Here is a 72,089-nt window from a genome sequence, read left to right on the forward strand (position 1 = left end):
CAAAACCTAAAACCCTGTTTAAGAGAGAAAGCAACCAGTTCATCTTCCTAATCGCGTTCTTAGCAATTCCCGGAGTTCAGACGGTCAGTTCTTGTCGTGGTTCGTGTCGTTGAGTTCCTTGCGTCGAGGGTAAGCTTTTAATGCAATTTTTATAATGTTTTGTTAAGATTGGTTAAACCCTAATTTAGAGATTGGGGGTTTTGGTGTGTAGTATGTGATGTGTAGTCTTTATATGGTATATGATAGGAGGAGGGTTCGTAGAAGAGGCGTTTTGATACAGCTGTAGATACCGTCTGCTTGTTGTGCTTTCCAGGTAGGATTTCCTACTCAGTATTAGTCCCATAATGGGATATTGGTGATGTGCTGTAATTAGTTGTTTGATATGATGATTGTGATTGTGATTGAGATTGTGATTGTTTGTTGATGGTTCTCGAGATGCGTTCTCGGCTGAGTGGGGTCACTTGCAGGAGTGACTTCACGCCCTAGTTTCGCCCTTCGTGGAACCCGCCACGGAAGGGGATGTGCACATTAATGGGACAGGGTTATCGCTCGTACGATGAGCGGGGCTTAGGTGGGAACGGTGCGGTCCCCCATGGCGTGGCTGGTCCGGTGGACGGTCGATGATTGAGATGATGGGAATTGGTTGGTGGTGTGTGTGTGTGTGTGTGACAGTTCAGCTGTCTGTTTATCTTATTATTGTTATCTATATTGATTGTGTGATTAGTACTGACCCCGGTGTTGTTTTGTAAACCTGCGGTGATCCATTCGGGGATGGTGAGCAGATATTGAGCAGGTATTGAGATGAGTACTCGGATAGCTGGGATGCCACGACATGATGATAGGAGTCTTCCGCTGTAGCTTTAGTTTATTTACTTTTCAGTTAGACAGTCAGTTTGAAATAATGTATCGTACTTTGGTTTGGTTTTGAGGATTGTAACTATTCACTAAATTATTATATTAAGCATTGTTTCTTTATTGTTGTTTGATTATCATTGCCTCGGGTAACCGAGATGGTAGCATCCTTATACCTGAGTGGTCCTGGTAAGGCACTTGGAGTATGGGGGTGTTACAAATAGGCAAACAAATAAACGAAATTCAAGATAGCAATTAAGCTAAATTATCAACAAATTAGATAATAACCCAAAAAATCCTATATCTATAAGCGTTGCTAAGAAACATATATATACCTGATTGATAAACACGATAAGGGAGAGAAGACGGTGACAATAGTGACGGAGATGAAGACAGAGAGACGATCAGGGAGGAATGGAGGATGATATAGTAGCAGTATTAGCTTGTGTTGTGTTTTGTAGCGTATAGCAGAATAAAGCAATCTGTTGTTCTTAAGATTTTCATAACATTAATAACAACGGTTATTGAGTCTACAACCGTTGTTAAAAAGTATTAAAAACGGGTTCTAATATAACCGTTGTGATTACTTTTCACTAATTTGGCGCCAAACCATTAACAACGGTTAAAATTTAACCGTTGTTATTAGTTTTTTCATTAACAACGGTTTTTCAAGTATGACCCGTTGTTAAAACCAATAACAACTTGATTAACAAATACGTAACCGTTGTAATTAAGTTTGGTAAAATTCGCGGAATCAATTCTACAACGTGTTTTGATGATTTTCGTGAATAAGCGTTGTTAAAGGGCCGTTGTGGTTGCCTGTATTTGTAGTAGTGTCAACTCTTTCAAATTAACTCTTCACCTCCATTCAGTTTAGCTCAAGTCCATTAAGTTCATTTCAGCTCAACTCAGCTCCTTTCAACTCGAGTTGATTCGATTCGAAACTTAGCTCAATTTAGTTCACTTCATTGATTCGATTGATTGAATTCTTCTCGAATTAACTCTTACTTCAGCTCCATTCAATTCAACTCAACCTCATTCAATTCATTTCTGCTCAAATGAGCTCCATTCAGTACACAATTCAATTCAGCTCCATTCAATTTAACTCTTCTCAAATTAATACTTCACCTCCATTTGGTTCAGCTCAACTCCATTCATTTCAGTCCAGCCGAACTCCATTCAGTTTAGTTTGCTTACTCTCTGCCGAAAAGAACATGGCCTAAAACAGATGTTACCTAACATAAGAATCTCTCTTTAATAATTAACCACATTCTCAAGATAGCGTTGACGAGTAAGATTTAAGGACGATCGACCTAATCCCCATCTACCTTGCTATCATTAGTCCAAAGGCACTTGTGTTTAATATAAGTAAGGGCAATAGAATTGGGTACTATAAGTTTGATGCTTTGATTTGCTTGATACTACTTTATATATTATACATGATAGAACATTACTAGTAGGCCAGTGCATTGCACGTGCATTAAATCTAGTATATATATAAAAGAGGCGTTTATCAGGCAATTCTATATTCTCCCACTTTTGTAAAACACCTATATAGTTTAAATATTAATATGTACGAAAAGATATAAATTCAGCCAAACAGATAATGCAGAAGATATAATAATTATATTATAATTAATCACAACTAACAAAAGATCTATTTTCCATTTGAATTGGTTAAGGACTAAAACACTAATTACAAAGTAGGTATATATATATACACCATGCATCAGCTTAGCTTACGTACCTTCTTTGCTTTTTACCCCATACTTCCATCTTCCCCTGTAAACTCATCAGCATCAACCCATGCTCCATCATCACCTGCACTACAAACCACCAACCATTTAGCCACCGCACTCACCATTGCTTATCGTCTTCATCCATCGTCATCACCAGACCTGCAATTCAAACTCGTTCAACCTCGACTCACAGTGACACCCCCTGCAATATTCAACATTACAAACGACTTCACCCCGGAAGAAGAAGAGGAGATTCGAAAGGAGAACCAGTGGGCCTTTGAATGATCGTCTCTCGTTTTGCTGCTTCTATGTTTCATATGGTCGGAGATTAGTTGTATAAGATGGTTTTATTCAATGAATAATTTACAAAGAGTTTCATCCTATTTATACTACTAATGACCTAATAGATGGAGTCATATACAAGAAGGCTATAAACACAATTTATGGAAAAAGATATTACAATTATACACTTGAATTATATGTTGCAGTTTGTAGCTTGCTTGAGGAAGATATGGAAGGTATGTGAGATCTTGATGAGATATTGTTAATACGCCCCCGCAAGATGGACGTAGGTAGAAGGAGTCCAATATTGTCACGTAGATCATGGAAATGAGGCTAGGGCAATGGCTTAGTGAGGGCATCGACCAGTTGATCCTTGCTTGCGACGTGTTGTATACGAATGTGGCCAAGCTGAAGTTGTTCACGAACAAAATGAAAGGAGAAAGCCATATACTTCATACGAGAATGGAAGACGGGATTTTTGGCGTATAGAGTCGCAGAGATATTATCACAGTAAATGGCAGGCGACTTTGTAACGTGAATGTGCAGCTCAGTGAGTAGATTTCGAAGCCATAGAACATCAGTGGTGACAGCGGAAATAGCCCGGAATTCAGCCTCAGTTGTGGTTAGAGCAAGTCCTCGTTGTTTCTTGGAAGACCACGAAATGGGATTGCGGCCAAGATAGGTAAGGTAGCCGGTTGTAGACAGATATTGATCCTTATCACCCGCAAAGTCAGCATCACAGAAGGCATGTAAACATAAAGGAGAGTCCCGATAGATTTGTATGCCGAAAGTTTGAGTGCCTTGGAGATATCGAAGTAAACGTTTGAGAGCAGACCAGTGAGTTGCGGTAGGATGATGTAGAAATTGAGCAAGTCGATTTGTAGTAAAGGCAATATCTGGTCGAGTAAGCGATAAATATTGAAGACTACCGACAATAGCGCGATAGTTCGAATGGTCGTGAAGGGGTTTATTGTCTTCACGGACAAGATGGCAATCGGCTGCCATAGGTGTAGAGTTTGGTTTTGCATTTGACATATTGTACTTTAGGAGTAAATCATAAATATATTTGGATTGGTTTAGATGCAGGCCAAGTGAGTTTGGTATGACTTCAACACCGAGAAAATATGATAGCGGTCCAAGGTCTTTAATGGAAAATCGTTGTGCTAATTGGTCGATAAACGATTGCAAATGTCGATGGTCAGGTCCTGTAACGATAATATCGTCAACATAGACAAGCATGTATATACTAATAGTATTGGTTTTAAAAATAAATAGTGATGAGTCTGAGATGGATTGTACGATTTAAGCTCGGTGTGCCAAGCTCGAGGAGCTTGTTTGAGGCCATAAATCGCTTTGTTTAGTTTGCATACATAGGTGGGCTTTGATTCATCGACAAAGCCTTGTGGTTGTGCCATATAGACATCGTCTGTCAGAGTGCCTTATAAGAAGGCATTATTGACATCAAGCTGTCGTAATGGCCATGATTGGGTGACAGTTAAGGAAATAATTAGTCGAACGATAGCGGGTTTGACGACTGGGCTAAATGTCTCGGTGTAGTCCAATCCTGGTCGTTGATGAAAACCTTTTGCAACGAGACGTGCTTTATGTTGTTTTAATGAGCCATCGGGGTTATATTTAATTCGATAGACCCATTTGCATTCAATGACATTGTGAGAGGGTTGTTTAGGGACTAATGTCCGTTTGGTTCCGTTCAAGGGCATGAAATTCTTCTTGCATAGCTGAACGCCATTGAGTGGAAACAAGGGCTTGTTTTACAGTTGTGGGCAGCGAGTGTGATGAAGCGGAAGCAAGAGCAAGGTTGGCATAGCGTGGATTTGGTTTGCGTATGTTATTGGTCAGACGGGTTACAACTTTTTGTTGTGTAGAGGGTGGTGGCTGGTTGTTTTCGTGACTGGCAGAGGAAGAAGTTGAGGGTGTAGTGGATGGGTTAACAGTGTTGGAAGAAGTTGTGGAAGAAGGCGTGATTGTGGGATGAGTCGTGGAGGTTTGACGTCGAGTATAGACATTGATGATTGGATGGCGAGAGCGAGGTATAGGTGTAGATGTCGAGGTGGTGGTTGAGGCATGATTTGGGGTGGGTGAGGTGGCAGCGGGCAGAATGGTGTTCATAGGAGGACACCACTCATCAGGGTCCGTATTGTCACTTGGTGACGAGGTTGTGGAGCGTAGTCGAGAGTATGGAAAATCATCTTCAACAAATTTAACATGTCGCGAGGTGTATAGTCTATTGGTTTTGGGATCGAGACAGTGAAACGCACTTTGAGTGGAAGAGTAGCCAACAAATATGCAAGGAATAGAACGGTACTCAAGTTTATGGTGTGTATACCGTCTGAGCCATGGATAACAAAGACATCCAAAGTTGTGTAATTTAGTATATACCGGTGATTTGTTATGTAATTTATAGTATGGTGTTTGTCCTTGTAATGTAGTCATGGGTAATCTATTAATGAGATATGTGGCCGTGCTAAACGCGTAAGGCCAAAACGTGGTAGGCAGCTTAGTGTGGGCAAGCAAGGCGAGTCCGGTTTCAACTATGTGACGGTGGCGTCGTTCAGAATACCCATTATGTTCGGGAATGTGAGGCAGGGTGGTAAAGTGACTTATGCCATTGTCGAGCAAGGTGGGTATCATTTTTTGAAATTCGCCACCATTGTCGGAAAAGAATTATCTTATTGGTTTTTGAAAGAATTTTTCTACAAGTTCTTTAAATTGTAAGAAAACTTGGTGGGTTTCCGATTTTCGTTTTAGTGGAAATAACCAAATGTATTTGCTAAAATGGTCAACGAAAATTACGTAATATTTGCAATGTTCACGAGAATAAACTGGGCTTGTCCATAAATCCGAGAAAATAAGTTCGAGTGGTGCGTTGGTTTTGAAGGTTGATGTTCCGAATGGTTGTTTCGTGCTTTTACTAATTTGACATGATTCACAAGACGAGAAATTAGATAAATTAATAGGTAAATGTTTATTGATAATTCGCATTACATCGTAGGTAAGGTGTCCTAATCGATGATGCCACGATAGAGGAGTTGAACTTTTCTTCATAAAACTTGCAGTAGGTTGGTGCGTGCTCAACTCGTAAATGCCGTGTCTAGCTCGACCCTGGTGAATTGGTGCTCCCGTCAACATTTCCTTAATAATAAAAGAATCGGATGAGAATATAACATATGCATTATTATCTTTACATAATTTCGAAATTGATAAAATATTACACGAAATTTTCGGAACATGTAGAACGTTATTTAGTTTTAGAGAATTGAGAGTGAAATTACCTATATTAGCAATGTCAAGAGCGGAGCCATCGCCAATAATGAGGTCATCTTGACCGAAGTAAGGGGTGTGAAGGGCAAGAGTGTCGAGGTCATGGGTTACGTGGTGTGATGCCCCACTGTCAAGGAGGTAATTTGGGTTGGGTATGGGTTCAGTAGAGACGGTGTGAGCCTGCGGTGGTGGTTGTCGAGTTGGTGGGGCAGGGAAAACAATATTTGGGAACAATTTGCGAAAGAAGGGACACTCAGAAATCACGTGTCCTGTTTGCCGACACCATTGGCAACGACCCTTGAATTGCCGTGGGTTAGGATTGGTTACGGGTTGCTGCTGGTTGGTGTGGTAGGGGTGAGTGGTGTTGGGGTTGGGTGCACGGTTGTGTTGGTAGTAATGGGTGGTGTTTCTTTGGTTGCCATAGTCACGGTTTTGGCGATATGGGGGGTTGGCAGAGGGGTTGAAGAGTTCGGTTTCGGGTTGTTGTTGCTTGAGCAGTAATTCATGTTGTAGTAATTTTTCATGGAGTGCCTCGAATGTGATAGGGTTGTCTCGAGCACGAACGGTATCCATGACGGGTTTGTAAAGTTTGTAATCAAGGCCTTTTAAAACCTTGAATACAATGTCTTCCGGGTCAAGAACTTTACCTATTAAAGCAAGTTGATCGATGATGGCTTTAATGGAGTTCATATAATCGGTTATTGATTGGTCAGTGGTTTTGACAATCGATTCAAGACGATCTTTAAGTTGTAATATGTGCGCACGCGAAGGGTTTGCGTAGGTTTGCGCGAGTATATCCCAGGCCTCTTTCGAGGTTTTTGCCCGGACAATTAAGGCTTGAACAGCCGAGGACAAGGTTCCCATAAGGGCACCGAGTATGAGGCCGTCTTGTTTAAGCCAGGTAAAATAAGACGGGTTGGGTTTCTCGACTTTGTCAGCACCTACAATGGTTGGTGATGGAGAGGGGTGGGAACCGTCGAGAAATCCGAGTAAACTATATCCAAAGAGGATATGTGTTAGTTGGAAGTGCCATGACGTGTAGTTCATGGGAGTGGGTTTCACACAATGGTTGAGATTGAGAGAGGTGAGTGGAGTGGTGGTTTCGTGTGTGGGAAATAATCTGTATACTTCCCCTTAATTTAGAAGGATTATAACGATTTAATAAAGATGATCTAAGGTCATAAAATAAAATACATAAACATAAGTAAAAAGATTTAGAATTAACCTCCGGTCCTAGCAAATATGGCCTAAGAACAATATCAAAATTGATATTCGCCTATTAGTTGCACCCAAGACGATCTGAGATATGCCCTTTGATTATGCTAGAAATCAATCTAAAATTTTCTGTAAAATTTTATTGTCTTTGTGTTTTGTGATGAGAAAGAGGAGGCAAGGTCAAGAAAAAGCATTAGGTCAGAAATAATTCTCTACCTTTCTTTTTATATAGACCGAAATCCGAAATCAATTAGGAAAGAAATAACCTCCTAATTTTCGGCTAAACAGACCGAAAATAAGGAGTGTATTTTCCTTATTTTGGTCTTTCCAAAAATATATAAAGTGTGTTAAATTGTCATCTAGTGAGGATCGAACCCATGACCTCTTGGCTTGTGTACCCTCACTATTACCACTATGACACATTCAACTTGTTGATATTAAATACAATTGATTTAACTACGAATTAACAGATTAATTCGTCCAAACTAACCTTATATATATTTAATTAAATATAACTTATTATATTTAATTTACGAATTGACAGTTAATTCGTCTAATCTTAATATTATTTAATTTTCATTAAATAATTATTTCATCAACACATTGACTAACTTTTTAGTCATTTTGGGCATCAATGTAATTATATTTCTATAACCACATTTCTCAAATACGTCCTATAGGTGTGACCTTTAGGGACCAGTTGATCACCGCCATCTGTATGATAATAACGTCAAACTTTCTAGCAAGCCAACCGTTATTAGGTAAACGTTAATCAACTGATTAAATATACGAAGTATACCCTTGTGAACCTGTAAGAGATTTACAAATGTTATCACACTAATTTGTGGAGGACACCAGCTCCAACAAACTCCCACTTGTCCTCACAAGTGTATGTGCGATAACCGATTCTCATATCCTTTAAAATTTCTCCCACTCAATGTAAAACAATTTGCAAATCCGAATTCACAAAGGTCGTATTTACAAGCGATCAGTATCAAGAGTGGTTTTCCCGACTAGAGAGTAACTTAACTGATAAACGAATCAACATTCGAGCATGGCCATGCATTTCAGTTACAACTCCTCGAGTGGCCCCGAGAAATAACTATACGATAAGGGATGAATATTTTCCTCAACTCAAATCTTTGAGATGTAAGCACGGTATGAAATGACCCGAGAAAAAATCTACTTAGCCCCAGTTACGGTAGACCGTGAGAAAGAAACCAAAGTCACCCAAAGACTGCCTTAATCTCAAGAGACAGTTGATAGTCAAAAGAATCGACTCTAGGTACACAATAGATGTCCTATCCACGACCTGGCACCGAATGTTATAAAACATTTAGGACTCCATTACGTTGTCACAAATAAAAATTGTCCTACGAGGTATCGTCATAATCTCGTATCTGTGATCGATTAGTCAGCCGTTTAACTTATGGCTCGTTGAACCCACCATCAATCGACTACACAATATAATAGCCGGAGTTATCAGCTCACATTGGCGATTACGGACCTAAACAAATATAATGTAATTCAGTTCACTTTGTGGCGTTCAATGTTTCACAAGACAATCCACATGAAAAACAAAATATTATACATAATACGATGAAGTTGTAAATAATATATGAAAAAGATAATGTATCAAATCCATAATCAAGTACTACAACTTAGGAACATGTTTAATACCCATGGAATTAACATGCCCTACATGCTTATCATAATTCAACGGTTTGGTGAGAGGATCTGCGATATTATCATCCGTCGCAATCTTGTCAATCACTATCTCTTCTTGCTCCACGTAATCACGGATCAGGTGAGCCTTCCGAAGTACATGTCTAGATTTGTTGCTAGACTTTGGCTCCTTAGCCTGGAAGATGGCACCTCTATTGTCACAATAGATGGTGATCGGGTCATTCGAACTAGGAACTACCGAAAGCCCTTGTAAGAATTGACGCATCCATATCGCTTCCTTTGCTGCCTCCGAAGCGGCATAGTACTCGAATTCAGTAGTAGAATCTGCTACAACACTTTGTTTGGAACTCTTCGGTGACCGCAAAGCACCATTAAGAGTGAAGACGAACCCGGACCGAGATTTTGAATCATCTCGATCCGTTTGGAAGCTAGCATCTGCGTAACCGGTTGCGCATAGCTTAGTATCGCCTCCATAAGTCAAGACCCAATCCTTAGTCCTCCGTAGGTACTTGAGGATATTTTTGATCGCTATCCGGTGTGTCTCACCCGGAGTCTTTTGGTACCGACTCGTCATACTCAATGCATATGCCACGTCGGACGTGTGCATATCATGGCATACATGATCGATCCTATTGCGGAAGCATAAGGAACACGACTCATGCGCTCAATACCTTCAAGCGTCGTGGGTGATCGAGACTTGCTCAACCGCATCCCGGTCGTCATAGGAAGGTTCCCTTTCTTGGAGTTGGTCATCTTTGAACCTCTCAAGAACCTTATCTAGATAAGATTCGACTAAGTGATAACGTCCGTCGTGATCTATCTCGGTAGATACGGATTCCCAAAATACGTTTGTGCCTCACCCGGATCTTTCATCCGGAAATGGTTCTTCAACCATTCTTTAACCGAAGATAGGAGAGGAATGTCATTCCCAATCAGGAGTATGTCATCGACATACAATATCAAGAATACAATCTTGCTCCCACTCGACTTGATATATAAGCATGGTTCTTCGACCGATCGAGTGAAACCATACTCTTTTATCACTTGGTCGAAACGATGATTCCAACTCCGAGAAGCTTGTTTAAGTCCATAAATGGAACGCTTAAGCTTGCATACTTTCTTAGGATGTTTAGGATCTATGAAACCTTCGGGTTGCACCATGTACAACTCTGCCTCCAAATAACCGTTTAAGAAGGCGGTTTTCACATCCATTTGCCAAATCTCATAATCATGAAATGCGGCAATCGCTAAGATTATCCGAATGGAACGTAGCATGACTACAGGTGCAAAAATCTCATCATAATGCAATCCTTGCACTTGAGTGAAACCTTTTGCCACAAGTCGTGCCTTATAGATATCTGGTTGCGCGTCTACAGAACGCTTTATTTTGTAAAGCCATTTGCACTGTAGAGGTTTTACCTTATTAGGTAAATCAACTAGATCCCATACGTTATTCTCATACATGGAGTCCATCTCGGATTGCATGGCTTCGAGCCATAGCTTTGAGTCGGAATAGGCCATAGCACCTTTTTAGGTTGCGGGTTCATTACTTTCTAGAAGTAAAACATCATTCTCCTCGACCATACCAATGTATCTGTCCGGAGGATGAGAGTCTCTACCCGACCTCCTAGGTTCCTCAGGAATATTAACCGTATCATCAGTTGGAGGTACAGCTTCCTCCATCTGTTCCTCGGTTGTTGGTTCTGGAATCTCCGACAGCTCGAAGGTTCTATTACTCGACTTGTTCTCGAGAAATTCTTTCTCTAAGAACGTCGCACTAGCCGCAACAAATACTCGATGTTCGGTAGGCGAATAGAAGTAATGACCAAATGTTCCTTTTGGATAACCTATAAAGTATGTCTTGACCGATCGCGGGCCGAGCTTATCCTCGTGTCTCCACTTGACATAAGCCTCGCAGCCCCAAACCCGAATAAAGGACAAGTTAGGTACCGTTCCCTTCCACATTTCATATGGAGTCTTGTCGCTGACTTTAGACGGACTTCGGTTAAGTATAAGAGCGGTGACAAAAGAGCATAACCCCATAATGAATCAGGCACTACGGTGTGACTCATCATGGATCGAACCATATCAAGTAAGGTTCGATTTCTCCGTTCGGACACACCATTTAATTGAGGTGTTCTAGGTGGAGTTAACTGTAGAGCGATTCCACAGTCTTTCAGGTGTTGATCAAACTCATTTGAAAGATATTCGCCACCCCGATCTGAACGGAGTGCTTTAATCTTTCTACCCAGTTGGTTTTGTACCCTATTCTGGTATTCCTTGAATTTCTCAAAGGACTCACTTTTATGCTTCATTAAGTAGACATATCCGTATCTACTCAAATCGTCTGTGAAAGTGATAAAATATCTATAGCTATCTCTAGCGGTAATTGACATAGGTCCACATACGTCCGTATGTATGAGTTCTAATAGGTCACTAGCGCGCATTCCAACACCTTTGAAGGAAATTCGAGTCATCTTGCCAATGAGACATGATTCACACGTGCCATATGCAGAAAATCCGAATGAGGGAATAGTCCCATTATCGACGAGTTTCTTTACGCGTTTCTCATTTATGTGTCCCATTCGACAATGCCATAGATAAGTTTGATCTTTGTCACCAACCTTTAATTTCTTATTATTCATGTGTAATACTTACGTGGTTTGATCTAAGATATAAATTCCATTCATGGAAACTGCTTTGCCATAAATCATTTCATTAAAAGAGAAAATACAACTATTATCCTTTATTGAAAATGTAAAACCGTCTTTAGCAAGTACGGAAACAGAAATAATATTCTTAGATAAACTGGGTACATATTAACAGTTATTTAAAGATAACTCAAAACCGCTAGGGAGTTGGATTACATATGTTCCCTTCGAGGCAGCAGCAACTCGTGCTCCATTCCCGACTCGCAGGTCCACATCACCTTTTTCGAGAGGTATGATTTTCTTTAGGCCCTGCAAATGATTACACAGATGAGAACCACAACCAGTATCTAGTACCCAAGTTCCGAAACTTGCATTGTTAATCTCAATCATATGAATATAAGATGACATACCAACAGGAACGACGCGGCCTGACTTGATGTCCTCACGGTAGACGGGACAGTTCCTCCTCCAATGTCCAGTCTTGTGACAATGGTGGCACTCTATGTCACCACCCTTGCTCTTTGTCTTGCCCTGTGAGCCACTAGTCTCACCAGGCGCACTCTTACCATTTCCTGGCTTCTTAAACTTTGGCTTACCTACAGCTAGGTCGCCATGAGCCTTGCCCTTACCTTTACCTTTGTTGTGAATCGTGAGAACATCCTGCTTCATGCTCCCACTCAATTTCATATCCTTCTCGGTCTGTACGAGAAGGGAGTGTAGCTCATGAGGACTTTTTTTCAAGTCATTCATGTAGTAATTCGCCCTGAAAAGGGCAAAACCATCGTGAAGAGAATGAAGCATTCGGTCAATGACAATGCTCTCACTGATTCTACAATTCAGTGAGTCCAGTTTCTCGACATTCTCAATCATGTGAAGAATGTGTGGGCTAACCGGTTGGCCCTTCTGGAGTTTCGCATCAAAGAAGTGACAGGTATGCTCATATGTAACGATTCTCGGTGCCTTTGAGAACTCGTTAGTGAGCGTGGTGAAAATCTTGTTTGCACCTTGGACAATGAAGCGTCTCTGCAAATTGGTTTCCATTGCAAAGATGAGTACGTTCTTTATCGCACCCGCTTCCATAACGAAATCACTATAAGCGAGTGACTCGTTGACTCCTACATTTGGGCCTGGGTTGACCGGTATTGGCTCAGTTAAATACCTGAGCTTACCGTCAGCAGTGGCAGCATTCCGTAGTGCCGCCTCCTAGTCCGCAAAATTGGACCCATCATTTTTCAGTCGAGTGGACTGATTCATTTGGTCCATGAACATTTTAAGCCAGGACGAACGATCTAGTGTGGCACTAGGCATTGGGATTGCGTTATTTCCAGCCATTTGTTGTAACAGTATTATTGATAATAAGCGTGTTCTACACTGCGAAAGAAGAATAAAATAATAAGCATGCATCGTTTTTATTTTAAGTCTAATGACTAATGTCATAACGCGAAGACTCAAAAACATTTATACAATTGACCTCCCTCAAGAATTATATAAATGACCCCAAGACTCAATTCTCTGTAAATTGATAAGCTAACCTGTTAGCTAATTCTACCGTTAGAATTCTTGGTCGATAAATTTCTGTAAATACTATCTTTAGTCCATCATAATCACGAGAAACTCTTCGGACTACAATGTTGAGGTAAACTAAGTCAACACAACTACTTATCCAACGTAGAAGGGGTCATATTAGGCCTACCGACGAAGAAGGGATTCATAGATGTTTGCCCTTATAAAGACTAATCTCAATTTCCGTTTTAGAGGAAGATCCCATCAACTTTTTAATTCATTTTAAGTGAACTATAATCTATCATGCGAGAATGATTTAAACTAAGGTGATGGCTTAAAGACTGTGACATCTGCATGTCCATGAAAACTAACATACAACCTATATGAATCAATTTTCATGCATTTTAGTAGTAGGTGGTTTGGTTTTAGGCGGAATATGATGCAATTACTAGCATGTGAATGAAAAACAATAAAATGAAAAACGTAAAAAAAAAACAGTAAAAGTCCTAGTGTGGCCTATCCTATCAAAATGAACAATAAATACAAGTTTGGAATCCATCCTTGGACCCGAGAAGCTTGTCTTGATGTTCCATCTTGATCCATGTAGCGGGAGTGAGCTTAAATCTACATCTTTAGTCTTCTTTGAAATTACAATAATTAAAATTACATAATTGACCTATTAATTACATTCTAATTTCAAAACCCAAAACTAAAATAAAGGAGATTCGAGATCTCATAATTACATAAAAATTATGTTTCCTTCATTACGAAAACATAATTGACTAAGGCCACACTAAGTATTACAAATTACAACCGATTGCAAAATTAAATACGTAAATAAAATTCATTCATTCGATTCATTCAACATAATTAAAAGCATCAACTAAAATAAATTAAACATACATAATACAATAAATTAATTATGTTGATTAATTTATCCAAACCACCTATTTAAATTAAATTAAGTGACAATTCCGCAATTTAATCACATTAATTCATACATAATCCATATTAAACTTGTAATATGAATTCTATCCGTCAAAATTTTAAACTGCTTTAAAATAACTCGATATCATTAAATTGTGAACCGATTCACAATAACTAATTGGCCAAAATAAAAAAAAAAATCCAATTTTTTTTAAATTGGTCACGGCAAAAAAAAAACAGAATTTTTTTTTTTTTTTTTTATGTTTCAGCTGCACGGCTGAATTTTTTTTAAAAAAAAAACCTTTTCCTATTTTAATTTGGTAAATAGGAAAAACAAGGAAAAAACTTTCCATAATTTTTTTTACCCTTTCTATTTCGGTAAATAGGCAAATAAAAAAAAATTTCCTATATTTTTTTTCTCTCTCTCGGTTTACCAAAAAAAAAAAACAAAACAAAAATTATTTATTTATTTATTATTTTTTTTTATACGGTGAACCCTAAAAAAACGCCCTTCCCCCTTTTTTTTTCTCTTTTGCGGCACTTATGCCCTAATTCAAAAATATGATGAAAAAGTTTAAGTTGCTATTAGGACATGATTTAGCAAATACATTAACAAACATGATTAATCGTATATGCTAAAACTATATAGCAAAAACGAATTCTTATATCAATGACATGATGATACTATATGTAATTTAACTTAATCTGCATTAAATCAAAATCTACCAAATTCTTCATATGATAATTTTAACCGATTAAAACAAAGATATGATCTATAGAAATTGGTTATATATCATCAAACAAAAGGAAAAAACGAAAGAAGGAGAAAGAAAAAAAAACAGGCCGAAACAAAACCTCGGCCAAAAAACAAACCGAAAAAAACGAAACCCTAATTTTTTCGAAAATCAGGTTATTGTTTACATACAATTTTTATGAAAATCATCAAGATTAAAATCGTAGCCTATTGCTCTGATACCACTTGTGAGAAATAATCTGTATACTTCCCCTTAATTTAGAAGGATTATAACGATTTAATAAAGATGATCTAAGGTCATAAAATAAAATACATAAACATAAGTAAAAAGATTTAGAATTAACCTCCGGTCCTAGCAAATATGGCCTAAGAACAATATCAAAATTGATATTCGCCTATTAGTTGCACCCAAGACGATCTGAGATATGCCCTTTGATTATGCTAGAAATCAATCTAAAATTTTCTGTAAAATTTTATTGTCTTTGTGTTTTGTGATGAGAAAGAGGAGGCAAGGTCAAGAAAAAGCATTAGGTCAGAAATAATTCTCTACCTTTCTTTTTATATAGACCGAAATCCGAAATCAATTAGGAAAGAAATAACCTCCTAATTTTCGGCCAAACAGACCGAAAATAAGGAGTGTATTTTCCTTATTTTGGTCTTTCCAAAAATATATAAAGTGTGTTAAATTGTCATCTAGTGAGGATCGAACCCATGACCTCTTGGCTTGTGTACCCTCACTATTACCACTATGACACATTCAACTTGTTGATATTAAATACAACTGATTATATTTAACTACGAATTAACAGATTAATTCGTCCAAACTAACCTTATATATATTTAATTAAATATAACTTATTATATTTAATTTACGAATTGACAGTTAATTCGTCTCAACTTAATATTATTTAATTTTCATTAAATAATTATCTCATCAACACATTGACTAACTTTTTAGTCATTTTGGGCATCAATGTAATTATATTTCTATAACCACATTTCTCAAATACGTCATATAGGTGTGACCTTTAGGGACCAGTTGATCACCGCCATCTGTATGATAATAACGTCAAACTTTCTAGCAAGCCAACCATTATTAGGTAAACGTTAATCAACTGATTAAATATACGAAGTATACCCTTGTGAACCTGTAAGAGATTTACAAATGTTATCACACTAATTTGTGGAGGACACCAGCTCCAACATCGTGAGGGTTGGAGATGGTGGTGTCAATGTTGTTAGTCATGGTAGCAGTAGGGTTGAATTAAATTTTGGTGTGACGTTTGAAGATGGAACAGCGGGGTTGGAGGTGTATTTTGGCGGATCGATGTGAGCTCTTGGATACCATATAAGATGGTTGTATTCAAAGAATAATTTACAAAGAGTTTCATCCTATTTATACTACTAATGACCTAATAGATGGAGTCATATACAAGAAGGCTATAAACACAATTTATGGAAAAAGATATTACAATTATACACTTGAATTATATGTTGCAGTTTGTGGCTTGCTTGAGGAAGATATGGAAGGTATGGGAGATCTTGATGAGATATTGTTAATAAGTTGTTGATGTCAGTGAGTTGAGAACTCAATATTTGGTTTTGTCTTAGAATTTAATTTAATGCCTAGATAATATAGTATTTGTTAATCGGAAAATTATTGGTTAGTGACAGAAATAAAAGGGAAATACATTTTTATAATTTTTATATTAACATGGTAGTTAGAATTGTTCTTGTGGTTCCCTTTTACACGAAAAGAAATTAAGGTTTGTTGATAAATGAAGGGTTTATGTTCAGTAAATTGTTATTATATTGTTGTTCCTTTTTACATACATAATGATAGGGAGCAATAGAAAATATTGTGAAGAAATCTAAATATGAGGAAGGTTGCAAAAATCAAAGAAGACAACGATCTATCGGCCTTGGATATCTGTATTTGCTTCCATCAGACATGCAGAAAGTTCCAGTCTCTGGCGAGGAGATTGTAAAGTTATCAGAACTTGTTGATATTTTCCGAGCAGCTGTGTTTCCCTCGTGATTACACCTCACAGTGTCGTAATCCTGTGTTGAATTGTAAATGAGCAACTTTGGCCAAAGCCACACCTTAGGACTTGGGAGACGAAAATATAGAGTAAAGATTAAAATAGCGAGATATGTACCTTAGATTTCATCCTCGAATAACAAGGTGTTAAACAGGGATTCACATCATTCAGAAGCAATTTGTCTGGACTGTCAGGAACTAGATCATCGGAGCTAAAATCCTGACATGGTTTGGTAGTAAAAACGAAATAATTAATTTCTAAACAAACCAAATACCCTTTTGCGCAGCAGTTTATTTACCTTCGTTTTAAAATCTCATTAAAAAAACTCCCTCACAGGAGAAAGCAAAGATAAATTATATACTGAGACAGACGGAGTACATTTTAGTGATTTTACAAGACAAGTAACTCTCTTGAGCAACCAGAGAATTAACAGCTTCTTCTTCGTCATACACTGCCGTCTTCACTTTGGTAAAACTGTCATCAATCTTCCTTGTGTAATTTGCAACCTTTACCTACATTTGCACCAAATATCAAATTGAAATACAGTTAAAATGGTTCGAAATGTTAGATTATCTCTTTTATTATCTCGCATAGAAAAGTAGAAATTAAAAATTGATTTGATAGTAAAAAACAAAAAAAAAATTCCAAGTGTCGGACCAACAAAGTCCAAGTTATACACAATAAACGGTTGTTCTAAGTGAATATATGGCCATTATTTGTGAGGCCACTACCTCATGCAAAAAAATATAATATAAAATTAATAAATATTGAAAATCGTTAATTGTGGACTCTTATCTTTTAACTCATAAATTCCTAATCTTAGAGAAATAGATAGCTTCTAAATACACTATATAAAAGAACTAATTTCAATGTTAAACTTACCTGTGGAAAAAAATATCCTGCAACCTCTTTAAGCAAACATGGCACCAAGGTATGTTCTCCATGTATAGTTTTCGCTCCTGCATCCAATCAGTATTAAGTTAATTTATATTAACAAGTGTTTTCAAATCTGCCTATTATTCAATAATTTCATTTATACAACTATTAGTATACAAAAAGAGGTTAGTTAGTATTTGGCCGTTATGAATCAATGTATAATTTAATAAGATACCGTATTCCAATATTTCGCAGTAATTTATTCAGTTTTACAAAATATATTTGAAGACTATGTGCAAGTAAACAAGCATGAGTCTTAGTTTTACGATATATGAGATAATCATGCAAATCCCATGTGTTATTGTTTGACATAGTTATTAAGTTTAAAATTTAATTTCGAAAATTTGGGAAAACGGTACAAAGTACTTTATTTGAGTAATTGAAACACAACTGTTACGTATCATTTAAAATAATATTGAAAGGTCCAGACAAATTAGAGGAAAGACAAATTTGAAACCCATGCAACGCACGGGCACAAAATCTAGTTAATTATATTGTCAAGTGAAGAGTTCTACTCTAACTCTTCATGTTGCCGGCCATACAAGTTCTTATTGGACTCAAATAATAAATTGTATAGGTTGCTAAAAGATAATAAATTGATCATGAATTTGTGTTGGAATCAAAATAGTCTAATAATTTGTACGAGTATATAAATAATAAGAGGGGAAAAGCATATGCTCTTAATTTCATATACTTCATTCTTTAGTTTTGATAGTTAATTAGTCCATCTCTCTACGTACATAAATAAATTATAGGGAGTATTACTATTAGAATATGTCAATCATAGACATGCATAATACCGTACATTGTACAATAGTTTCATACTTTTATATTGTTTGTTGTGCTCCTAATTTTGTTGTTTGACCATTTGTTTTACAATTTTGCTTGACCATTTGTTATTATTTTGTGTCTTCATCTTCATGGATTTGAACTCTAATATTTGTTGTTCTTTAATGGGCAGGTAGCTTTGTCTTATGGGTTATCAAAGAAGACCGTAACAGTGCATCACATGTACGTGGAATACGAGAAAACGAACCAGTAGTAAGTATTATGTGTAACAAGTACTGTTGATGGATATTCATGTACATATTTAATCTAATATGTTGATAGTTTGACGAATATTTATACATTTGGCTTTGTACTTAAAGTACCAAATATTGGTTTCAGTAGGTTAAAAATTTTATTGCTCCTGATCGTTTTTTTTTTTTTTTTTTTTTTTTTCGGTCTCAGTTGATAAGCCCTTAGCCCTTTCAATGGTGGAGCTTTTTTTCTTAATCAAAAGTATTTTCTCTTAATTAAAGATGTAACATACCAAATTCAAAAGTAGAGGTAATTCACAAATTTGATTCTTGACAACTTCAAAGGGTAGTTTTTATTGTGACTGCAAATTAATAGACCAGGAGTCAGTGATAATTATCACCAAAATTGTAACAACACTATAATTTGATTGCACACTCAAAATTTTAGACAACAAAGTTCACGTGTCATGTGTCAGAGATACAAAGAGAGAATAAATTAATTAAAACAAGATACAAAAATAGATTTTTACCATAATTTTAAATCATACTCCAGCATTACATACACACGATAAACAATGAACTTTGCAAATCACTCTCAATTTCAAGTACAAAATTAGAATGAGAGTGTAACATAGCCGTTATCCATTGTGATCAGATCGTCAAATTTTTATATATGTAGCTCTATTGATAGAGGTAAGTGTTTTCAATAATAACATTGCAATTTTAGAGAGTTCATTTTTTTTTTAAATGCTTTCGAGCAACGTGAGAGTTCTCACCTTTTCTAAACATTGTTCAAGTTAATAGAATAATACGGTAACTTGATGAGGAAACGATAATGTTACTGAACACATGCATGATATTTAACTTATAGGCCAACCTTTTTCAGTACATATATAAATATTTTACAAGTTATCGTTTTGTACCTTTGAATGTTAATAAGCTCGGTTAACTTGAAGACCATATTAATACTTGGTTGATATAAGACATGGGAAACACTACCCTATAAAATAACAAAAGTAAATTTACAAAATTTCAAATTAATAACTACCTATGTTATACTATGAGATGTCTCATATTAACCTGATTGAGAAATTGTTTAATACGAGAAATTACTGATAGTACAATGAACCTAATCCATTCCACTTTATTCCAAACCAATCTACCCGATTAACTTTAATGTTATAACCGTCCTTTAAATTCGAACTCCAAGTTTTAGTTAACTTATGTCATCCAATTTAATCACTTACAATCAAAGTTAGATTTAAATTAATGGCAAAATTTGAGTAGTTAGGCTCTGTTCTTTAGGACTTAAAGTCGTTGCCTTTCTTTAAGTTCAGTTCAGCTATTATAAGTTTAATTGAGAAAAGTTGAGCTCCTATAAATTTAGTTTAGAAAAAATAAGCTCTATAAGTTTAGTTCAACTCTTACAATTTTAATTCAAAAAATTTAAGCTCAATTTATACCTATTTTTCTATAAGTTACGCTCTTATAAGTTCAGTTATCCTACAAATTCAGTTCAGAAAAGTTAAACTCATACAAGTTCAGTTCAGCTTCTAGATGTGTTCAGTTTTGCAAAACTACATGCAAAAGAACATAGCCTTTGAGTATTACAACATCATAATCATAAGATATTACAAATTGGCCGGGCATCGCCCGGGCATTAAATCTAGTATATAACTAAAGGAGGCTTTTTTTCTAATTATACTATTAGCATTAGAATTAGGAGATAATTAATTAAGATGGTCAATTTTCTTAAAATAAAATAATTAATTAAGATGATCAATTTCAAGGAGACTAAAAGAAAGAAGATGCTTGGTTATTTTCCTAAATACCTATAGAAGACTAGAAGATGGTCAGTTTCCTTAAAATAAAATAATTAATTAGTATAAACATGCACACTATGGTATTAATTATTATCATCATAAAATTATATATTAAATTTAAAATCTATGCAACTTTATTAAACTTAATAGTTTATTAGATGTATAGAGATATTAATTATTCAACCTACAAAAATATAATATAAGTAGGTTATAAATAATTCAAGTTAGATTCCATAATATATAATATTGCATAATTCTTTTGAATTGATTTAATGCATATATGTAATATATTTTATAAATATAAAATCCTCTTAAAATTGCATGCCTAAGTAGTAAAAATAATTTCGTCAGTAAAGAAAAGAATTGAATTGTAGTAACATTAGATATAGTTATATGATAGCAATCACTCATTTGAATAGTAAAAGTAACAATATTATCAGCGAGATTAGTGAAAGTGGTAGAAACAACAACGGGAGTAGTGAAAAAATCAATATTAATGCGGCAATAGTGAAAGTAACAATACTTACGGCGGGAGTAGTGAAATTATCAATATTAATGCGGCAGTAGTGACAGTAACAATAATCACGGCGGGAGTAGTGAAAGTAACAATGATTACGGCAAGTAGTGAAATGTTATTACTATTGTTTCATTAATAAGAGTAAAATATTAATAGGGGAGTAGTGAATTTGTCTCAAAATTTATTGGTTATGCAATTTTAAATAATTTTATTTTATGAAAAAAATAACTCATGGTAAGTAGAGGTAGCTCGGGCGAAGCCGGGCACCAATACTAGCGTATATATATATAGAGAGAGAGAGAGGCGGGATCTTGTGAGTTTGGTTCTTATGGTGAGTTTGTGCTTTAAAATCTAAGCCATTGATCAGCACAAAATAAACCGCTGAGATTGAATCAACAAACAAAACACAGTCCAATAACAAAACACGAACAAGGGACAATACTCCTCGAGTCCTCGCTGAAAACTAACAAGCCCATTAAAAAATCTCCAATCTTTCTCTATGTCTACAAATTACTCATCGACTTCTACAGTTCTACCAGATACATTTCAATTTCTTACCAATTGCATTCTCATTTATTAATCATCAAATCCAATGAACATGAATTCCAGTTATAACAAATGTTGACTCAGGCATTGAATCAAACAATCCTTCATCTAAATCTCTAAATCAACACAAAACGATTCCAATTTTAATTCTGATTCCAATTCGTATTCAAACTCGTACCTGGGCTACTGCCTTGGTGGTTTAATTAGTTGTTAACGAAGTGATCGATGGTAGGCAGCAATGGTGACTTTTTTTCAATTCCGAGTTCGCAACAAGGAGCGCAACTGGTAGCCGCTGGTGCGCCAAGGAGCGGTTGTAGTCTCAGGTCTAGTGTAGGCTTGATGGTGCGAGTATTGTTGTTAATGTTTAAATCTAATGGTGTTGTTCTATTAAATTAATGCAGGTTTTTTCGTGAATGTGTAATGTTGTTGGGGTTTGATTATTTGTTCCAATGTTAATAGATCAGTTAGATTTTTCATAAATAATGTTCCTGGTGCTTGAAATTGCATCGGATTTCAACTCGAATTCAGGGCTTCATGTGATGCGGTGGCACGAGCAATGGCGGCTCAAAGACGAGATCTAGGTGGTGCGAGTACTGGCGGCTTAGATCAAGGGGATGGGAGCACATGCGGTAATCTACTCAATATATCGATTATGGCATAAGGAAAGAACACATGCTTGTGTTGCAAAGACGCCACATGTGGTCATCTTTAATCGATAAAAGTGCCGTGAGAACCATACATGATGTAAGCCTTGAACTTAGCATTGGATTCAAATTTCACGGGAAGTAAACTAATAGCTATTCGGTTTTGGCGACTCGATGATGCTTGTTGCGTGGTGATGGAGCAGCGAAATGAAAAGTTCTTGTTAATTGGAGTCACAAATGCGCACCTTGTAGCTGTGCTTCAGATTTTGAAATTTGTGTGAGAATTGACTGATTGTGTTGGTTGTTCTTATAAGATTAAAGATGGAGGAGATGATGACACTGATATGGTGAGTACGCGAGTCTATCATGCATCTATTGAAAATTGAAGTTGCAGAAGATAACAATAACACTACAATAACACAACAATAACACCAGAATAATACCATCACAATAACATCAGAATAACAATAACACCAGAATAACAGAACAATAACACGTGATAAAAAGAGTAAAAAAAATCAAAGTAGTAAAAAAAATCAAAGTGACACCGGAATAACATCACAATAACACCAGAATAACAGCACAATAACATGTGGTAAAAAAAAGAGTAAAAAAATCAAAGTAGTAAAAAAAATCAAAGTGACACCGGAATAACATTACAATAACACCAGAATAACAATAACACTAGAATAACATCACAATAACATGTGGTAAAAAAAGAGTAAAAAAATCAAAGTAGTAAAAAAAATCTAAGTGGCACCGGAATAACATCACAATAACACCAGAATAACAATAACATCAGAATAACACGTGGTAAAAAAAAAAGAGAAAAAAAAAATCAAAGTCGTAAAAAAAAAAGCACAATAACAAAAAAAAGGAGATAAAAAAATTAAAGTAAAAAAAAAAGGGTAACATTAGAAAAAAGAGAAAATAAGTAAATGACAGTGGTTTTATATGAAAGGTAAGATTAGATCTTGGCCATTCATCTCTAATGTATAATCTAGTGGCTGAGATTTCCAAGCACAAACTCACCATAAGAAACAAAACTTACAAGAACCTAACTCAAACCTAGAATTAGACCTGACAAACAGATCGGATCGTGTCGGGTTCGTGTTCGTGTTCGTGTCATATGTAATTATGTAAACAGGTCACCAACCCTCCAACCCAAACCCGACCCAATTAAATCTCGTGTCGTGTTCGCGTCGACCCACTTACATAAATGGGTCATCAAGCCTCAACCCGAACCCGTTAATTTCGTGTCGGGTTCGTGTCGTGTTTTCGTGTCATGTCTATATTTGGAAAGTTTAAGTATATTTATGTGATGGAGGATTATGAAAAATTTAGATTAATTTAGTAAATAGGTCATTCGTGTCAGGTTCGTGTTTAGAGAGCTCAACCCAAACCCAACCCAATTAAATATTGTGTCGTATGTTCGTGTCGACCCCCTTACATAAATGGGTCATTAAGCCTCAGCCCAAACCCGTTAATTTCGTGTCGGATTTTCGTGTCGGGTCATTTATTGCCAGCTTTACCTAGAATAATACAATAGGGATAACTTAATACATATCATATAATATCAATATTATTCCAATCTCGTTATATAATATAATATACAACAATATTCTCTAATACTAAAAACCCATTATTCTTAAACTAGTATAGATCCCCGTGCAACAGCACGGTATTTTTTGGGTTTTGTTTTATAAAGCGACACTCTCATTAAATTAATTGCATAAATTAACTGTATTTGCAGTTTAATGTTATAATGTATTAATATAATCTTATTGCACAAATACAACTCATTATTTTCTCCTAGAAAAATAGTTATAAAGCAAATCAGATATTGACCTTATTTAGTAATCAACGGATTAATTTCAGCATAAACAAATTTAGACCTGGTAAAACTGACCCGAGCCGATAAGGCTGACCCGAAACCCGAAAATGACCCAAAATGTATGACCCGAAATGTATGACCCGAAAGTGACTCGACTTGAGTGACCCAAATTGACTCGATTTACCCAAAAGAACTTAATTAAGGCAAAATCATGACCCGAAATGACCCAAACGATCCAAAACGACCTATCTGAAATGACTCGACCCAAAATTGACCCGACCCGAATGTGGACCGATAAATTAATGCCCCAAATGACCCGATTCGAAGTGACCCGACCCGAATGACCCATTTGTTAGGTCTGCAGATTGTAAGTGCAGATTATAAATGACATATTTTATTAAAAGTTTTGACCAACATATTATGAGCATGTTTGGCCTAGTTTGTTGAAAATGGGTTTTTGTTTTTCAAGTTTAATTTTCTAAAAGTGTTTTTCAAAATCAGAAGTACCAAATTGTTGCTTCTATTTTTATGGTTAAAAAGATGGTTTTTTAACTTTTGAAAAAAAATTCTTTAACTTTTAAATAATGAAGTGTTTGGCCAAAAAGTGTTTTTAAGTCCAAAAACACTTTAAAAATCAGGCCAAACACACATTATAATTAATAGAATTATTATTTTGAGTATTTGGTAATTGACTAGATTGTTAGTTTGTTAAATTAAATTTCCTACTTCCTGTTTTAGAATTTGCTAACAAGTATGTTAGGGTAAGTAGCATATTGACCCCAAATATGCTATCAGTAGGTCTCATGAGAGGTCTCTCAATAACGCTATTGAGAAACCGTCTCTCCGGAGTTTTTGTGATATGCTATTTCAATATGTTGTCTACTAAACCTGGCCTAAAATTAACATGTTAATTAGACATTTAGCCCTGGCAAAAGTAACCCAACCCGATTGACGTGACTCGAAAATGCTGACCCGAGACCCGAAATTGACCCGGACTACATCATCCGAATGTTACCCGATACCCGATTTGACCCGACCCGGCCCGAGCATGACCTGAACTTTCTTGACCCGTAACTGACCCGATCAATGACCCGGGCTTTCTTTACCCGTAACTGACCCGATCCAAAACAACCCAACCCGAAAATGTCCCGATAAAACATAACTCTAATTGAACCGAAAAGACTTGAAATGGCTTTTGATCTCTTATTCATTGACCCAAAAATGACCCGACCCGAAATAACCCGGCCAGGCTGACCAGAAACAAACCAGGCCAACAGATCCGAAACCTGAAATAATCCGACCCGACCTGAATTAACCAAAATCAATGAGATACCCAACCCGAATCCGCCCGATCAAAACCCGACCCGCCTACCAATTCTAAATTGTTGATTGGTCAAATATGTAAACTCCTAAATATGTGAAAACTCGGCCAGTATATGCTATGTACTCAACACCCAAATTGCATATTTGAATGCTAAAGTAAGTCCTACAAATAAGGAAAATAAAAAAAGATACTCGTAAATATAGTAAAACCTATATACACGGCTAGCATATATATACATAATATATACAGTAGATTATATACGCGTAATACATTCCTTAAATCCATATATATTCCATTAATTCAAAAAGTTGCATGTGAATTCGATGAATCCGTACTCAAAAAACGGCATCAGTCCATGACAATCGATGTAATTCAAGTACGTCGACTTTTCATAAAACAAAGCAAATTGGTAGACTTTTCATTGACGAATGATGTTTTAGTCTCCTCCTTTTTTAATATAAACTTGTCTATTAAGTCTCCAACTCACTTCAACTAGTACAATTTCCTTGTCATTCTTGTATCTTTATTCATATATATTTTGGCACTTGGGAGTTTCAAAAGCACAAAAAAATAGGAAAACATAATTGTGGATACATAATTTGTTATCAGTAGATCTTTTGAGAGACGGTTTTCGTGATTTGCTATAATGTATAGTGTGATGGGCAAGAGTAACAAGATAGAGTATGAAATTGTGGAAGAGAAGAAGAAGAATGAAGACGGGTTGTTGAATTTGGTGTTTTCGTGGTCGCCCAACGACATTCTTAACAATAACCTTTACAAGCACAAGGTATTTTTTTCGACATTAGTTCCCTTTGTTTGGAATGATGAATATTTAGCATGGAATGGTTTCTCTTGTTTGGATATATAGCAAAAGGGGTTTGAGAAAATGCGATGATTTATTTTTTTTGTTTAGGAGTCAAATTAAATTTTACTCGCTTTCCCATTCCCTTTTCTTTCGCCCCTTGTTCATATTTTCCGTTGTTAATCTCGTCAATTTTGTTAATTTTTTTTATTTTCATTATTATCTTCTATGCAAAAAATTAAAACAAATTAGGGTGTAGTAAAGCTTATTTTGTAAATTGTCACAATGACATTTTTTTGTGTGACAAATGAGGCCCAAGACCAGTAAAATATAGGGAGAACTGGATTTCAAACCCCTGACATATTGTCACGACACCTTAGTCTTAACCACTAGGCTAAGACCACTTCCGTAAATTGTCACAATCACATTAGGGTCAAATACAACACTACAAGTCTACAACATATAATTAGTACCCTTGTGGTCATGTCATAGAGTATAATTTGTATGCTGTGCAGGTTACTAAAATACCAGACACATTCTCATCAACAGCTGAATACTTGAAATCCTTCAAGCTGCCACTCATCGAAGAGACTCGAGCCGACTTCTGTTCCGGCTTGGAATCAATAGCTGAATCTCCTGCGTCCGAGATAAAGGCAATCTGGATAGCTAAGGGTCATAAACCTCCTCAAGATTTGCACTATGAAGTCACAATCAAACCCATTCCTGACCTGTACAATCCTGGCGGACATTATGCTCCAGAGTCTGGTGATGTTTTTGCTCTCTCTAGTACTAAGCCTCAAAACGTTGGTGATTTGGTGAGGCCTGGTGGAAACATAGTTTTCGCGTTTGTTGACTTGGCTAGTGAGGATGAACCTTCCATTTTGATAACGCCATCTGAGATATTAAATCGTTCAGAGCTATTAAGTAAGAAGAAAGGGACGAGGCTGTTTGCTACGTTTGTGATGAACTTGACCACAAATAAGAGAATATGGAAAGCACTTCACCCTAGTCCTAAATCCCCTAACTTGGGTCTCATTGAAAATTTGCTGCAATATAACCCTTCTGTGAGTCAAACTGTTACGCGTTCTTCCAACTTTTCAACGATTTCTTATCTAATCTCTATCTCTCTAATTTGCTCGTAGTCATATTCAAACATGCAGGGTGACAATGAGGACTGTTCTGTTTGTATTTCTGAAGAAGTCAGTAAGGTCAGGAAGTCTACTGTGTTAGACATTATCCGGTCATTTAGATTGGACGAGTCTCAAACAAAGGCTGTGCTACGCAGCATTGATATGGCAAAGTGCTCACACCAGAAAAACAATGTGAAACTGATTTGGGGTCCACCAGGGACAGGAAAGACCAAGACAGTCGCGTCTTTGTTGTTTGCGCTTCTTAAACTGAAATGCAGGATACTGACTTGTGCTCCAACTAACATAGCAGTTCTACAAGTCGCTAAAAGGCTTGTGAACATCTTCTTAGAGTCTGACAGGACATATGACACTTACGGGTTGGGAGACATTGTGTTGTATGGAAATGGAGAAAGGATGAAGATAGATGAACATGAAGAGCTTGTTGACGTGTTTCTCCAGTATCGTCTTGAAACTCTCAGAGAATGTCTCTGCCCTTTGACAGGTTGGAAATATAACTTAGATTCTATGATAAGCTTACTCGAGGATCCCAGACAGCAGTATGATACTTACTTGGGCGGGAACAAAAGGTGTGGCGATGATACTGAGGATACTGTAGTAGATGGAGATGCAGTGAATCCGGAGCCATCAAAAAAGAAGAAGAAGAAGAACAAGAAGAAAATGAAGGATATCATCAATGAATCTTTGACAGCTCAACAAATAGAGCAGAAAAAAGAAAGTTGTATGACATTCGAGGAATTTGTGTTAAAAAAATTCCGGTCTGTATCACTTAAGCTGGTTTTCTGTGCGAAGAATTTGTACACGCATCTACCAACATTAGCCATCCCTTCAGATGTCGTCGTGCAGATGATTCAGCTGATTAATTTGCTTGAGACACTTGAAAAGTCAAAAGAATCCTTTCAATTTGCAGATCTGATGATAAAAAAGATTGAACTTTATTCGATCCTGAAAGAACTACTTAATCAGTTTCCAAAACCTAAAATTGAAGGATCATTGAGAAATTTCTGCTTGGAAAACGCTCGTTTGATTTTCTGTACTGCATCAGGCTCTATCAAAATGCAGTCACCTGTCGAGATGGTGATAATAGATGAAGCTGCACAGCTCAAGGAATGTGAGTCGGCTATTCCATTACAGTTATATGGTGTCAGAAACGCACTTCTTATTGGGGATGACCGACAGCTTCCTGCCATGGTTCAGAGCAAGGTTCATTTTAATTCCATTTCCAACTTACTATGAAATTCTTGATCTTTTGTCATTTACGAACTGAATTTTGACATTGTCAGGTTTCGGCAAATGTTAACTTTGGACGGAGTCTGTTTCAAAGGCTAGCAAGCTTAGGGAAAAAGAAACATCTTTTGAAGATTCAGTACAGAATGCATCCAACCATTAGTTCATTCCCCAATCGGAAGTTTTACGCCAACAGTATAGTAAATGCATCAAATGTAAAGCTGAGAAGCTATACTAGAAAATTTCTCAAAGGGAACATGTATAGCTCCTACACTTTCATTAATGTATCGACGGGCAAGGAAGATTTCAGCAAAGGACATAGCCCAAGAAATCTAGAGGAAGCAGAAGTTGTTAATCAAATCATTGAAAAGCTCTATAGCTGTAAGTTCTCTGCTTTTTCCCCATTAGGTCTAGCTGCACAATATTTGTTAACTCGTAAACTAGCTAATTGGGTTTTAACTAATATTGCAGATCATTGTAACACCAAGACGGAACTTAGTGTGGGAGTTATATCACCGTATAAGGGTCAAGTAGGTCTTTTGGAGGAAACGTTTGGTAAGAAATATGTTGGACGTAAGGGAAATGGGTTTACTGTCAATGTTCGGTCTGTTGATGGGTTTCAAGGAGGTGAAGAGGACATAATAATAATATCAACAGTTCGATGCAATGGAAATGGTTCAGTTGGTTTTCTTTCAAATCATCAGAGAACAAATGTTGCTCTCACCAGGGCACGGTATGTCTCACCATTTTACACGATGGACACTCGCAACTAAATTCTTCTCAGTAAACATCAGTTTTTTCTCCTGAAATTTTGTAGGTACTGTCTTTGGATAGTTGGGAGCGGGAATACTTTGGCGCGCAGTGGAACAGTGTGGCAGAAACTTGTGAGTGACGCTAAAACGAGAGGGTGTTTCTATAACGCAGATGAAGCTGCAGACTCTAAGCAAGCTTCAAAACCAGCCTTAATTAAGAGTAGCCGAACACCTTCTAAACTCGATCCTGCAGAGTCTTTGTCAAGCCAGTTAGCTAATATCAGTTTAGACGACAACCAAGTGAAACTAAATCCATTCTTAAAGTAATCACAAGCTTTTGCCTTTCGTTTACACATATGCTTATGTCATACCGTTACTACCATTGAAGTAACATTCGCTGATTAATGATTGTTATGTTGTTTTTTCAATGTCAGGGATAACAAAGTGTCGAGACTAAAGAGAGGAGGTGGTGGGATCACTGGCAATGGTGTTAGAGAAAGCAAGCTTGAGTGGCGGCAGCTGCAAACAAAATAGATGGTGCAAACAGTTCCTATTCCTTTTCCGATTTCAGATGGAATGAATGCAGTCTGAGTCTCCAGTATGATTTTGCGACTTTAGTTCGCAGTCTTAAGCCGTTGTGATTCAGTAATTGACATGCCCATATGAATATACAACTAGTTTTGTTACCCGTGAAATTCACGGGTCTGTTTATAAATTTCATTGTTATTTGTTTTTATTTGATGTAATAAGAAGGTAACTCAAACAACACTTATAAACACAAATACAAACACAAAATACAGAACAAACACTTATAGGCTGTAGCAGATGACACGGTGGTAACTAAAGGGTTGTTGTTCCTAATGTTTGATTAGCAAAATATATGAGTACTTAATTTTGAACACATACACATTTGAATCACAAATGCCATGTACACTAACGTAGCTTCACCAACCCATATATTACAGTATGATAAAAGCTACGGAGTATAAAATTTTAAAAGATGGAATTACTATGTTTAGTTTTTTTTTCTTCAAAATTTTTAACCAACCGAAAGTGAATGTTACCTTTGAATTGTATTGAAACAAGTATCGTTATTACAAAGAAGTAGTAACTTTATAAACAATATTCGTATAACAAAACTTTGTTGATAATAATACAAATTGCCTAATAGAACACAAGTAGAGTAGGAATTTTTACGAAGTTCGAAGATTTACATTTTCCGAATCATTACTTAGAAGGCTAGAAACCACCTTACACCTGCAAGATCAAGCATGCAAAACTAAAACCCGGCCTCTACTTAGTACAAAATTGCAAATCACTATATTAACTCATTTGAACAAACAAAAATGAAATACAATTCTCTCTTAAAAAGAACAATACTCGTATTTTATATGACAATTCCGGAAAGAGTATCTAAAGGCAACTTCTACATTTACATTTTACACTATGTATGTAGTCTACTAAAAGAATAAAACGATGACAAAGAACTGAATATGGAGCTAGACAGTAGAATTTATCCCTCAATCTCCCTGCCAAACGATGGTCTTGCAAGAGCCTATCCGAGATGAAACATCTATTTAGAAAGCCAAGAACGGATACATTGAGATTGAAGGGCCAAAGTGAAACCATAATAAACAAATTTCTACCACTTTCAGAAATACACGGCCTTGTGGTGATTTACCTCCTAGGAGCTTTGACCTTGTTCTACGTGCCATTTCCATTCCATTTCACGTACAAAACGACAATATATAATTTCCTGCGACACAATTAAAAATACAAAAGATAAATCAAAACTAATGCAATAAAAGTCGGATTTTAAAAATGATTTTAATGGACAAATGAAAGGACCAATATATTGATTATTTGCACACTCATTATCTTCAAATAATCCTTATATATACAAAATGTCATCAATCTCTTGAATTTAATTATGCAAATAATCAATAGACTATAGCACGCCAAAAGTCTGAGAAACTGAAAAAATTAATAATTGGAATAATAAATTCTTTGTGTAACGCTTCTTATTTGTTAGATGGAGAGCCCCTTCATTAAAAAATTGGATAGAGCAGTAATAATTTGGGCATAATGAAGACGAAAGATGGACTAAGCATTAACTCATATTGAACATTTCACATATTCAATGCATGATATGTGGGTTTTTTCCTTCTAAGAATAGCATACATAACCACAGTGCAATACGTAGGACTCTTATAGCTTTTCTCAAGTGACACGTGGATCAGAATAATGTTTTAGAATTGCCTTTTAATAGTATTTATAGACAACTAGTTTTGAAACCCGTGAAAAATCACGGATCCTATACAAATTTCCTTTTTTTGTTAATACTACTTGTATAAAACAGATTTTGATTTGGAAACATTACAAACGATAAAATAGGATGGAATTATGAGATTGAACATAATAACACGGTAATATAAAGAATAATAATAATATGAGATTAGTGGGGAATAAAGGCACTGTATTTGTCGTTAAAATGTGGGTCTTTGTAAGAGATACAAAAAAAAAATCTAATCATGAGTAAATCTTCTTCTCCTCCTCTATTAACAACCTAGTAAATTAATGGGATTTAGGCATTTAATAAAGAGTTTTTTTGAATGTATTATGTATATGCTAAACGGATGACGTTGCTCATGCTCTGATAATTCATGATTTATGCTAACTCGTAAATTCAGTAATGATTTGCATTCTCAATTCATCATACTCAAATTAAATAGTCTAATTACATGTATATAGACATAAGTTGTTTATATAGAAATCAACGATTAATACTTATACATGGTTTATGTATTATGTAACTTCAAGATATTTGTGCTCCGGAGATTGAGGACTTTCTTAACCGCCAATTTACCAAAGGCGGTCTAGTTTTTCTCCTTCAATAGGTAAAAGAAAAATAGTCTAACAAAGTGAATGAAGTAAGACTAATATAGTAATTGAATACATTGAATACGTGTCTCTTCATTTCAAATTTAATTATCATTTGATGGTTTTTGTTTTCTCTTGTAAGAATTATCCGTCAATGTTGTGTCGATACTATCACTACAACTAAAAGGCCAATAATAACTAATAGGCTAAAACCCTTAGCATAATTATTGGAACAAAAATAGATAGACTAATATCAATTTAAATGATCAACGGCATAAAAATACATTCTCAATATGGTGATTACTCCATTCAAGAGCTTCAGATTTGATCATCCATATGAACACATCCTCCAACATCAAATATCGCGTTAACTGATATTGAACTAATAATATGAAATAAAAAAATTGATAATTCTTAAATTATATTTTGTACTCACCGATTTTCATGTATTAATAATTAAAATAGAAAATCTCCCAAAAAAAGAAATTCCAAGAAACAACCTCTTAAAAAATTCACATACTTGTCGATTGTCATTTGCACGTATTGTTCTCCAAGTATGTCATGCTCCTAAAAATTCAATCAATTTGTACAAATTAGTATTATGCCAAAATCAATTGTACACGAAATACAAGATTGCATAAGATATACCAAATATATATAAAACATTATCAATTGAGTTTTGTATTAATAATTAAAATAGAAAAATCTCCCTAAAAAAGAAATTCCTAGAAAAAAATGAGAAACATCATGCTACCCCTTAAAAAATCTACATACTTGTCGATTGTCATTTGCACGTATTGATAATCAAGTATGTCATGCTCCTGAAAATTCAATCAATTGTACAAATCAGTATTATACTAAAATCAATTGTACACGAAATATAAAATTGCATAGATATACCTAGTATATTTAAAATATTATTAAATGAGTTTGCCCAGTATAGTAAAATCTTATAATAAAAGGGAACATGAGAAAAGAGAATGAATCGTAGGCTAATAAAAATTTATAATAAAAATGCATGTCTATTGTTGTGCTCATGGAATTAACATTATCATCTCAAGAAAAAAAAATAGTAATTAAGAAGTCATAATATCATCAAAAGTTTCAAGGTAAAATAAAAATATGAATAATTATAAAGGAACTTGAGAAATGAGATATTGAGAAAGAAGATGAAAAGTATGGTTAAATGCTTGTGGTGAATTGAATAAAGTATTGAAGTGGTAGAAGATAAAAAGTTTATTGTCTTCTTTAATTTTTTCTAATATTGTAATTGTAAGAATAAATATTAGGGGAGATAAAAGAAAATAATTATGATATAATGGGACTTGTAATATGGCTTCTTGAAATCATGTGGTTATATCACATGTCATTTAAAAATTTACTCAATGTTAGCCTTTTATACTATTATTATTATATAGATTTTACAGAAATAAATAAATGTATACATTAATTTTACGAGTTGTGTTAATATGAAAAATTTTAACCGATTCACTAATATCTATGTTCTCTTCCAAGAATTTTAATTAAAATGTGAAATATAATTGTAAATTATGAAACTTTTATGTGAATTTTGGTAAGTTACATCTTTTTTTAGTTTTTTTTAGGTCATCAAATCTTTAATATGTACATTTAATTTAAAAATATTAATGATGACTTTTTATTTTCTTTATTTGTATGTTACACAATATGTAATGACATATTTGTAAGCACTTTTAGTAATCATTTTTTTTAAGAATAATATCAAATAACCAATAATCTAATAATAATTAATAAATAATAATTAAATAATCAATAAAAATGAATAGAAATTAATGGGATATAAAATATCATGTGGAATTAAATTAAATGATAATGCCATGTGGAATTAAATTAAATGCTTTAATCTAGCCTTTTAACTATATTGTATAGATGCCATATGGAGTAAAATGACATTCAATTTGCGTTTTTAATTATATTGTAAATTGTAAAAATTAATTATTCCATGATGGTTCAAAAAAGTAAATTGTGGAATTTTAAAAGGTTTTTTATTCAATTTTCTAAATTTATTTTCCCATTAATTATGAGAGTAAGTTTTGATTGTGGAGTTGAAAAAATAAGATACTTTTTGAAGTTTTTTATATTTGTTAGCAATGTCATATGGAGTAAAAATTACACTCAAGTTGTCTTTTTTATTATATTGTATAGATAGATAGATAGGTAAATTATGAAACTTATAGGTGGATTTGTAGCGTCACTTTTCTATTTTTTTAATTAATCATATCATATATTTAACAAATATATATAATTTAATAATAATAATAATAATAATAATAATAATAATAATAATAATAATAATAATAATGCCATATGGAGTATTTAATAAATATATATAATTTAAGAATAATAATAATAATGTCACATTAATTTGCCATGTCACATGCCACATCACAATTTAATTTGCCATGTCACATTTAATTTGCCATATCACATTTGCCACGTCACAATTAATTTGCCATGTCACATTAGCCTTTTAATTATATTTTATAGATAAGTGGCGCATTTTTTGGGGAGCTAAAGCTATGATCCGGTAGCTCCATGATTTACATCCTCAAGTTTATTTGACAATGTCTCAATTGGGTTAAATGATATTATGATGATTTTTGGTGAAAAATCAGACTATAATTCTTGAGGGGATTAACAAAATATGTCTCGTTTACAAAAAATGCTTTTTTAATAGGTTGTGGTACTTGTATTTCTCTGTTTGGTAAAACTAACTGAAAAGGTTGCTGAAAACGGAAAAGGTAGCTGAAAACTGAAAAAGGTAAACGTATAAGGTAACTGAAAATTAGGAACTGATAAGGTAACTGATTATATAAAAAAAATGTTTGGCAAACTAACTGAAAAGATAACTAATTTTGATGAAATAACATAAAAGGATATGATAATTATTTAAGGGTTTTTCTAGTACCTGAAATCTCAAATGCTACACTAGGTAGCATTTCATTTCAGGTAGCTTATTTGGTTAAATAAGCTACTTGCCAAACACTTACAAAAAAATAAGGTACCTGAAATTTTGGTTAAATAAATTACGTTGACCAAATCAGGTACCTGAAATGTCTTGCTAAACGGAGCCTTAAGTGGCCAACAACACACAAACTTATTTACTTTGTTTATTAGCTAACTAGATGTCATGCGTGTGCGTTGCACCGGTTATTAAAAATGTTATTTTTTTAATGTGTGTGAAAAATGTAATTCTATCATCACAAAGTAACTATGGATTCAAAATTATGTATAATTTGACTTTTCGAGAAATTTAATACTTCGTATTACTTATTAGTCGTTTATAAGGCAGTGTTACACACTATACTTATTATTGAATATTAGATTTCAATATGACATATGTTTGACTTGGAATAGGACATGCAGAATAGGGGAATCCAAGAAATCATAAAATTATTCCGTATAACAGTCTCACTCGGTGGCCTTAATTCTCTACATACGGCATAATATGATACAAACTTTGCCTTATAAATTTGACATATGTTATGATCGTGTTTTACAAATTTTTAGCAGATCGGGATTTAATTGTAGGAGTGTTTCCCCCATTGATCTTTGAAGTTGTTAGATTTATGCTATTTTCGCTTTATTCGATTTACTAGTTTTCAACCCGTGCAAAATTGCACTGGTATGTTTTTAAGATTTTAAAGAATCTCTTCTCTTTATTAATATATCCAAGACTCAACCTTTCATTGTTGTTGGTAATATTTCTCACCTTTTATAGTCTTTATTTCAATTGTTTACATTTCTATATCTCCCTTTACTATTGTTGTAGTTTATATCATGTTTCCTATCACTTTTGTTTGTCTTTCATCATTTGTTTATATTTGCTTAAGCATGATGTGTGAGTAGTGACCCCTAGGGTTTAGGGGGATCCTAAGTGGAAATTAATGGTATAATTTGGGTGATTAATAATTGGGTTTTGGGTAGAATGTTAGGCCCTGTTCTTTCTGACTTTTTAGAGCTGAACTGAACTGAACTGAACTGAATTGAATGGAGCTGAGCTGAACTGAACTGAATGGAGCTGAACTGAACTGAACTGAATGGAGCTGAGCTGAACGAGCCGAACTGAACTGAACTGAATTGAATAAAGATGAATTGAGCTGAACTGAACTGAAATAACCATAATAATAATATTAATATTTATAGGAAAAAAAAATTATAATTTTATATATGAATAATCATAAATTATAATAATGAAAATATAGTATTTTTTTTACTAATAATATTCTTAATAACAATAATAAATAATAATGTCAATATTAATAATGATATTAGTAAAAATAATTGTTTCGACTAAAAACACTCAAGTAAGCGTTGTTCGAATCCCGGTCGGGTCAACGCGCTCCTCTCAGATGCCACCCCGAGCCAACGAGCCTATGCTTGCTCTCTTGGATGGATCTTGCACACGTAATAAACAGGGCCTCAGAGGGTTTGCAAGAGGTCCTTCTCTGATGCCTTACGGTACTGTGGATAATCGGGACCTTGCTTGAAGCTAAGGTCTCCATGCCTTCTCATAGTAGCTCGAGTAGTCTTACTTCTAGAGAGAGGAAGTTGTTGGTGAGAAGTATTTTACCATTGATTGGTGAATAATGAGGTATTTATAGGTTTCTATGTGTGCCTCAAATGATGGCTTGGCAAGCAAGGTTACCAGATTCGCTATGAATACGCCTTACCGATTCGCGATTCGCGATTCGTGATTCGCTTATAGAAAATGTGTTATATGTATTTTCAGTAATCAACTTGATAGAAATCGCTTTTAACGATTCGTGACTTGTAGGGTACCAATTCAAGCGAATCCTTAACCATGTGGCAAGTGTGTTGACTTGTATGACCTCGTATTGGCTAGTAAGTCAAGTCGATCGAGCGTGCCCCATCAATAATATTTATAAAAAATGTTATTAATTTTAATAATAATTATAACAACAACAACAATAATAATAATACTATTAACATTAACAACATTATTATTCATTTTAACAACAATAATAATAATAATACCAATAATAATTATAACAACAACAACAACAATAAATTAACATTAATAACATTATTATTCATTTTAATAATAATATTCATAATAATAATAAATAAATTATTATTAACATTATTATTAATAATAATAGTGGCGTTTTAGGGTTTCAAGGGTGTCACCTGTATCACGTTTTCTGGGGTACTAGGGCATCGTGTTTCTGTCGCTTCTTCTTCTTTGCTCGGCTACCAATCACCAGTCCGGTCGATTTTTTGCCCTCATTTACCGTCGGGGGTGGTGCTAGTTGGTTGTTTGTACGGTGGCTGCTGTTGTGTGAGGTTGACGGTAAGTTCCTGGTTGTTGTTTTCTCACGGTGTTTTTCAGCTTTTCGTCCCCGTTTTTTCTTTCTTTTTTTACCTCAGGTTGTCCGCGCCACTATTCCGGTGTCCGCCACATCGCCATTGCCGCTTTGCCTTCTTTTGTGGTTAGATTGGTTTGTGGGTGTTACGGGTTGCGGGTCTTGTGGTTTGGGTGTTTCTCGGTTGTCTTTTTCTCTGACCACCGCCGGAGTGGGTGGTGTGTTGGTGGTCGGCTGGGTTGCTTTTTAGGACTCCGGTTTTGGTTTTCTCGCTCTCCTTTTGTTTTCTGGGCAGGTGCGTGGTATGTTTTCATGCCCGAGCTTGTGCGGTACCATTGCCCTTTTTCAGGTCTTCACGCAAGTCGGGATGGTTTTGGTAAGGGCCTTACTAAGGCCGCTTGGCAGAAGCATTTTCAGGACCGACATTGTAATGATGGTGCGTTGGGACTTACGCGTCAGACTCTTACTGATAGTTTGACTGCTTATTCCAATGCCGAGAGTACTTTGAGACGGATGGGCCTCTGGTTGTGTGGGGTGTGTTTTATGACCCGTACCACTCATGCTAGATGTCGGCATAGTCGGGGTGATATAGGGAAGCATCCGGAGTGTGTTGATGGCCTTTACACCTTCCATATTTATGGTATTCCGAGACCTACGACTCCTTCTACTTTGGTTTCTTCTGATGATAGTGTTGAGCTTGTTCAATGGTCTATATCCTCGCTTGATCGCTTATTATCGTTGGGCCTTCGCACAGTGAAATCTATTCCTCCTAAGTGTCGTCTTGGGTTTGCTCGGGCTTTGAAAGGGGCTTTGGATGATGTGGCTGATTCCCCTAGTGATCTCTCCCGCTGGGTTCGTTTGCTTGTTCTACCACTTTGTTTGCTCAAGACTTTCGCTCCTCGGAGTAATCATGAGTGTCGGACTGCTATTCGGCGTCAGCATCAGGAGGAGAGTATTTCCAGGGCTATCGTTGCGGGGGGGGTTGCGGTTGTTGCGAAGTGTTTTGCCGAGGGTCCTTCTTCATTTCATATGGATGAGGATCTGGATTTGAGTGAGCTTAACCTCCGCCAATGTCGGCGGAAGATTTGTGATGGCCACTATACTGCTGTTGTTCGAGTGCTTTCTTCCTCTGGGGTCGCCCCGTACTCCGATGCCACTCTTGTGGCCTTGCTTGAGAAGCATCATGTCGCCCCGCCTCCTTCATTGCCTCCTCTGTCTGAGGATCATCATCATCTGGTTGCTTCTTCGGCTGTGGTATTGGATATGATTCGGAGTTTCCCTCGCGGTACATCTTGTGGGCGGGATGGTTTTCGGGCACAACACCTTATAGACTGTTTGAGTGGCGCTGTTGTGGCTATCTCCGACGATTTAATCACTTCTATTACTAGGGTGGTTAATCTGTTTCTTGAGGGCCGGTGTCCTTTTCCTCTGGGTGAGTACATTGCCAGCGCCCCTCTCACACCACTTGTTAAACCGGGTGGTGGGGTTCGTCTTATTGCTGTTGGTACGGTCTGGAGACGGCTCGTCTCTAAGGTTGGTGCTTTTATTGTTGGTCCTTCTTTATCTTCTTATTTTGAAGGGCTTCAGTTTGGGGTGGGTGTGTCCGGTGGAGGAGAGGCTATCTTGCATGCCTTGAACCGGCTTGTTGAGGCTCGGGGGGCTGAGGTTGGGCTTTCTATGTTGCTGGTGGATTTCCAGAATGCCTTCAACCTTGTTGATCGTGAGACCATGCTTCAGGAGGTCCGCCGTCATTGCCGGTTCTTTCCGTTGGGTGGAGTTTTGTTATTCCAGCCCTGCCCGTCTTTTTTATGGGGAGCACTGCTTGTGGTCTTGTCAGGGTGTCCAGCAGGGTGATCCGTTGGGCCCTTTGCTTTTCGCTTTGGTTTTGCATCCATTAGTATGCAAGATCCGGGACTCTTTTGACCTCACGATGCAGGCGTGATACTTAGATGATGACACCATTGTGGGTGATACTTTGGAGGTGGGGAAGGTCTTGGATTTGATTATGGTGGATGGCCCTCGTTTTGGATTGCATCTTAATGTCACCAAGACGGAGGTCTTTTGGCCTGTTGAGGATCCTCAGAGTCGACTTCCTGGGGTTTTCCCCCCTTCTATTTCTCGGCCATTGCGTGGTGTTACAGTTTTGGGTGGACCTGTCAGTGCTTGTTCTGGTTTTAGCAGTGAGATTGTGGCGAAGAGAGTAACCAAGACTATTGAGCTAATGGATTTGGTTGCGAGGATTGAGGACCCGCAATGTGAGTTGCTTCTTCTTCGAGCTTGTATTGGTATTTCAAGCTCTACTTCTCACTTCGTACTTGCTCCCCTAGTGTGTTTGTGTCTCCATCTTCCTTTTGATGCCGCTCTTCGTTCTAGCTTGGAACGTATTGTCACCGCGTCAGGGCCGGGTTTTGGGGATTGACAGTGGCGCCTTGCTACATTCCCTTTTCATCTTGGTGGTCTTGGTGTCTATGCGGCGGGTGATGTTTTATTTTATGCTTTTATTGCGTCCCATTTGCGATCTCTTTGGTTTTGCGAGCTAAGCTCCTCGGTCCTTCTGGTATTGTAGCTGCTGGCCCTGCTTTTGATGATGCCGCGCAGGTGTTTACTGCGACTACAGGCTCTGGTATTTTAGGTAACCCTAGTGAAATTGCTGCCCCCAAACTTATGAAGAAATTGGCAGACATTTATTTCGCGACGGTTGCTGCTGCCTCAGAGTCTGTTTTCTCTTTGACACCACGCCAGCTTGCTTTATGGCAGTCTCAGCAGGGTTCTCACTCCTCTGATTGGTTACGTGCGGTACTTATCTCGGGGTTGGGTCAGACTATGAACGGGAGGACTTACCGTAGTGTGCTGGGGTATCGTCTGGGTGTTCCGTTATTCACGGTATCTAGGCCCTGTCCCTTGCTCTCGGGTTTTTCTTGAGGATGTTTTTGGGGACCACGCTGTTTCTTGTCGGTATCTTGTGGGCGTTAAACATCAGCATAACCTTGTCCGGGACACTCTTTTCGACATCTGCTATAGATCTGGTCTTACTGTGGGAAAGGAGGTTGATATTGGTTTGGTTGATGGACATGGTGGCTCTCTTCAATTCGTCATGCGGATTTATTGCTTTATTCTTGGGACAGGGGGCGGGATGTGTGCGTCGACTTGACAGGTTCTTCTCCTTTGACTCAGACTGGGATGATGGATTTTGTGTCTGGCCGGGTTGTCGCTGATGCTGCTCAGCGAAAGTGTGCTAAGTATGGGGATTTGTGCGCGGTAGCGGGTTATGGTTTCCTTCCTTTCTCTTTCTCTTCACTTGGGAGCCGGGTTCGGATGCTGTTGCCTTACTCAAGCGGATCCAGAAATTCTCGGTATCTCAGGATGCGGGGGCTCGGGTGGCCGCTTACATTTTTATTAGACTTAGCTTTGCTATTGCTAAGGGTATGGGAGCCCAGATTGTCTCTCGGCTCCCCACCAATTTCATGTAAAGTATTATTTTTCTTTTAATGAAAAGTCACGCGCATCCTTCAATAATAATAATAATAATAATAATAATAATAATAATAATAATAATAATAATAATAATAATAATAATAATAATAATAATAATAATAATAATAATAATAATAATAAAGAATAAAGAATAATAATAATAAAAAAATAGTATTATTGATAATAAAATTAATAATAATTATTAAATTTAAGATGAGTAAAGCTGAAATGAGCTGAACTTAATGGAGTCGAATGAATGAATAGAGCTAATTTGATTTGAATGAATCAATAGATTTGAATCGAATCGAATCGAATGAAGTGGGGGTGAAAATAAGCCAGAAAGAACAAGGCCTTAGTTTTCTTATTCTTGCACATTAGGTGTTTGTAGAATTGTGTGAGTGAAAGTTTACACCTTTCTTCATTCTTTGCTTAAATTCCCCATAAATGAAAGTTTGTAGGGTCTTTTGATAGCTTGATTAAGTTGAGATTGGATACTGAAGAGTTTAGGATCCCGAAGTACCTAAGAGGGGGAGGGGGTGAATTAGGTACCTTTTAAAAATTTTAACTTAACTTAATTGATTTAAGTTAGTTAAATGAAATGATATCTCAAATACCTAACACAACCTCTTTTAAATGGAGATTAAAAGAAGTGTCGTTGGTTATGATGAAGGCAACAGTGTAACGGACTGTAACTTGTTGTCTTTGTATAAATCGTAAACAATGACCAACGTGACAAAGTATAGTAGACATTGTCAAGATAATAAAAACGACAAACTAAGAAATGCAGCGGAAATAAATAAACGAAATAAGTTCAACACAATCAGTTTTGAATTGGTTCGGCCTGCACTCTATAGGCCTACGTCCAATCTACTTCTCATTAATAATTTGATAATGTAATTAACTCTAACTACAATTATTCTATTACAATGAGATCCCCACAATCTACTCCGATTGTGCTACTCAAGAAACTACTCCGTTTCTTTAAGCTCTATCTAGTTCTCAAATAGTTATAGGATCAAATATCTCTAAGTTGTTCACTTAAGAACGGGAGAGATCAATTTTCGATCAACTAAGAGAAGAAAGATATTAAGCTAAGCCATACTTAAACAAATGAACCATTTTTGAGACTTGTAAGAAATATGAAAAACTTGCAATTTAAAAGATTTTAAATACTTGAAAGCATTAAGGGTTTTGCAAAGGTTTTCAATTTCTTTCTCAGATTTTATAAGCTATGAAAGTGTATTTTATGCAAAGAAGGAGCATCTCTTTATATAGAGGAAGAAGGGTGGAGTTTACTTTATATTAAATTAATATAAAGTAAATCAAGTTTAGTAAGCCACAAGTTTTCAGTCAAAAGCATTTTCCTTGCACCAAAATGGGTAGTCAAAAAAACAAGCAAGAAAGGTTTTCTTTCCTTCTTTGCCAAGAGTCACACATGTGACTTGGGCAAATAGGGGAAGTCTTTAAAAAGCTTTCAAAAACACAAACTTGGAATCTTAACTTGTTTAGGCAAAACTTACATCTTACTAACTAATCTAATTACTTAAATTAGTTAGATGAGATGCCACAATTAAATAAAAGAGAAATATATTCCTTTTGAAAATAATGGTTCATCCGTCCGGAAGGTAACAGATGGGCGACATTGTTACCTCAAGATAGCAAAGTTAATATTTTTCTAACTCGAACTTATGGACCCTTAAACAATACAAGACGATCTTCATCCTTGGCTTCATTCTACTTTGATCATCATCAATCTTTGTAAATCTTATTAAGAAACCTTAAGAGAAACATTAGAAACATTTGGTTTGTCATCATCAACACAATAAGCTCAACAAATTCCCCCTTTGATGATGACAAGCCAAATATAATGTGTCTTTCCCCTCTTGGTTCCCCCTTAACAAGATAATCAAAATCAACTAGTCATTAGAATTAGTGAGCAATGAGATAAGATCATATTAGAAATTAAAGAGAGTAAACACAAGAATAAAATTACTAATATTAAACACTTATGAACACTAGCAAGAGTATGAACAATACCATCCGCACACATTATAGATCCACTTCCCCCTCTTGACATCATCAAGAGAGTGAAGGCAAAAGAAGACGGACACAACAAAGCACCAAGGTTAGGATATAGAGAGTATTTAAACATATGAAGGCAAATTAATATAAATAAACCAAATAATTTAAGATAAGATAATAAAGCAAGTGAGCAAAATAAGAGGTTAATTTGTGGGTTAGGCTTAGGAGAAACCGGGTTTCAAAGTTGAGAAAGATTCATTCCCGGAGAACGCAAAACAATGACCGGAGCAAAAATGATTTCCGGCGGTCTGTCGAACACACAAATTCCACTCTTGGCAAGCTTTGTAATCGGTTGAGTATTCAATTCAGATCTAATCTTGACATATGTCTACAAATTCATTCTTAATTTCTTCAATTAAGATACCTTTTCCTTCATCCCTTACATTCAAAACCTTTGATTTCTTATCACTTTCTTTTCTTCAATCCAACATAAGATTATTGGAAACTTTCACACAAACCTTTGTAATCATTGGGTCATCTTCAATCATATTCATATATTTCATTTCAGCATATGAATGAAGAGCAGCGTTTTTTTTTTTTTTTTTTTTTGGACGATTTCAGATCATGTCACCTTGGATCGCTTTTGGCGATGGCCTTCAAGAGCAAGTCGATGAGCATTTGGAGTGAATTTTCCTTTTCCTCTTCTTCAAGGTCAAATTGTAGCTATCATGGATTACGAGGTGATGAAGATGTGGGTGGTTGCCATTGTTGACTTAACTTGGAGGTGATGGAGGGTTTAAAATGTATGTTGGGTTTATCAGGTTTAAAAGGGAAGAGTAATGAAGGATGTTAGATGAGGTTTTAATTGGATTTAATATTGGACAGTGGGTGGGAGTTTTGTGGAGGTGTGTAGAGGAAGACTTGCATTATCATAAAATACAAAAATCTTTGGAAAATAAACACAAATTTGAATAAATACACTTAAACACAATCATCAACCAGGTTTCTTAAAATGCTTTGCCAGGGTGATCAAATTTTGCACTTATACACTCTAATTAGTCAATCATATGAGATAATGTGAATAAATAAAGTGATTACATGTTATTAATCAAGCCAACCTCTAACCTAAGTTTTTCAAATTGTGCTCTTGCAAGTGGTTTAGTGAAAATATCGGCAATTTGATCCTCGGTTTTACAAAATTTAAGACTAATATTACCTTTTTCTACATGATCACGAAGAAAATGATGTCGGATTTCAATATGCTTAGTTCGTGAATGTTGGATGGGATTTTTTGAAATGTTTATAGCACTTGTATTATCACACATAATGGGGACGGAATCGTAAAACATACCAAAGTCGGAAAGTTGTTGTCTCACCCATAAGAGTTGAGAGCAACAAAGGCGCCAGACCGACATATTCGCTTTCGGCCGTAGAAAGAGCGACCGTATTTTGCTTCTTCGAAGCCCAAGAAACAAGACATGGGCCCAAGAAAGTAGCAACACCGGATGTACTTTTACGATCCACCGTACACCCCGCATAGTCCGCATCGGAATAACCTTGAGTCATCCCAAATTTGTTTAGCATTTCTTTAATGTACTTTTGTTGATGGATCATGATTCCATCCTTAGATTGCTTGATTTGGAGCCCAAGAAAGAATCCTAACTCACCCATCATGCTCATTTCAAATTCCGATTTCATTAGTTCCGAAAAATAGACACAAAGAAGTTCATTAGTTGCACCAAATATAATATCATCAACATATACTTGGACAATCAACATTCAAATAGATGTGTCTTTAAAAACAATGTTTTATCAACGGAACCTCTTCTAAAACCGTTTTCAATGAGAAATTTAGACAACCTATCTTACCAACACCTAGGTGCTTGTTTTAAACCATAAAGAGCTTTGTCTAATTTGAAAAAATGTTTAGGAAAATCATTGTCTAAGAAACCCGGAGGTTGCTCCACAAAGACATCTTCTTCCAAATATCCATTTAAGAAAGCGGTTTTGACATCCATTTGGAAGAGTTTAATGCCTTTGTGAGCCGCAAAAGCAATGAGTAATCGTATGGCTTCAAGCCGGGCTACCGGTGCATAGGTTTCATCATAATCGATTCCCTCTTGTTGATTATAACCTTGCACCACTAGCCTAGCTTTATTCCTTACAATTTCACCCGAATCATCAAGCTTATTGCGAAAGACCCACCTAGTACCAATGACGGTGTGGTTGGGTGGTCTAGGGACTAAGTGCCATACCTCGTTCCTTTTGAATTGATTTAGTTCCTCTTGCATGGCAACTAGCCAATCATCATCGGCTAAGGCGATAGTCACATTTGAAGGCTCGATTTGGGATAAGAAGGCATTATGAGCGCAAAAGTTGTGTAAGGATGCCCTTGTTCTTATTCCGGAATTTAGATCACTTATCAAGTTGGAAAGAGGGTGAGAGCTTTGATGCTTCCATTTTCTTAGGACGAAAGGGGTTTCTTCCCCTCGCAGGCAACAGATCTCGAGATCGTTGTCTGTTGATTAGAGGAAGGATCTCGGAATAGTGTCCGAGGATTCTCCCGAGGCAACAAAGTGTCCGAGATCATTCGTTCGGGAGGTGGAGGCAACGATCGTGGGAAGCTGTTCTTTGAACGAGATGTTGAATTAGAGGCAACAGTGTCTCTGTTTGTTCCCCCTGAACTGGTGCTTGCATCAGAAGGAAACAGTGTCTGTGATTGTTGCCCAACGTCATTGTTTGGAGCTTCTTCATCCTCAAACACAAAGTCTTTTCTTACAAGACCTATCTCAAATTCATCATCTTCATTATCTTCTCCATCATTTTGTACCTGTCCAAGAATGCTAGATTCATCAAATATGACATGGACACTTTCTTCAATTCGCATGGTTCGTTTGTTATAAACTTTATAAGCCTGCTATGGTCGGAATAACCAATAAAAACCGCTTCATCACTACGTGGATCGAATTTTCCCAAGTTGTCTTTACCATTGTTGTGAACAAAACATTTGCTTCCAAAGCATCTAAAATATGAGATATTGGGTTTTCTACCACGTAAAATTTCATAGGGTGTTTTATTGATTATGCTTCTTATCATGACTCGATTATGAATATAGCAAGCGGTGTTTACCGCTTCGGCCCAAAAGTCTTTAGGCAATTTACTACACAACAACATGGTTCTAGCCATACTTTCAAGGGTCCTATTCATTCGTTCGACCACTCCATTTTGTTGTGGTGTTCTAGGAGCCGAAAAATTATGGTCTACACCATTGTCATTACAATAAGCGCTAAATGATGAATTTTCGAATTCGGTTCCATGATCGGTTCTTATGGAAACAAGTTTGAGATCAAGTTTGTTTTGAATCTTTTTCAACCAAATTAAAAATTCATCAAATGCCTCACTCTTGGAACTCAAGAAAAGTGCCCAAACAAACCTAGAATAATCATCAACAATGACACACACATAACGACTACCTCCTCTACTTCTAGTTCTCATTGGTCCACATAAGTCGATATGCAAAAGTTGTAATGGGCGAAGAGTACTCACAATTCTTTTAGACCTAAAGGAACTTCTAACATGTTTACATCTAGCACATTCATCACATACTTTATCAAAGTCAAATTTCATGTTAGGAAATCCTTCTACCAAGTCAAGTCTTTTAAGAGTATTAAGAGTTTTAGCACTAACATGTCCAAACCTTTTGTGCCACAACCAAGGATCATTTTTCATTACACTCATGCATGACATGGTATGACCGGATAACGTGTTTAAGTCGGTTAAGTAAACATCTTTGACACGTCTCCCTTCGAGAATAATTTCATGAGTTGTGGCATCAATTATTCGACACAAATTAGCACTAAATTCCACAATATTACCTTTGTCACAAAGTTGAGAAATGCTAAGGAGATTATGTTTCAAACCTTTGACAAGCCGCACATTGTCGACACAAAGTAACGATGACTTACCGACCTTTCCCATGCCTATTATTTCACCTTTCTTGTCGTCGCCAAAAGTTACCTTGTCATCATCATAAGCTTCTAGTGAGAGGAATTGGCTTCTATCTCCCGTCATGTGACGAGAACATCCACTATCCAAGTACCAATTGCGGCCGCCTCTCACCAAGCCCTACACAAGATTAGACTTTGAGTTTAGGAACCCAAATAAATTTGGGTCCCTTTTTATCCTTCACATTTCGCAACAAATCTTTTCGAATCCAAACTTGTTTTACAACCTTAATATTTTTGTTAATGTCACTATGTCTTTTCTTGCAAGCATTAAAGACATGACCAGTTTTACCACAATAGTTGCAAATGATGTACTCGGGAAGACCAACATATTTCCTTCTTCTAAAGTCGGTTTGAGTTGGATCTGGTTTTTCGAGGCAAGGATGGATCGACTGTTCCATTTGAAACCAAGACCAATAGTTTTGTCACATCTCTTGGACTGATTAGTGAGGAAATTTAAGACCTTTTGACTTCCTTCCCAATTCTTAGACACATTCTTAGCCTCAACAAGTTCCTTGGTTAAATCATTGACTCTAGTGGTGAGATGTACAATCTTCTCCTTTTCTCTTTTAAGATCATCATTGTTTTCACTTTCAATGGACATTCTTTTCTCAACTATGATGTCACGGGTTTGGTCATTGAGTTTAGACACGAGGTAACCCATTTTCTCCTTTGACTCTTCGTACTTGGATCTCATTTTGACAAATCTTTCATTCAATTCCATGAGATTTTCCATCTTATCTTGAACATTAAGCTTAAGACTAGAAATACAATTTTCTAAATGAACAATTTTGGATCTAGATGAGCTACATTCGGGAGATTCATTTTGAAATTTGACAAGTTTTTCATGAAGCATTCTAATCTCCCTTTTGTAGGCATCTAAGTTGACTTTGAGACACTCATTCTCTTTAGATAAATTACTGACTAGTTTATTTGACACTTCCTTGACATTGTCGAGGCAAATGATCCGAGACACTTGTTGTTTTAAGTTCTTCTATCTCATCAACTAAGTCATTAATTGCACCTTTAGATATGGATTGTTCATTTAGAAGTTCATCACGTTCCTTAGTTATCATGGACATTTGTAAAATCAGAGTGGTATTGACATTTTCAAGATCAGAAACATCATTGGGGTTCGACCTAAGACACTCTAGTTCGTTAGACAACTCCTTGTTCAATTTGTTTACTCTTTTCACCTCGAGGAGGCAACAATGATCATGCTTTGTCTGTTGCCTTAAGTTCACTTTTAAGATGATAGTTTTCTTGAGCAATTTCCTCTATTTCATTTTGCATGAGATCCAACTTTTCAGTTTGTGAACGACACTTATCAAAGAGTTTGTCAAGAAGCTTACATACTTTTTCTTTGGAGTAAGTCCTAGCTTTGGCCTTTAGAAGTTTTACCTCATTGTCGGAATCGGAGTCGGACACATCGGGATGAGCCATAAGACATCTAAGATGCTCGGTTTTAGAGGGTTTTGAGACTTTGTCCTTGAGACGACTTGTAATACACATTTTAGCCTCTAATTCCTCCTCGATGATTTCATCGTCCTCGGAGTCGGACATTCCCCATATGGCGGATATGACTCGGTTTTTGTAGTCCTTTTTAGCTTTATCTCGCTTATCTTTGGACTTAATCTCATCCCACTTAGGACATTCTTTAATTTGATGTGATTTGTCACCACATTTAAAGCATCCAATAGTGGTGGAGGGTCTTTTCTTTGGAAAGCGTTTTTTCGTGTAGTTATTGTTGAACTTTTTATGACCATGGCCATTCACCATTCCAACTAAGTTCCTAGAGAACAAAGCAAACTCATCTTCTTCTTCATCCTCATCATCAATTGAAGAGGATGCTAAAGCAAGACTCTTTCCCCTTGAGGATTCACTAGAATGCTTATCGAGATTGAACTCGTGAGCCATTAGTGATCCCATTAGTTCATGAAGAGATAGAGTGGATAGATCTTTGGCTTTCTCTATGGCGGTAACCTTAGGTTGCCATTTAGTGGTAAGACTACGAAGAATTTTTCGAATGATGTCTTCGGACTCGAAATTTCTTCCTAGGCTTTTTAGTTCATTTATAATACACGAAAAGCGAGATAAAAAGCTATTTATGGACTCGTCCTTTGACATGTGAAACATCTCATATTGTTGCATGAGAAGGTCAATACGGTGTTTTCTAACTTGAGACGTCCCTTCATAGGCAAGCACAAGGGAATCCCAAATTAATTTAGCCGTAGGACATCCAGAAATCCGACTCACTTCGGCCTCACCAACACACCGTTGAAGAATCGACATCGCTTTTGAGTTTTTCTCGGCCAATTTAAAATCGTTTTCATTGTAATCTTTCTCATCTTTGACCTTAGTAAAACCCGTAAGGATGTCGGTTTCCTCAATAGTAAGAGGTCCGTTTTCGATGATTTTCCAACATTGATAATCAATACTTTTATTGTAATGCTCCATTTTGAGCTTCCACCATCCAAAATTCTCACCGGTAAAGACCGGGATCTTGGAGTGTTTTGAGGGATCCATCTCCCAAGATTCAAACTCTAAGGTGATAAACCTCGATCAAGAGCACGAGGCTCTGATACCAATTGAAGAGTTTAGGATCCCGAAGTACCTAAGAGGGGGAGGGGGTGAATTAGGTACCTTTTAAAATTTTTAACTTAACTTAATTGATTTAAGTTAGTTAAATGAAATGATATCTCAAATACCTAACACAACCTCTTTTAAATGGAGATTAAAAGAAGTGTCGTTGGTTATGATGAAGGCAACAGTGTAACGGACTGTAACTTGTTGTCTTTGTATAAACTGTAAACAACAGACCAACGTGATATAGATAGTAGATCTTTGAAGATAATAAAAACGACAAACTAAGAAATGCAGCGGAAATAAATAAACGAAATAAGTTCAACACAATCAGTTTTGAATTGGTTCGGCCTGCACTCTATAGGCCTACGTCCAATCTACTTCTCATTAATAATTTGATAATGTAATTAACTCTAACTACAATTATTCTATTACAATGAGATCCCCACAATCTACTCCGATTGTGCTACTCAAGAAACTACTCCGTTTCTTTAAGCTCTATCTAGTTCTCAAATAGTTATAGGATCAAATATCTCTAAGTTGTTCACTTAAGAACGGGAGAGATCAATTTTCGATCAACTAAGAGAAGAAAGATATTAAGCTAAGCCATACTTAAACAAATGAACCATTTTTGAGACTTGTAAGAAATATGAAAAACTTGCAATTTAAAAGATTTTAAATACTTGAAAGCATTAAGGGTTTTGCAAAGGTTTTCAATTTCTTTCTCAGATTTTATAAGCTATGAAAGTGTATTTTATGCAAAGAAGGAGCATCTCTTTATATAGAGGAAGAAGGGTGGAGTTTACTTTATATTAAATTAATATAAAGTAAATCAAGTTTAGTAAGCCACAAGTTTTCAGTCAAAAGCATTTTCCTTGCACCAAAATGGGTAGTCAAAAAAACAAGCAAGAAAGGTTTTCTTTCCTTCTTTGCCAAGAGTCACACATGTGACTTGGGCAAATAGGGGAAGTCTTTAAAAAGCTTTCAAAAACACAAACTTGGAATCTTAACTTGTTTAGGCAAAACTTACATCTTACTAACTAATCTAATTACTTAAATTAGTTAGATGAGATGCCACAATTAAATAAAAGAGAAATATATTCCTTTTGAAAATAATGGTTCATCCGTCCAGGAAGGTAACAGTGGGCGACACTGTTACCTCAGTATAACAAAGTTAATATTTTTCTAACTCGAACCTATGGACCCTTAAACAATACAAGACGATCTTCATCCTTGGCTTCATTCTACTTTGATCATCATCAATCTTTGTAAATCCTATTAAGAAAACTTAAGAGAAACATTAGAAACAATTGGTTTGTCATCATCAACACAATAAGCTCAACAGATACTTAATGAAAATTGTGTGTCTATCTTTAGGGAGACCAAGATATTAAGTCTCTTACCTAGGCTAACCACTACCCATACCCGATTATTTACCGTTGTTTACCTTTACGGCTTTACCCACTTAGGGGAACCCAAAGACCCCAGTTTTAACATAAATCGTTTACATCATTTGCTTTATCACTGTTTTAGTTTCTTGAATTAGTTGCATAAACTTCAAATCCTCTTATTGTTCGACTAAAATAGACCTAGAACGAATTGAGTAGAAACCCACACCATCCTCAAGTTCGATACTCAATAGATACTACCTTTTTATCAGAGTTTATAAATTGTTTTGATAGTAGGAAACGACGACTAATCCTTACTCATTAGTAGCTATTTAAACATTTGAGAAATACATTGATAAAATAAAAGAAATTGCTATTTTATAGTGTTCTACTTTCTCCTATCTTTAGTTGTGCAACTTTTTTGTTAAATGGGGTTTTTTGACAAATTTATTGGGTTTTTGAGGTCGGTCTCAAACTATTTGGACAAATGAGTCCACGTCATCACTTGAAATTTTTTTTCCTGTTTTTATATAAAACTACAAATACAAGTGATGATGTTAATCCATTAGCTCAAATAGTTTGAAATCGACCCTAAAAACTCAATTAATTTGTAAAATAACCCATTTTTAGCGACTTAAAGAGTTAGGACATCAAGCACTAAAAACCACAGTCAAGGTCAGAACTCAGAAGTGGCCACTTTTAGAAGTAGTCCCTCAAGTCCTCTAAGTCTTCTTCCACCATGATACTCTTGGACTTTTGTAACAGGCTCCTCAATGCAAGTCTTCCTATGATAATAATAATTCTGGTCAATATTCCGTTATTTTTTCTTTTTTTTTTTAAGGTAAAGAAACTAGGTTAATTTTCTAGAATGACCAATCTGTTTCATCTTTTTGGATGAAGAGGGAAGCTGAAGTCATTGATTTTCAAACCACCTCAAAAGAGTCCGACAATTGGACATGAGTGTCCAGTAAAGACCATTAAGTCAACAATTTTTTTGACTTCATGAAAAAAATGTTTAATAACCGATATTCCGTTATTGTATGTTTAAAAATAACCTCTTTTTTTTTTGTCATTCATCATTTGCAGGTACCTACTTGGCATATTATTCCACGCATACATTTTTCCAGTTACTGACTAGTTGTCGTGATAACTTGACCAAACTAGACCCGCCTAACCAGTCACCGGACAAGGACTTAACATAGACCCAACTCAACTCGGAAAATTAAACTGACCTGATAAAAACCAAACTTGACATGATTCGATTTGTTTTAGCTTGATTAGTAACCAATCCAAGTAGGTGGAGTAACTCAATAACCCCCTTTAGTTAATATGTGACGTTTTTTTTGGTACCCAAAAATTGGATTGAGTTTATATTGCAGTTAAACGACAGCCCAAAAACAACAACAAGTATACATGTATCTGGATCAAATTAGGCCCTCCTAAGAAACAGGTAAATCACCTGCATAGCAATCTGTTAGCAGGAAATCATAAAATCACAGTTATTAGAATTCAACACATAAAAGTAGCCATTTGTATCTACGGACTACGACTTAGTGCCCTGAAATTGCATCTTATTTATACAATAAATACAAAGCCAAATTAACGGTTACAAGCGAATTTAAATTCATGATGATCTATGCCAAACTGTTAGCTTCATGCTATTCAGCACATACATTCATTCATAACATGACAATCAGGAAACTTACCGCTGATTTTTGAGCTTGTTGATCCTTATCATTACTTGAACATAAAAGTAATCCGCGACATTTCCCACAACCTGAAAGAAAGCGAACCTGAACCTCGTCTTGAGCAGCAAACTCCCCACTACTCCCCAAAATCCAGTTGCAAATCCCGACATTATTACCAAATACAACACTGGTTTTTCCCAAACTTCTTTCTTGATTCCTTGTGTGGGTTTTCTTGTCCTTGGATAGGTGATTTTCGATTTGCTTGGTCCTGCATTTGTTTGGCAAAGGGTCACCACAAAGTCCAGGGTTGCCTATATATGTCATTGATGGATCTTCGAGCACTTGGAGTTGATGTCCGGTGGGGATTTCTCCTTGTAATTTGTTGTAGGACAAGTTGAGACGAACCAATGAAGTTAAGTCTGAGATGCTTGGCGGGATTGTGCCTGACAGATTATTGTTAGATAGATCGAGGGATTCTAAAGATGTCATTTCACCGATCTTGTCTGGGATATTCCCAGTCAGATGGTTGTGAGACAAGTTAAGACCGATAAGTGCAGATAGGTTTGTGATCTCTTCAGGGATGGTGCCTGTTAAGGCATTACATGAAAGGTCTAAGTTTATGACAAACTCGAGAGTTGTTGTGTATTGTAGTTCTGCTCCTTTCAGAACCACCATTGTGCTATCATCTCGGACTAGAGGAAAAGAATAAACCAGGCCGCTCAGTAAGTGGCCAAAACAACGAGGTATGTCTCCTGTCAAGTTGTTCAAGGAAAGGTCAATAAATTGGAGTGTATGGATTGAACACAATGTTGGTGGAATAGAACCAGTAAGTTGATTTCCGCGTAGCCTGAGCAGTGCTAGAAAAGTATCGCTTCCCCAATTACTTGGTATATTCCCAACTAGCTTATTCTCACCAAGATCCAGAATTTGCAAGTCTGAATTATTACCCAATGTTGGAGGAATCGGGCCTCGAAGAGAATTTTCACTCAACTTGAGAAATGTTAATGGCAGAATCAGTCCCATAGACAAGGGAATAATCCCTGAAAGATTGTTGGAAGCTAAGTTGATATAACCTATAAAACCAAAATCAGCCCAACAATCAGGAATGCCTCCTGAAATGTTATTCTTCTGAAGATCTAGGTACTCCAATCTACGAAGTTGACCTATGGGAAGACATATGCGAGCGCCGACTGATGTATTATTCTTAGTAGAAGGATCGTGATATACAAGTGACCCTGAAAGCAAGTTAAACGAGAGATCCATGGATTCAAGCGAAGAGTTGAAGTGTGGGACTGGGCCTGTAATTCGATTGTGAGAAATATTTATATCAGCCAACTGATTGCTTCTAAAACATTGAGGTAGCTCTCCGGAGATCTTATTATCCGAGAAATCTAAACTCCGGAGCTTGGCCTGATCACTAATCCATAGTGGGAACTCAGATTGGATTTTACAGGATGCCATGAGGAGCCTAGATATTTGAAAAGGCGGTGACCAATTAGAACTAATGTTCCACTCCACGACATTGAAACTTAGGTCTAGATAATCTAATTTTGAGAGGTTAGCTAAGTGGGACTCGGAAAGCACACCATGTAGAAAGTTTGACGAGAGGTCAATGTGAATAAGGGACTTGCATTGTCCCAATCTTTGAGGGAGAGCGCCAGTGAGATTATTAAAGGAGAGGTCAATGTGAACAAGGGACTTGCATTGTCCCAATCCTTGAGGGAGAGTACCATTGAGAGTATTAAAGGAGAGGTCTAACTCTTCCAAGTAAGTTAGGCTTTCTATTGATATTGGAATACGACCATTTATACTATTGTTTTTTAAATCAAGGACTCTCAAATGCTTGAAGTCCCCCAGCCACGGAGGCAACATGCCTCCGATCATGTTTTGACCCAACCTCAAATTCTCCAAATCATAACTGACGCATTTTGAGAAATTTTTGTGGCTAGTTCCTATGCTCCCTCCAATAGAATTGTATGACAAATCAAAATTTATGAGCTTGCATAAGTTCCCTAGTATACCCATGATCGCACCTCCCTCGATGCTACTAAATCTGTTAGAGCTAAGGTCGAGATATTCGAGTTTTCTCATGTTACTCATCGAGAGTGGGATTGAGCCTTCTAATTCATTGTTTGAAAGGTCAAGGTATGTTAGGGAGGTCATATTTCCCAACCACAATGGGATTGAGCCATTTAATTTATTTCCTGAAAGGTCAAGGTGTGTTAGGGAGGTCATGTGGGCAAAAACGTAAGGCAGTGTTCCACCTATGAAGTTATATGCAAAATCAAGGTATTGAATCCTGGAAAGCCAAGTGGAATTAGAGAAAAGGCTGCTAAGTAATAAGGGTTTATTCTCAAGATTCTGACATTCACGAAGATGCAGGTCTAGCAAAGAAGGAGGCATGTTGAGTGCGTCCATGGAATTATTGGAGTGAAGTATATAATTACCACCGAAATCCAGATATTGCAAACTTACAAGTTTAGAAACCCAATGTAAATCACTGGATAAGAACTGATTGGAGTTCAAATCGAGTGTCTGTAATCTAGTAAGATTGCTGAGCTGGGATGGCACAATGTCGCTAAAGTCTGAATAGGATAGGTTCAAATACCTGAGATGCTTGAAAGCACCTATGAACTTGGGGATTTGACTGCCTAGGAAGTCAATGCTGCTCAAATCCAAGTAGTTCAGGTGGCTGAGTCCAAGCAGAGAAGGGTCTAGTTTTGGAGAGGATGGTGAGTCACTACTAGCGCCATCAGGCGAATAAAAAGGGTTGTGTAGGTCGAGACGGGTGACGAAGGCTGTAACATTGTCACAGCTCACTCCATCCCAATCACAACAACCCTTGCCCTCCCAAGATGACAACATATTTGTTGGGTTACTAAGACTGTGCTTGAACTTGAGGAGGGCCTCTCGTTCCGCCTCATGGCACCCTATTGCGAAGCCCTGGTGTACATTTAATGCACCCAAGTTCAGTAGCAATATGAAAACAAACTGTGTTATAACACATGTTCTTAACATTGTTCATTCAATCAAACACAAGTCGGGTTTTAACTTTTGCTATGAACAAGTTTTTGATTGGTGTGTTAACTGATTAGATATGGTCCTATATATATATATATATATATATATATATATATAGTTAGTTATGTACCTATGTAAGGCTGTCTATTGAATTAGACTAACTCATTAACTCTGATTAAATAAGGAATACATTAATACATGACTTTGTCTCAAATTAGGGTCCGTTTGGATACAATTTTAGGAGGGAAAGGGAGGGGAGGGGGAGTGAGGGGAGGTGAAGGGAGGGGAGAGAAGGGGAGGGCAAATGGAATGTGGGTGTTTGGATAACAAAAATTATGAAGGGAAATGGAAGGGGAGAAAGGAGGGAGATGAAGAATGGATGGAGGATTGAAGGATGGTGGTGGTATAATTAGAGTCCAAATAATGTTTTCTTTCCAAATCTTGCCACCCTTGGAAAGATTATAATTTGTTCTATAGGAGGGAAAATAAGTCCTCTCATTTCTCTCCCCTTCCATTTCCTTTCTCCCATATTTTTTATCCAAACAAAGGAAATTAAATCCCTCCCTTCCCCTCCCCTCCCCTCCCCTTCTCTCCAATTCCTTCAATCCAAACGGACCCTTAGGGTCCTCTCAGAAAAGGACCCGCTATGTTGGTTACAATAAAATTGTTCCACTGTATGTATACTCCTTTCATTTCATTTATATAGTCACTATTTGACTAGAGTTCATCATTAGATTACGTAAATATATTTTTTCAATAATCTTGGTATTATATTTATTTTTAGGATACGTAAACTAAACACTAGTATGTTTCTATCCAATGGTGAAGCGGAATATCATGCTTTGGCCATAGTGGTTTCGAAACCCTTGGTTGGAGCCTCACTATCTATCTAAAAAGACAATACTCGTTTATATTGTGACAATCTTTATGTAATCTACTTATCTGCAAACAGAGCATATTGAGATCGGCATTTGTTTTGATGTAAAAGTGTGGCGCGTCGCGAAGTTCGAGTTTTACATGTTCCATCTTGACATTAGACACAAGACTTTTTTTATATGGTTATCCCTGTGCTATGTTTGATGATCTTAGCATTCATGAACCTGCTGATACGATTACCGTATGAAGTAGAACCTTGCCGGTCTCAAGGGTCAAGTCTTCCTTCTGCCCGTCAACCACGTCCCTCAAGGGTCAAGTCTTCCTTCTGCCCGTCAACCACGTCCCTCAAGGGTCAAGTCTTCCTTTTGTCCGTCAAACAAGTCTTTCATGTAAATTGTACTACCTCCTATTTGAGTATGGATCCGCTCCATTTCTTTTTCTCTCCATTTTCTTCATAATTACACCCTTTTATATACCACTTTTCTAAAAAAAAAACTTCCTTTTATAAACTTTTTAATAAACTATTCCCCTAAAATGTTCTCAGACTAGAAGTTGCACCCATTTTCACATTTCGTTGACATATTCCGGTAAAATTCAAATTTTCTGTTCTAAATTCATACTTGTTTGGGTCATCGTGTATTAAATGATAATCTCGGTAGAGAATATTGTATAGTAGTGTATATAAAGTTGTCATTTATTGTTCTTGATTTTCTGGGATTTTCTGTGTATATATATATATATATTTATAATTGTTCAAAATAGATTGACAGCAATTATATGACAATATATTATTGAGTACAATATTTTAAGGAGATATTTTAGAAGGGAATATCCTATATGCGGGCATCTGAGGGAAAACATGTGCGGGAATAACACATACAAATTCTACTCCTACGAATAATTGTCATAAAAAAAAAATCCTACAAATAAGTTAATATTATTTAGGGTAAATTGATAACTTATACCTATTATAATCCACTTTTTCAAATCTTATACCTAAGATAAATTTCTTTCAAAATTTATACCAAGAAAATTATTTTCTTCCGAACTTAATACCAAATATCAAAATAAGACTTAAAAAGACGGTTTTACCCTTATTAATTAGTCCATTACCACCACTTTCCCACAATATCAATCCTTAACACATCAACCACACACCCTACCACCCATCAGCACGATCCCTCTCCTCCCCCCTCACATCACCACCGTCATATCACCTTCACAACCGCCGCCTATACCCATACACGCCTCGTCTCACCCAATCAAAAACACATCAACCCATAACTCTTAGCACCACCACCCACCCTCACCTTTACCACATAATTCGAACAGACCACCAGGAGCTATTGAGCCACCATAGCTCAAGCTGAGCAGCAATCCCGACACCAACTCGCTCAAATTCAATCAGACTACAAGCAGCTCAGAAACGGCACCGCTCCTACCACCGTATAGCACCATCGGGTGCAATCACCAACCATGGCTTCATTCACCGGTCCTCAATCAATCCGACCAACGTGCTACAACTCCGTCACGCATACATCACGGTGGCCTCCTCTAATCCTCTTCGCTCAGTAATCAAGCAGCAGCAGCGATGACGCTTTTCGAACCCGACATCGATTACCACGTCACAACCCACCAGCCACCAATCAATCACTAGGGTGGTCTGAATTCACCATGATTCAATCAATTCGTACATGCTCTCTCGATTCCTTTGTGAGCTGCAATACCGCCTTTCGTGGCGACCCATAAAACGATGACCAGAACCTGGCAACAAGAACGTACTAGCAATTCGTGAAATCCATATGCTACTGTAATTTTATGCGCAAAATTCTAGGTTTTTTTTGGTTAATTAACGTTTCTTCCCCAAAATCTGGGTTGGTTTGTTCGTGTGTTTAGAGGGAAGGGGGAATTAAAGAGTGATTTAATTAGTTGTATGTGGTGATGACTGATGAGGTGTATGGTGGAAATAGGGATTGATTGGCTAAAGGGTGTTAATAGATAATGTAAGGGTAAAATGGTCAATTTGTGAGATTTGGTATTGACTATGAAAAAAATGAATTTTTTTGGTATAAGTTTTGAAAGAAAATTATGTTAGGTATAAAATTTTAAAAAGTATGTTATACTAGGTATAAGTTATCAATTTACCCTATTATTTATAACTATTATTATAATCACAAGGGTTTTTTGATAACTACTACCTTTGTATTACCCTGTTTTAAGAACTACTACCAAAATCATTTTCGCTTAAAAACTACTACCAATAAGTTTGAATTTTTTAAAAAACACTACCAAATTTCATCTAAACTCAATTAAACACAATCTCAGCCATTTATTTTTGAATTTCCATCCTAAGTTGTTATTTTTATACCTTAAACTAGTTAATTTGATGACGTTTAAGCAACTTTTTTACCTTAATTACGTTAGATAGGTGAATTAGATGAAGCTAATTTAAAGTAAATTTGCCCTAAAATGATTGGCAAACAGTAGTATTAGTAGTGCTAAAGGGGTAAAGTTTACAACTTAAGATGGAAATTCAAAAATAAATGGTTAAAATTGTGTTTTATTGGATTTAGATGAGATTTGGTAGTGTTTTTTAAAAAAATCAAACTTACAGGTAGTAGTTTTTAAACGAAAATTATTTTGGTAGTAGTTCTCAAAACCGTGTAATACAAAGGTAGTAGTTATCAAAAAACCCTAATCACAAATTCTCTTTTGTGACGAGCATACCCGTCACAAGCTTGCGACGGGTCAAGTACTACTCATATGGGGTAAATAAGACAAAAGGAAAGTGTCTAGGGAGTAGGAATATGTTTTGTCTTATCTACCCACATGGGTAGTACTTGACCCGTTATAAGCTTGTGACGGATATACCCGTCACAAGTGAGACTTGTTGTATTATAATTTTAAGATTGAGCTACCCTTATCTTATTCACAAAATCTCATTGAAGACGACACGTATCCGTCACTTTGGAGTGACGGATACCATTTCCTCTCACAAATGACCCAAATAGAGGAGAGATGGAAGCACATGGGGGTGCCCCCACCTTGTCCCCCCTATCCGTTTTGTGAGTGGCATTACCCGTCACTTACTCCGACCCGTCTTCAACAAGACTAACTGTATCTTATTACAGTTTATCCTTATTTCCAAGACCGAATTGAAGACTCCTAAACAAAAGAGACATCGCGAGATTCTTGATTAATTTGATTCTTCTCATAGGCGGCTAAATTTTACAAAATGTCTAGTAATATCAAAGATACACATTTTTAACTGACCTTTATTATTATTCATTTTCATTGGTCTCTAATATGGTAGATTTCTAAGACTCGACGGAAGACTCGTGAAAACAGACACACGCTTACACAATAGTAGGGAAGCCCTCTTGATTAATCTGATTCTCGTACGCGCTGCTTCTCACACCAAATTAAGTCAGCCTAAGATCTCCCAGGACACTACTCGATGCCGTGCGTTTCTATTCTATTGAAACAGAAGACGTAGGATAAGGCAAATTGAACAATGGCAAGGAGTGTACATTTCTTTCTTTCATTCATGAAATACAATCAACAAAGGCAAGGAATGTACATTTCTATCTTTGCGGAATACAATCAACAGCGCATCCTTCCTTTAAAAATGGATGCATGTTGATTGAATGGATACAAATGGGGTAAATCTCTCAGAAAACAGCTTATTGCTGATATGAGAGAGCTTCGACAAGTGGTTTCACATTTGATGGCTACCCCTAAACTACAACTACCATCTTCAAAGAAAGAAAAACTAAGCAATTATGTCGGGAATTACGCAATTATGCAAGGCAGATGTCGGCTTGTTGCTTAAAGAAGAAAACATGGTCCTCAGAATATCAGATGTAGCTGTACTGGAAGCAGGATGCGCACCTTTGACTGATTCTTCATTGTTCTTCAGGAAAATCTCCGCACCATTTGGATGAAGCTGAGTTAGCGAATGAACAACGGTCATTGAGAAGGTGTTGTGCTTCGAAGAACTTGCTCTATGTAGACTAGCCGATAGTCGTTGTATGATGCTTCTCACCCCAGGATCGTCGTATCCACGTGTTTCAACGCCTAGCCTGAAGAAAATATAACATATAGCCATATAAATATACAGGTAAAAGGAAAGATGTGGAAACCTTCTAAAATAACATTCCAAGAGATACCCACCTGCCTAAATCACCCAACAGTGTGACAACAGCAGTCGACATGATACTCTCAGGATCACATGATTCCACCGTCTCAAACAGTTTTGACACAACTTTGTCACATACCCAACCCCAGCTCTGCAATAGTGGAAAGTAAGACTACTCGTCAATGAACTTAACATTAAACAGAGACAATATTTAAGAAAATGAAATGAAAAAATGGATTACCATATGAGTAGCAAGCAACTCAAGAGCTGACAGGATAGCAACTAAGAAACGTGAATCGAATGTATCAGCTTGATTATGGGGATCTGTAAATGCTTGCATTTCTTCTATTAGCTTAGATGAAACGTCATCCAAACAAATAGATCTGTCAGCAAATGGACATTTCTCACATGGAAAACAATGTTGCAAGGTACCATCATCTGGTTGGCTAGTCCCATTAATTGCCAAAGAACCCTCCAAGGACGCCACTATAACCTTTACTGCTTCCATGACTACATGGTAATTACTAATGGTGAAATACTCTTCACCACAAACATAAGCAAATGTATGGAGAATCAACAATGTCATTAAACAATCCGCTCTTCTCATTCCGATGACTTTAAGCGAAAATTCACAAATTGAATCAACGAGACCAGCTGCTGCAGAGATAGATGCCAGTATTAAGCTCCCTGCTACAACCATATTGGTTGACGCCAAACTGAAACGTAAAACATTGCTCTCACCCTGGTGCAGAATCTCAATATTCGAGTCGCCACAATTTAAGGTGTCAGAGGTCAAGCTACTCCGCAACAGAATTTTCTTGTGAAGTAAAAAATTCTCACTTAAGCTGAGGAAGTCACTAAGGCAGCAAACTTTTGCAAAGAGGTGTCTTCTGTCCATGTTCAACAAAACTGTGACAAAATAACCTATGAATCAGAAATCAAGAAATAACCTGGGTTCTAAGATTATAAAAAGTTAATGAAAGGAGGCATCAAAGTTACAAAACAAAAAAGATTAATAGAGAAGAACCACACCTGATTGTAGATTTGCACATAAGGTATCCGACAACAAGCTCTGAAAGTCCACGAATTTAGTACATGACGCACTAGCAAAATTGAGTAATAAAAGAGAAAAAAAGACGCAAATCATTTCCCTGAAAAGTGAAAAAAGACAGATTAGCAGGTCAGCTTAATATTAACAAACCAAACCGACATGAAATTTCAATTGAACAATGCAGTTATAATTGATAGAATTATGAACGGTTGAATATTATTGAATTGCATTGCATTGTTTACGATTCATGAATACAACTTATATACTAGAGTACAGGGCTACGATTCTAGGGTTACATAATTAGAAAATATGGAAATCGAAATATACAGAAGATACAGAAAATATACGACGCTAGAACTAGGAAATATTTACGATAAACGACCTAGCTAAATATATTACAATAACTTGAATTAGGAATAAGATATATTCTCTATAATAATTGCAGAGGGAACAATCACAGTGACTTGGTGATGGGAAAACAGCTTCAGACGTAACATAGTAGAAGACGATATAAGCAATTAATATGTATAAGCAATAAGCAATTAATATGATTCTAAATCATTTTTTTATTGATTTGTGAAAAGCCAGCCTGCTCTATGACGTATAACAATGAAAACCCCCATAGTTTAACGACAATGTCATGAGAATAATACCAAAATGTACCGTATCATTAGCAAGAATACAGACCACTTGAGGTTACCTGGAAACAAGATCTTGTTCCGAGACAAGAGCCAGTAGAATGTCTTCCACCAACCAAGGTTTTTGCAAAGATGAACGTAAACGAGCCATACAAGTTGTAGTAGAACAGAAGATCCTAGTTATACAACCAATATCTTCCATATCAGAGTAAACAACACAGAATTTTGGGATCTTGTCGTGTTCCCCATTCAAATCAGTAGCAATGTTTCTAGCACAGACAGGCATACCTAAATTCTGCATTTCAACCTCTTGGTCAAAATTGTGCGGTTCAATATCCGGAAGTGTAGGAGACAAAGGCCATTGCAGTGCCATCCTAAAATGTTCCTCAGCAATTGGATCATCCAAATCAAGCAGTTTCATGTAATTCCCATTCAAATGTTGCTCAAAACTTACCAAATCTTCTAAATCAGGAACTACCAGACCACTTCTATGGGATTTGTTAGGCTCAGAAATTTCGTTTCCATTCAGCACAGTGGAGTTGTTGACTTGCTGAAGAACTTGTTGTGGTTCATTTGTTGCCTTCTTTTTCTCCCCAGATAGATCAAAATTGCCAATTGCATAAGCATTATTGCCAGTAACTAATAAATTTACCTTCTCCATCTGCTCTTTCATAGGTGGAACTAATACTTTACCCAAACCAAACAAATTTGTCTCTGCATCCTGGTTGTTTATTTTATCTTGTGACTCCACACATCTGACAACTTCGGATTCGTCAATAATTTTCCTCCTCTTTTTGACATGACCAGGCTCAAATTCAACAGGGTTTATGCTATTTTCAGCAACTGTAGCAATTCTTTCGCGGTCATTCCATTTGGCAATTGTTGTTTGCGGGACAGGATCTTTAATTGCCAATCTTGTCAGTGTTGTCGGAGTGCAAGCTGCTCTTTCCTGTGAGCCCAGCAACTGTTCATCAGAAAAAGATGCTGTGTTGGAGTTAAGAGGAGAACTTGCTAAGATATCACCATGAGAACCTCCTCGCAGAGGATCCAAGTTAATCTTCATACCTGAGGGTGATTCCATGGGTTGCTCTGCATCAACAAGTCTAGAATTTGGCTTAGGACGACATGATGTATCCCTGGACGATAAGCTGGACGGTCTACGCTCAGCGTCACAACAGAAATTGAGTTGGGGCAGGCCACAATCAGGCGTCCTTCCAGGCAACTCCAAACCTCCAGCATTTAGACGCCGTTTCTGCATGTATTCAGATGATTAGATATCAACCACTACGAAAGATGGAGGACAGAATTTAAACCACATATTCAATACCTTGTTCATATGATTTCTTGCACCAAATGTGTCACTCAACATATCCATTTGATACAGCAAACTTTGGAAGTCCTGTTTTACATTATGCAACTCCTGTTGTGAAGCATTTTTGAGGTCTTTCTCTAACTTAGCAACCTCTTTGTAATGCTTTACCCGTTTCTTCTCAAATTTTAATTGTTCTTGTAAGAAGCTGACTTTTGCTGATATCTGCTTGTTGAAAAGCAATTCAGTGGGAGTACTAGATGCTCCAGCAAGATCTCTACATTGTTTAACTTCACATAACTGGATCTCCACATCTCTTAGTTTTTGTCGAGCATTTTCTAGCTCCTGGACCATCTTGTTACTTCGACTCTCTTCTTCCATGGCTCTCTTTTCATTTTCTGTAGCGATCCTTGCTTGTTCTCCCAATTTAGACTTCAGAGCATCAGCATGATTTCTCTCGTTGGCTAATACCAATCTTTCTTCATCAAGCATGACATTTACCTTCTTGAGGTCCACCTCTAAACTCTCAATTCTGTCTCTACCGCATTGAAGATCCTGCGATAACTTATCAGCAAGATGCTTCTCCTCCATGGCCTTCTTAGCATTAGCTTCTGCGGCCTTTTTCAGCTCTTCCTTCGCAGACAAGTTCAATAAAAGAAACAACTCCTCAAAAGTCGCTGCAAGGGACCCAGCATGTCCTGTACACTCCCCTGCAATAAAAAAACAAACAAATAACGTCGGCCGACATTTCGGCATTATGACAGTGTAAAATGGACAAATCCAAAAAAAGAAACAACCTGCAAAGCAAAACAAGGGCAATCCCGCCCAAACCCAGCCAAACAAAAACAATCCACAAAAAAAAACACAAAAAACGACTCGCCCTTCTTTTCAAGCAAAAGACGAGTCAAAACAACCACAACAAAAAACGGCACCCCAAGACCCACACAAGGTCCGCCAACAAACCAAAATGCATTCCCAATGCAACAGGGAATTTTTCTACGGCTCATAAAAGGCAATTTATACGCCAATTTTAGCACAAACCGGTCAAAATTCAAAAGCGACCGCAAAAAGGCAAACGTGATTTCATCAAGCCTCAAGGCGACCTAAACTACCAATAAGGTCCATTTCAAGGCAAACTGACTCAATTCAAGCCCAGACAGACGCTTATTTTGTCAGACATAAGACCGTCACAAAAGGCAAAAATTCCAATTTTGCCCACAATACCCAACAAAGGTCCACAATGGCAAATACGGTCTTTCCCGACTACAATGCAACCTAGTGGGACCCATTATCCAAGCAAATAAACTTGGCATTGCGAGATGAGACGGTTTCTCCACCTCACTCACGTTTTTCGAGCATAGGGAGCGGGAACGGGGACCAAAATGCAAACTAAAAGCACCCCTATACTCCTAAACAGGTTTCTAACCTAATGCAATCATCAATTTCACTCGAAATGGGCCCAATCAAAAACGCCCAAATCAATTTTCTAGGGTAAAATTTTCGCCCTAATTCAATCTATCAAATGACCAACAAATTTAAATGGATTCAAGAGGAAATACGTACCTTGAGATGACATTGATGATATCGGCGCAAATGAAAGCAAGCTAAAGGACCAACAATGGCGTTTTTTTGGTTTGTTTCGTGTCAAAGGTTGAAGACGAGTAAGAAATGGAATGCAACCAAACCTCGCGTCTTTTACAGAAAAATAGGGAAGCCCCTTTGTTTCGCCAGGTGGCTCGCGCCTCAATCAGGCGTTCCCTGCTCTTTCAGCGAATTTTGGGCTTTGGCCCAATTTCCACATAACAAACTTCAAATTTTCATTGACGATATTAAAAGATCGTCATTTTCTCAAATACAAAAACAAATAGTGAAAATTTAAATTCGCTATTTTCGAAAATTTCAAACAAACGGCGTTCAAAACCGTCATTTTCCCTTCGAAAAACAAAATAATAGTGAAGATTCAAAATTCACTATTTCCTCAAGATTCAAACGACGAGAATTAAAACCGTCAATTTCAAAAATAAATGGTGAAATCAAAATTCACTATTTTCCTTCAAAAACTTTCAAAAATAATAGCGAAAATTCAAATCCGCTATTTCTCCGAATTTCAAACGACGGCAATTAAAGCCGTCAAATTTTAAAATAATAGTGAAAACTCAAAATTCACTGTTTCTTCAAATCTCGAACGACGGCAATCAAAACCGTCATTTTCAAAGCAATAGTTGGAAATTAAATTCCACTATTTTCACCACACATGTCAACGACGGCACATAAACCGTCACTTCAAATAATAGTGAAGATTCCAAATTCACTATTTCCTTCACATGTCAACGGCGGCACATAAACCGTCACTTCAAATAATATTGAAGATTCCAAATTCACTATTTCCCTCAAATGTCAACGGCGGCACATAAACCGTCACTTCAAATAATAGTGAAGATTCCAAATTCACTATTTCCTTCAAAAATGTCAACGGCGGCACATAAACCGTCACTCCAAACGTGATAGCAAAATTCAAAATTTGTTATTTCCTTCAAAATTCGAACAAGGCGGCGATCAAAACCGCCACTTCAAATTCAAAAACAACGAATAGTGAAGATTCCAAATTCACTATTCCTTCAAATGTCAACAGGGGCTTCCTCGCGGAACCCGCTCATCTCAAAAACAGTGATAGTGAAAATTCGAATTCACTATTTCCACGGCGGCATCATGAGTTCGCTATTTTCAAAACAAGCCCATTTGACGCGGCTATTCCCACGGTCCATTAACCGACCGCCCCCATGGCTGCCGAGCCTTACTACGCATCGCGGCTGGCGAGCCCTCCTCAGGCATGCACCATGGCTGGCGAGCCTTACTACGCACCACAGCTGGCGAGCCTTACTACGCATCGCGGCTGGCGAGCCTTACTACGCATCGCGGCTGGCGAGCCCTCCTCAGGTACGCACCATGGCTGGCGAGCCTTACTACGCACCACAGCTGGCGAGCCTTTGTCCGCAAACAAGATACAACTCAAGGACATATCCCGAAAATGCCTCGGGTACAACTCCTTATCACAGCTGGCGAGCCTTTGTCCGCATACGCGCAAGGACATATCCGAAGATGTCTCAGGTATGACTCCTTCTTATGGCTGGCGAGCTTTTGTACGTAGTCTAACGGACTTTAAATGACCCGCACTGATAGTCGACAGACTCTAAACTGTTCCCGACGACAGGACCTTGGCTCGTACCCTCGAGTCGCCTTGGCGTCGCCCTTCCCGACGGCAGGTCCTTGGCCCGAATCTTTTCGAGCCGCCTCGACGTAGCTTGGGTCTCCAGGTTGTAATCTCCGATTGACTGGGGGCTCTACTTGACTTTCGCCCTGTCCAAGCCTCAGTCAAAGTGGGGGCTCTGTAGATACCCAGTATCTGCTGAGACTCCAACAAACACCCGATGATTATCAGACTATAACATGCTTTGGAATCGCGGCGTTTGATCGACAGTTTGTGTACAACTTTACGTCGGAAAACTTAAAACCATTTCGAAAACGAAACATTTCAAAACATTTCAAAAATACCTGGAGTGTTTAATGCACGACGACGGGGTCGCAATGACACTAACTAGAGTCAAAACCGACACCGGACCAAAAACCGACTCAAAATTCAAATCCCGACTCCAACAACGAGTCAAACCGAGTCAAACACAAAAAACAAACCATTTCAAACCTTCTATGCTAAGATTTCCCGGATTCATGAATGGCCAAGTACCTAACATGTGACTACAAATCCTAGGATAGAACAAATCATGATTGCTCTTGTGTGAAAGCGACAAGACAACTCGAAGACCCGCGGCGTGGCTCGCGCCTCTTTGAGCAGCCCAGGTGGCCACGTCGCTCAAAACTCACACAACCACTCATTTCCCTATAAATACCCCTCAAATGCCCCCATTTGAGAACTCACGCGAGTGTCCGCCCCCTCTTTTCTCCCTTAAAATTCTCGACTCGACTTCTTAAGTCACAATCCGACGCGTATTTACGACCTACCGATCGTAAATACAAGCCTTACACATTGTTTGGTACCGTCATTGTGCATTAAATCACTTGACCGACCACTTCGACCACTACACCATCACTAATCTTAAAACACTCTTTTTACTTACCAAAACGGTTTTAAACAGAGTTTTTTCCGACCAAACGAGTTGTTACACTTACGTCGGCCACTCGCCATAACCAAACATGTAAGTATGAGGGTGTAAAAATCCTTCTTTTATCATGTTTTTATTTGCTTCATGACTATAACATGCTAAAACATGCATAACATGAACCTAAACATGGGATAAACGAGCCAAAACTGATTTTTGGTCTGAGACAGAAGCCCCTTGGCTCGCCGGTTTTCCCGCGCCTAAATGGGGTGTCCAGGTCAGAACTCAACCGTGTTTGTTCTCGTCTTTCCCCTTTAATCCATTTTCATATTTGTAATCGGTTTTTACCATTTCAAATATTTTCGAACCTTTTTATTTTATTTTATTTGTTTTAACCATAAAACACTTTTCACCCTTGGTTCCTCATACCATGACGGTTAAATTCGTGTTTCGGTGATAATATTTGGTTAATGACATTTAAAAGGTATTTAAAGCCTTTTATTTCATCTCTTTACATTTTGGGAAGGTATTTTAAAGCATTTCATCATTTCTTTACATTTTCAAAATAAGCATATTAGTCACCAACACAAACTCATCCTTGGTTCTACATACCATGCCAGATTTTAACCCGAGTACGATGATGAGTATCGACTAATTATATTCAAATAAACTTAAAACAATTAGTTCATAATTATTTTCAAAACTATCCATGTCAAGCTTGTCAACTCGAACCCGGCACCGAATATTCTCAAAATAATGATGATTATTCGAGTCTCGTTCCTCAAATCAACAAATACGGTCTAAACGACCCTTTCAAATCAAATCGGGTCAAATACCCATTTTTCAACACGTATTCTAAACGTTTTTCAAAAGGTCAGAACACGGCATATAACCGTAGGTTGACCCGCGCTTAAAACAGGCCTTTCAATTCTCATTTTCAAAACCAGGGGAGGCCCCTTACATCGCCCGGGTCGCGCCTCATGTAGCCGCCGGTACGGGGCTGTTCCCTTTCCAGCATTAGTCTAGGACGATCCCGACTCCGGTTAGCCCGGATATAGGACGGATCAGATGACTATTTACTCATTCAAAATCATATTTGCAAAATGCTTTATTAAGACAAATGGATCACGTTATGCACCATAAACCTAATACGGTAAATGGATGTTTAATTTCCGTCTTGCATGCAAATCAACCATTAATCCAATTCGACATCTTATACTTGATACTTGGATTAAATCAACCGACTTAGAAAGCTCTCACATGTTAGGTTTAAATTATTGGATGCGCATTCATGCATTTAAACCGTTTTATCAACTTTTGCATTCAACCAACCAAGACCGATCAGTAGAGGCCACTACCGCGGGCGGGATTGGGTGTCTGATTAAAGGGCTTCCCAATACGTACCTTCACCTCTTACTCAGAAACTTTGGATAGTGGACGCCATTATCCAGGGCGTACGAGAGTCATTCTAGAGATAGGATGCTAAAGAGGGACGATTCCTTATCTTTAGTACCTATGTCAAAACACCGCTTTTTGCCTTGATTTGACCTAGGTATAAAGTGGATTCGAACGGGTTCCAAGCATCCCACAAATGCTTGGTGGCGACTCCGAACATGTCTAATCGTTTCGAGACCCTTACCGAGACGAAACCGACTGATCTAAAACGATCCGGTCTAAAGCATTTTTACGCCGCCGAGCGTGGCTTTCAAAAGACCGCTGCATGTCCACAGATCGTCTGGGCCTGCAGATGGCTACATCCACAGATGAATTAACAAAACATGTTCCAATTACAAAAATACTGCTTTTTTAACGAAAGTTACACACTTTCTATTTATGGTATTTAATATTTAATTAATAACTAGCCTAACAACACACAAACTAATACCAAAAGGTATTACTTTTTTTTTCAATTTGTTTTTTTTTTGGTAAAGAGGGATTGGAAAATTTTGGGTAAGTGTACTAGTTTTAAACCCGTACAAAATTGCATAGGTGTGGAATTTAAATATTAGTATCATTACCAATTTAAAAAATGATTTAATTTTGTTTGAAGACATAATTGAGATTTTAAGTTGGAAGTATAATTACAATTGCAATTAAGAGATCGTAAATGTACATAAATAATATATACTCCGTATATCATTATGTTTCATTGTCAAAGTGCTCTATGAAGTTTTTTTTTTTTTTTGGCAGCCGAAAAAGAAAGTTTTATACAGGTGGCATTTGACTCATTTGATCAAATGCATTTATTTTTGTAAGAACATAACCTAAGACAACAAAGTAGCTACAACGGCTAACATCAGAGTATTGATGGCGTACGGCTGATTGCATACAGAGATATTCTTCAACATCCACATCATTTATGAAGGGACATATAGAGCTGACCAAAGATCATATCTTTACTCATCTTTACTGACAAAACTTCGAATAAATACCTGCAACAAAACACAAATGTGTCTCGAAGATTCATCCCCTTGGGTATGATAAACAACATCTGGAGACCAATGAGACCCTTGGACCATCAAGAATGAGCAAAGTGCACTTACGCCACTAGGACGTAGAAGCAAAAGGCGGAATACAGACCAAGATCTGCCTCCAGAGAAGAGAAAACTCCTACACTTTGGAAAACAATCCCAACGGACAAGAAACTCGTAGCCTAGAAAAGCGAGTAAGTATATAGCCAACGATATAGTAAGCAATCCCCTAACCAAAACCATCTCAAAAGGTCGGAGCGAGATGGGCATAACACAAGCCGTATGTAATGTTATAGTCGTAATTATTAACCCCTACTAATATGACAAACTATCCTCCCAAAGGCTAAGAGACAGGGCACCCTTAGCCAAGGAACACCCCCCCCCCCCCCCTACACACACACACACAATGATTAAGGGACAGGACATCCTTAACCAATATGAGTTTATTATTTGAAGTAGCAAAAAACACGATAAACAAGAAGTAAGTGTAATACCACAGTTTTCTGGTCATAGATTACTCGGTTGAGTAGGCCATACTCGGCCGAGTAAGACGTCGAGTGCGTTTTGGCAGACTACTGTTTGGGTGCACTTGACCGAGTTGTGAGGAACTCGGTCGATTAGGGCGTACTCGGTCGATTAGGGCGTACTCGGCCGGTACTCGACCGAGTACACGGTCTAACGGGTTATATTCTGCGGTTTTGATTAAAATGATTAGAGGAGTATAAGTATCGCTTAATCAGTTTCTAAAACATAGTTTTTTACAAAACCTAAACTACGTTCGTTGCTCCTATAATCATCTTCATCATCTCCAAGCAAGGGCTGATCGATCGTGAGTCCTTGTATCTCATTTCTCGTGTCGATTCCATTGGTAAGTCTCTAGCGTTTTCTTAATCAGTATATGGTGGTCAATAGTGGTTATGTAAACCCTATATTGGGTTAATTTGGGGGTAGAAATTGATTGTGATAGTTTTGATTAGTATTGTTTATTTACCATTGTTGTAGGTGACGATGTGGTACTTGTTGTGCATTTGTATGATTGGCTGTAGTATAACAGATTGCGAAAAGGTAGGATTTCCCTACTCAGTTGATTGTGTAATTGATTATAAGATGTGATGTTGATCGATTTGTTGGCATGATTATTATTGTGATTGAGATTGTATTGTTGATTGGTTATTATTGTGGGACCATTTTCGGGAGATGGTTCCAACCCCATGTTCGCCTCTTGTGGCTCCCGTCATAAGGGGGATATGCACATTAATGATCTGGGTTCACTCGTGGCGATGAGAGGGGATTTGGTGGGCAAGGTTGCGACCCCCCCACTGGCGGTGTGGGTTTCCCGTTGCGATGGGAACCTGGCAGGGCTACACACTTTGGTGTGTAGTCGGTTACTGGTTACTATTGGAGTTTGGAGGATGGTTGCTACAGTTTGGATTGGATTGGATTGTATATATATGTGATTTCTTATTTTGGTTATGCAGTTGACTGACCCCAGGGGCGGAACCAGAAACAAAATATATCTAGGGCTGGATTTAAATATAGTACAATTGATAATTTTTTTTT

General features: G+C 37.1%; 3 protein-coding genes across 4 annotated transcripts; 1 reads left to right on the plus strand and 2 right to left on the minus strand.

Annotated features, from left to right (window-relative positions):
* The first annotated feature begins 25,979 nt into the window (after positions 1-25,979).
* LOC141657153 (helicase sen1-like) lies at positions 25,980-35,035 on the plus strand. Of its 2 annotated transcripts, none has more exons than XM_074464294.1 (8): positions 25,980-26,363; positions 26,894-27,442; positions 27,539-28,729; positions 28,810-29,134; positions 29,225-29,486; positions 29,571-29,828; positions 29,940-30,182; positions 34,912-35,035. In XM_074464294.1, the coding sequence occupies exons 1-7, from the start codon at positions 26,223-26,225 to the stop codon at positions 30,037-30,039; spliced, it is 2,826 nt and encodes a 941-aa protein (XP_074320395.1). In that variant the 5' UTR covers positions 25,980-26,222; the 3' UTR covers positions 30,040-30,182; positions 34,912-35,035. The 2 variants fall into 2 exon arrangements, with proteins under 2 accessions (XP_074320395.1, XP_074320394.1); XM_074464293.1 differs by having other exon boundaries at positions 26,097-26,363; positions 27,521-28,729.
* A 13,145-nt stretch (positions 35,036-48,180) lies between these two features.
* LOC141655149 (receptor-like protein EIX2) lies at positions 48,181-56,008 on the minus strand. The gene is made up of 3 exons (XM_074462241.1): positions 52,929-56,008; positions 52,682-52,693; positions 48,181-48,528 (listed from the first exon to the last, which is right to left on the minus strand). Exons 1-3 carry the CDS (start codon positions 55,926-55,928, stop codon positions 48,181-48,183), a joined length of 3,360 nt encoding a protein of 1,119 aa, XP_074318342.1. The 5' UTR covers positions 55,929-56,008.
* A 4,306-nt stretch (positions 56,009-60,314) lies between these two features.
* On the minus strand, positions 60,315-65,583 carry LOC141657154 (uncharacterized). The gene is made up of 8 exons (XM_074464295.1): positions 65,507-65,583; positions 63,962-64,653; positions 63,700-63,886; positions 62,697-63,618; positions 61,978-62,096; positions 61,187-61,854; positions 60,981-61,096; positions 60,315-60,889 (listed from the first exon to the last, which is right to left on the minus strand). The coding sequence occupies exons 1-8, from the start codon at positions 65,517-65,519 to the stop codon at positions 60,580-60,582; spliced, it is 3,027 nt and encodes a 1,008-aa protein (XP_074320396.1). The 5' UTR covers positions 65,520-65,583; the 3' UTR covers positions 60,315-60,579.
* Between the last annotated feature and the right edge of the window lie 6,506 nt (positions 65,584-72,089).

The sequence above is a fragment of the Silene latifolia genome, chromosome 5, assembly GCF_048544455.1.
Source record: "Silene latifolia isolate original U9 population chromosome 5, ASM4854445v1, whole genome shotgun sequence".
NCBI classification, from domain to species: Eukaryota; Viridiplantae; Streptophyta; class Magnoliopsida; order Caryophyllales; family Caryophyllaceae; genus Silene; species Silene latifolia.

Coding starts and splice junctions, on each gene's coding strand:
- LOC141657153 (XM_074464293.1), top strand. CDS start 26,223: ATGTATAGTGTGATGGGCAAGAGTAACAAGATAGAGTATGAAATTGTG. Junction 26,364..26,893: donor ATAACCTTTACAAGCACAAG/GTATTTTTTTCG, acceptor TATGCTGTGCAG/GTTACTAAAATACCAGACAC. Junction 27,443..27,520: donor TGCTGCAATATAACCCTTCT/GTGAGTCAAACT, acceptor ATTTGCTCGTAG/TCATATTCAAACATGCAGGG.
- LOC141655149 (XM_074462241.1), bottom strand. CDS start 55,928: ATGTTAAGAACATGTGTTATAACACAGTTTGTTTTCATATTGCTACTG.
- LOC141657154 (XM_074464295.1), bottom strand. Junction 62,097..62,696: donor GAACAAGATCTTGTTTCCAG/GTAACCTCAAGT, acceptor TTCACTTTTCAG/GGAAATGATTTGCGTCTTTT. Junction 61,097..61,186: donor AGTTGCTTGCTACTCATATG/GTAATCCATTTT, acceptor CCACTATTGCAG/AGCTGGGGTTGGGTATGTGA.